This window comes from the organism of the source record quoted next, unplaced genomic scaffold (genome assembly GCF_019419815.1).
Source record: "Pyrus x bretschneideri cultivar Hongxiangsu unplaced genomic scaffold, Pyrus_bretschneideri_v1 Contig30, whole genome shotgun sequence".
Classification (NCBI taxonomy): Eukaryota; Viridiplantae; Streptophyta; class Magnoliopsida; order Rosales; family Rosaceae; genus Pyrus; species Pyrus x bretschneideri.
Window position 1 is genome coordinate 2,700,842 of NW_025999613.1, and position 72,089 is coordinate 2,772,930.

A 72,089-nucleotide genomic window follows, 5' to 3' on the forward strand; every position below is an offset into this window, starting at 1 on the left:
ATACCTAAAACAAGAAAACAGGAAAAACACACAGTGCCAGACTCTGACAGGCCCTCACACACAATAGTTTTCTGGAGTACGAACACACACGAAGGCGAAGAGAGACGCTGCAGAAGCCAAAATGCCAAAGGATTGAAGTTGCCCTTTTAGAGAATCTTCCAACCTTCAAGAAGTAGATTCAGCCAGTTTCAACATTCTTATTCCTCCCAGGCTGCCTTGTAAGCTGAAACCAAGGCTAATGAGAAAGTAACTAAAAACACACACTAGCTTGATAAGCTAACAGAAATTAACTAAAACAACCAACATCACCGTCCAATCCAACAAGCAGAATACGAACTGACCAAGCCACCCCCGCTGTGCCCTTCAGTTCAAGCATTTGGCGGCCATTCGTGGCGGGGGTGGCCGGGAATGAGATGATGGGTTGGAACTGCAGTGAATCGTACTAAAGAGGGTTTGATCAGAAATGTTAGATTGGTTGTTATATAGGACTTTTAGGTAGGTCATGAGGGCAATGAAAGGGAGTGATGACTTTTTAGTGCTAAAGGAAAAGTAGAAAAAAAGTGAGAAACGGAGATTCAGCATCTTCAAAAGGATATGCCATTGGCTCCACCTTTGCCTCCGCATCTGATATCCATGCATGACACCTTTTTCATTCTGGCTCTTTCATGTTTCCTTTTTGCAAAACACCTGTATATGCACACATTATAAAATTTCAATACGACAATCACCAAAATAAATAATTTCGTCAGGCCAAATAAAGTTTTTGTCGCACAAGGTTTGCCCCATAAACTTTGTCGAGCAATGTTCGTAGCTCAAAGCTCATTGCACGAAGTTTTTCTCAACAGATTTTCATTTTCGTTTGGCAAATTTTGTTTGCCCAATGCAATTACCGATGAAAATTTATGTCGAGCAAAGTGCACTGACGTAATTACCGACGAATATTGCCCGACAACAGACTGTTTAATTTTTTTTTTTTAGTTTATAGTAAATATATTTAATTTATATTGATTAGTTGTAATTATATTAATCTCAGAAGATATCACATTATGAAAAAAATATTTAATTATATTAAAACTGAAATGTTCGTACAATGATATTAAAACTAAAAATATTAAATTATTCTTGATGACGCATTGTCTCTAAGTTCATGTCGAACTGCTTCAGTCTAAAAGTCGTCCATCAAATGGATTATAAGCTTTGAAAATGGTCGCAGAACCAGTGCCAATGGTCTATCATTTCCACATGATCTAGGGTGGATGGAACAGAGCTCCATTGTGAGATGCAAAAGTCTCGTAGAATTGTGGATCTAGTGCATCCACTACTTGAAACGAAAAATCCATATCGGGTTATGTAGTTAGACATACCCAGCTCTTCCAAGTCAATCTCGAAATAGTCCTAAAATAGACAAAAAAACAAGTGTTAGTTTAAAAATACACTAATAATATTAAATCAAAAAAAAGCACACACACACACACTTACAGAGAGCACTACTATCATTGCCTCCTTCACTTCGGGGGCAAGCTTCTTCCATCTAGAGGCTTTCATATGGCAGTGCGGCTGATGGCTCTTATATCTGCACTCAACCGCATGTGGACTGGGACGTCCGCACGCATATGTCAATCGTCGTAAATGATCCTGTGGAAAATATGGAAGAGAATGCTTTTTCTCATTATATTTCTCTACAAGATTACAAGGATATATATACATGAAAAAAGGGAAGACTTATGTCCAATCATCCTAAATTAAGGGATACAAGTGTGTAGGTAGGACGGCTTATAGGACGGCTTATAGGACGGCTTATACTTCCAATACTCCCCCTCAAGCTGGATCAAGGAGGTTAATTGATCCAAGCTTGGAGAGTAGACTTTGAAACTGAGGAGAGGCAAGAGACTTCGTGAAAATATCAGCAAGTTGATCTTGGCTTCGAGTGAATGTGGTTTGAATTACCTTGGACTGGACTTGTTCCCGAACGTAGTGACAGTCAACTTCAATGTGTTTGGTGCGTTCATGGAACACCGGATTGGAGGCAATATGCATAGCTGCTTGATTGTCACAAAAAAAAAGACATAGGTGTGTTGATTGAGAACCCCAAGTCCGAGAGAAGGCCCTTGAGCCAAATGAGTTCACATGCAGTGGAAGCCATGGCTCTATACTCAGCTTCGGCACTTGAGCGAGCAATTACATTTTGTTTTTTGCTCTTCCATGTCACGAGGTTTCCTCCAACCAACGTGCAGTAGCCAGCAGTGGATTTTCTATCAATATCATTCCCTGCCCAGTCAGCATCGGTGTAGGCAATGATTTGAGTATGACCATTGTTTTTCATGACGATTCCCCAACCAATGGAGCCTTTGAGGTATCTGAGAATTCTTTTAACAACATTTAAATGAGCTTCAGTGGGTGCATGCATGAATTGGCTTACAAGACTGACGGCGTAAGTTATATCCGGTCTGGTGATGGTGAGATATATAAGCTTACCCATCAATCGTTGGTAGTAACTGATATCACTGAGAGGTTCTCCTGTCAAGTCCAACTTCAATTTGCTATCAAGAGGAGTACGAGTTGGTTTGCAATCCATCATCTTCACTTCTTGAAGTAAGTCAATCACATATTTCCTTTGACTCAAAAAAAGTCCCTTGGGGGAAGTGGCCAGTTCAATCCCAAGGAAGTATTTTAAAACTCCTAAGTCTTTAATGGCAAATTGTTGATGAAGAGAATGTTTAAGAGTGTGAATCTCATCAATGTTATCACCTGTGATGATGATATCATCAACATAGATTAGTACAACTAATTTGCCAACTGATCCTATTCGAACAAACAGGGAGGAATCAGCATGACTTCTCTTGAACCCAAAATTTTCAAGTACCGAGCTCAATTTGGCATACCAGGCACGAGGAGATTGTTTCAAGCCATAGATTGACTTATGAAGCTTGCAAGCCATACCTGAATTCTGTGCTTGTGGATGACCTGGGGGTAGTTGCATGTAGACTTCCTCTTCGAGGTCTCCATGTAAAAAAGCATTTTTTACATCCATTTGGTACAATGGCCATTCATGGTTCACTGCAACAGATAACAAAACCCTTATTGTGCTCATCTTAGCCACGGGAGCAAATGTCTCCTTATAGTCCACTCCAAAAGTTTGAGTAAAACCGCGAGCCACCAATCTTGCCTTGTGTCGTTCAATTGAGCCATCAGAATTAAACTTGATTTTATAGACCCACCGACTGCCTACCACCTTCTTGCCTTTGGGAAGTTGAACTACACTCCAGGTTTTATTTTCATTCAAGGCTTTGAGTTCTTCTTCCATGGCTAGCCTCCACACAACTTGACGATTGGCTTCTTGAAAGTTCCTTGGTTCACTTTCATAGGACAGTTTACTGACGAAGGCTGCATGAGAGTGAGAGACTTTGGAGTAATTTACAAACTTGTGAATAGGGTACCTTGCATGGTAAGTTTCATAGTCTTGCAACCTTGATGGTGGATGTCGATCTCGAGTCGGATTCCTGCGGGGTTGAGCTGGGATCACAATAGGTTCAGCTCCACTCTCTTGTATAGATGTTGTGTTATGGTCATGGGGGACTGCTTGTGCTTCTGAGGCTTCAGTGTCGTCTCCAATAAGCAGGTTGTCATTAAGGGTTGCGTGAGAGTCCCGGTTGTGAGGTAGTGAATGGACACAGTCACTTGGTTCGACTGGATTTGGCAATGGGAAGAGATCTAGGAAGTGCTCCCCCTGACGATTTTGATCTGATGATTTGTTGAAATATGGTTGGTTTTCATCAAACCGTACATCTCTTGAGACAAACATCTTCCTGGAGCACGGATTGTAGCATTTGTACCCTTTTTGGGTGGAGGAGTATCCCATGAAAACACACTTGACAGCTTTGGGATCAAGCTTGTCTCGGTGATGAGATTGAATATGAACATAACAGGTACATCCAAAGATTCTCAGATGGGAAAGATTAATTTTTTTGTTTTGCATAACCTCAGATGGTGATTTTGTATCCAGAACACGACTAGGCAGTCTGTTGATAAGGTAGGTGGCTGCAAGAACTCCTTGAGACCAAAACCTCTTAGGCACATTCGTTTGCAACATTAGCGCCCTGGTTTTTTCAAGTAGGTCCCTATTCTTCCTTTCGGCAATTCCATTTTGCTGAGGAGTACCTACACAACTTGTTTGATGTATAATTCCATGGGTGCTCAAATAGTTAGTCATATTTTTGGATGTATATTCAGTGCCATTATCAGACCTTAGTATGTTGATTTGGGACGAAAAATGGTTCATGACAAGATTATGAAAGTCCTTGAAAGCATCCATAACTTCACTTTTGAATTTTAGGAGGTACAACCAAGTGGCTCTTGAGAAATCATCAACAAAGATAACGTAGTACTTTTAACCATCAAAAGACTCTAGAGATGCAGGTCCCCAAACATCGGAGTGCACCATCTCAAAAAATTTGCTAGTCCTAGACATGGAAGAATTGAATGGAGTCTAGTAGATTTTGACAAATGACAAATTTCACATACAAGGGAGGATTTGCATAAACTAGGGAACAACGTAGACAACACAGATTCTGAGGGATGTGCTAGGCGTTGATGCCACAACCGATGTTCTAGGTTTGAGCTGACTTGGAACCCCTTTGGAACATTGAGGTCCTCTGAAAAATAGTACAGCCCATTTAGGTAGTGACCTTCACCAATCAGCTTCTTGGTGGCTAGATCCTGAAAAACAACATTATGGGGGGGAAAAAATTGCACGACAGTTTAAAGAGTTTGTAATCCTTCCTACGGACAATAATTGAAAAGGAAAAGATGGAACATATAACGCTGTGGACTCAACAGTTTCTGAGATCAGTTTAACTTTCCCTCTACCTAGAACTGGCACACCTCTACCATTTGCTACAGAAACTAGTGATGGTTTAGTGTAGCTTTCAAAATCGTATAGCTTTGAATATTGATTTGTCATGTGATCTATGGCACCTAAGTCTATAATCCAAAAATCATGAGAGTGACTAACATTTAGAGCAGTTGAAAGAGCACACATGATACCTGGAATGTCTCCTTGAGGTACATGACCAGATTCAGCTAAGAACCCTGCAAACTGTCCAAGAAGAGCAGTTTGACTTTCCCCAGTCGACGTTTCACCTGTGCTTCCTTTTCTGGTTTGAAGGTAGGTTGAGAACTCATTCAACAAGTCAGCCGGATTGGCTGTAAAGTTCATCGACCCACCGATGGATGTAGCAGCAGCAGCATGGTACTTGTTTGTATGTGGTCTAGCGTGTGAGCCCTTATGATCTCTTAAAGGCTTGTTCTCAAACCTTGGCTTCAACTCAGGGTGCAATATCCAGCATCGATCTATTAGATGTCCAACATTATTACAATGTAGACACTTCAGATCTGGCCTTTTTCCTTTGTATACTTTATCTCCAAATGACTTGTGATTTGTCACAAAAGCTCTAGCCTCAGACACACTAGGTTTTACATCAACATTCATGACTTTTCTGCGTACTTCTTCTCGCTGGATAGTAGTGCAAACACTTGCAAATGATGGAAGTTCGGGATTCATTAGAATATGGCTTCTAAGATCTTCATATTCAGAACCCAAACTTGCAAGCAAATGAAAGATTTTGTCTTCCTCGGACCTTTTTAACAGTACGGCAGCATCGATAGTGTGTGGTCGATACATATCTAGTTCGTTCCACATGTTTTTCATGCAACCGAGATGATGAACAAAGGATTTATCACCTTGTTGAAGACTTGCGAGATTCCTCTTAAGCTGGAACACTCGAGCAGCATTGTTTTGATTTCCATACATGTCCTTGACTGCCTTCCAAAGAGCACTAGAGGATTCTGAAAAACTAAAAATTTCAGACAGCTTAGGATTCATGGAGTTGAGGAGCCACGACATGACCAGCTGGTCTTTGCACAGCCATGCTTCATACTCCGGCGATGCGACGTCAGGTGCTTCAATACTTCCATTGACGAATCCAAGTTTGGATCTTCCTCCAAGGGCAAGAGATATTGATCTGGACCATGGAAGATAGTTAAACTCATTTAACAACACAGAACACAAACGTTGGTTTGGGTTGACTTCAGCTTCTGGAAAACTAGGGCGAGGAGCTGTGAAGCTTTCAGCTTCTGAGACAAAAAGATTATCTTCTGCCATTATCGAAATGAATGTGCAGAAAAAGAGAAGGGACAACAATGGAGTCAGGCCGGTTAAGGTTCCGGCTCTGATACCATGTGGAAAATATGGAAGAGAATGCTTTTTCTCATTATATTTCTCTACAAGATTACAAGGATATATATATATACATGAAAAAAGGGAAGACTTATGTCCAATCACCCTAAATTAAGGGATACAAGTGTGTAGGTAGGACGGCTTATAGGACGGCTATAGGACGGCTTATACTTCCAATAGATCCCTTATCTTGTAATGCGTTATGGTTGAAATGATGGCAACACCAGTGGAAAAAATTGCAAAAAAATTTAAAATTTCTAATATTTTAAAAAAGCTTCTTATTTCCTAAAAAGTTATAATATTTTCTAAACATTTATAATATTTGTAAAATTTCTAATAATTCCAAATTTCTATTATCCCCCCCTCCACCCAAAAAAAAAAAAAAAAACTTTCCCCACGCCCTTCCTCGTACAAAGTCACACATGTAAATCAAGAATTCACATCTGCAACTCATAAATATTTCACAAATTTATACATACAAATCAATGAATTTCGTAGTATAAAATTTGTAATATGAAAAAAAGAATTCGAAATAAGCAGGGGATATCATACCTTTGTGAGAGTGAAAAAGTGAGAGAGAAGGCGAGTGAGAGAGCTAATAGGGGGAAATAATTTGCAGAGAGAGAGCCTTGATGTAGCGCAAGGAAGAAGAAGGAGGCTCTCAGTTCGTCGGGCACGATCCAACTTTCGTCGGCCAAAAGTTTGAAAATATGCCACGTGTACCATTAAAGTTTGCCCGAAAAATTTGTTCATCGAACATTCAACAAAGGTTTCATAGAAATGTTATGGGGCGCAGTTAAATTTTTTGGCCAAAAAAATTGTGGGAAATTGCCTTGCTTGACGAATTTCACAGTATTTTGTTGGGTAAACTCTTAAAATTTTTTTTTTTATTTTGAAAAAATAATTGGGGGAAATTTGAATGTTTGCCCAACGTAATTTAGTATTGTTGCTTGACGAATACTAGATATGTTTATTTGACAAACTTCACTAAATTTGTCAGGCAAACACAAAAAATTCGATTTTTTTCAATTTTTTTATTTATTTTCAAACGGATACAAGTTCATCGAATTTGATGAGAACGTCAATTTAGGGTGTGGTTTAACCTTAATTACCATACGTCCTTGCAAAAAAATCACCAAATTCGAAGGTGATATAACCGTTAAATCATGATGATATGTTTTTAAGTGTTGAACTTTTTGTGTCGTTACCTAATCTTTGAAGGTTTGTTTTTGGTGATTTGAGGCGTATGTGATCTCATACTCTATTCAAGGAAGTTTGACCGTTGGATCGTTGAAATTAGTTTCATAGGTTACATATCCTGTCAAAACAATATATTCAACAAACACTTGGAGTTTATTCTATACTTCTATTAAGTAGAATGTAAGATTTTGTAGGTAACCACTATGTAACTATTTTAAATTGATGAACAGGTCTCTTCATTGTATTCTTTTGGGGTTGAGGAGTGTAGTTGTAAAAGATTATTAGTCGGAGCTAAAATAACCGTTAAATAATGATGATACATTTCCAACCATCTATGGATTTCTTCTCGTTACTAATCCCTGAAAATTTGTTTTTGGTGATTTTTGACATTTGCGATCTCTTACTATGTTCCACAAGTTTGACGATTGGATCATTGAAATTAGTTTTGCAAACTGTGAAAACCATCGAAGGAATTAAATATGCAAAAATGTCCTTCACCTTTGCCCAAGAAAATCATTCATTTTGCCCAACGAACTTTAAACCCTCAACCCTAATCCCTAAATCAAACCTTTGCCTGACGAAACTTGAGCAAAGTTAATTTTTTTTTGCCTGACGAAACCTTTCCATTGAGCAAAGTTATATTGCCCGACGAAATTTGACCCATTCATTCAGTCGAAGTCTTCATTTATTTTTTTTTTTAAATGAAAATTAAATTAATAGAATACTTGATGTGGTACTGATTGCATTGTGAACTGAAATTAAATTAATAGAATACAATATTCATTACAATGGATTGCACATAATATTACAACGGATTGTGCATAATATTACAACAGTGAATTTATAAATTGAATTCAATCACTGTTGGTATACTCTTCTAATGCACTATTGTCGTTTGAATCACTTTTAGTACTTGAGACATCTCTGCTATCAACAAGGACGACATTCGAAGCAATTGGTGGTAAGGGCTTAGGGTCAATACAATATATGTATCTATTTCAATTAGGGGTACACTTGATATTTGGCATGGTGGTTGTATGAGTTTGTTACTTCGTATTCCCAGAAGGTCTCGGGTGTTTTCGGATGAATCCTCCTGGTAAACATTTTGGTCATCGTCACAAGTCCCAAATATTTGTATAAATTGGACTACTTTCCACCCACACCACCCCCCCCCCCCGGCGCCCGCCTTTGGATCAAGGTCTCGGGTGTTTTCGGATGAATCCTCCTGGTAAACATTTTGGTCATCGTCACAAGTCCCAAATATTTGTATAAATTGGACTACTTTCCACCCACACCACCCCCCCCCCCCCCCGGCGCCCGCCTTTGGATCAAGGTCTCGGGTGTTTTCGGATGAATCCTCCTGGTAAACATTTTGGTCATCGTCACAAGTCCCAAATATTTGTATAAATTGGACTACTTTCCACCCACACCACCCCCCCCCCCCGGCGCCCGCCTTTGGATCATCAAGTTAGAATACTTGTTTTGCCGCATATAAACATTAAGTAGAATCAAACACTGTATTTGATGTGTGAATCCAAATGTAAAAATTAGGAGTCACGCAAGATGAGAAGCCTAGGAGGCGCGTGACTGATGGAAAAACAAAAATGGGAATCGGACACTATAACGTAGTGTCTGAATCCAAGTGTAAAAAACAGAACCAGGAAACAAACTCTGCATTGTAGTGTTTGAATCCAAATGTAAAAATCAAGAGCCACGCGAGGTGTGAAGCATAGGAAGCATGCAAATGATGGAAAAAATGAAATTGAGAAACAGACACTGCAACCAGCATCTAAACGAAATGTTAAAACAGACACTAACTTATTCCAAAATATAAAAATATAAGAGATGGGGTGTCAATTGAAGTGGGTGCCAACTCTAGTGGCAGATTTTGTAATTTTTGTTTATTTTAAATGTATTTAAGTATCATAATACATGATTGATTTATTTATATTTAACATAAACATTATTAATATTGTAACTTTTTATTGATTTTCTACACAATCACCCAAAAAAAAAAAAATCTATATCCACCACTTTGGTGATGTAATGCGTTTGTTTTAAATGTGTGAGGTTAGGTAGGCCTTTTTCTTGAACGTTGTTTGCTTTATATGGTGTAAGAATGTGAGTGAGATTTCATGCTCTCATAGTGACACCAGCAACCACCAAAAAAAAAAAAAAACAAAAAAATGTTAAAACGCTTTCAATCGCTTGCGTAATGCCTTGCGGAGGAAGCTTCCTTTTTCTTTTTGCTTTTCTTTTTTTCCTTTCCACAAAAAAAAAATAAAAAAAATTGTGCACTCGCTGTGTCCCTCCGCACCAATTAATCAAAGAAAAATTAAAATACATAAATAATTAGGAGTGTGTATAAGCAGAAAAAGAGTGTAGATATCATTTCTCTTTCTATAAGAAGTGAACTAGTGCCCAACTTGGTCCAAAAAAGAAAATCAGCGCTCAATTTTTTATTTTTTTTATTTGAGCAATATTCTAAATTGGAAGAATATTACCTAATGCCTAGCCATACTTTGCGGGACTGATTTTCCACTACAGTTTAATGGTATTCTTTTTCACTGGTAAGTGAGAGGTCTTAGGTTCGATTATTGTCAAAAACGAATTTGAACCATATTATTGTTAGTTCATTGTGAGGCTTAGCCCACTCCTCATCTTTTTAGTGTAGATAATATCATTTGTTCAAAAAAAAAAAAATGCAGTCAAATAATCTGGTATATAATACTATCAAGATGTTGATTACTACCTATCATATTATTTAAAATTTGTACTTCTAATTAACAATTTGTGAAACTTTCCACCTTTGGCTACGACGTATATTCTCCTCTACTCACTCACTTCACTTGCATATTCATGAAGAAGAAAAATTGTGATATACAGAGTTACGCGAAAAAGCTACCTGAGAGTGGAAGACTCAAGAAAACGGCATCAATGGAGTTGTCATAGTCATTCATCAAAACCACCTTTTGCCACCCTTGGCTACTTTGAGCTTCATGACAAGTTCTTCGCGCTGAGCTTCTACCTCCGCGTATCTCAGGCTCATGTGCAAGTAGCGCTCGCGAATGTCTTTCAGTTCCGTCTCTAGAGATGACCTTGAGCGTTCGTGTCTTTCTTCAGCTTTTGAATTTCGACGAGCATCTGCATGATTGTGTCGAGCCTCAGACAAGTACCTGCGGGGGTGATAGTATATATCTGTTAATTGACTTGTACATAATAGATTTACAGTAAGAAGACAAATGATACTTAATGTGTTTTGAAGGCCTAATGTGTTTCCTCTTACACTCACCTATCAAGTTGAACTTTGTAAGTGTTATTTGCTTCCAATGCCTTAACAAGTTCATCTTCAAGCAACTTAATCTTTAAACCAAGTTCTTCAACTTCATTTGGACTTTCATCATGAAATTCGACTCCGTTATCATCCTGTAATGGCAGAGAGTAAAAGGATGAAAACAAAGTAGACGATTTGCAAAGTTACATGAAACTACAAACATATATTCATATACACTCTGTTATCATGCGTATGTCTTGTTGTACTAAGACAACATAAAGAAAATGAGAACATATTTTGGCATTGCATGATCAGCTGTAGAAGCAAGATATAAAATGTCTAACCTCTCTTTGATGCTGGTTTCTATACGGATAATTCTGATCTGTTGCATTTCCTTGCACCTGACCATTCTTCGAAATTGGCTTCCTTCTAAAATCACGACAGTGAATGCTGTTCCTCACCATTTCATTCTGTTTAGAGAAAAATCAAAGAATGTCAGAAAGTAGTACCTTTACAGTCTTGACACCAACTGTTAATAAGCATACAACGAAAAAATGATACTTACTTTTGGGACCTTCATATCTTCACCAACAGGAATAACTCTGGTGCCGCCTTTTGATGAGCTGGAAATCGGACTGCTACAAGCCCTGTGTTTCTGTTTTTCTTCCTTTGTCACTTTCAATTCTTGTTCAAGGGCTTGAGACTTTCTTAGGAACTCACTTCTCTCGTCCTCAAGTAGCTGTATTTCCAGCTGATACTGCTCGTTGGCTCTCCTGATCTGGTTGAGCTCATTCTTCATCTCGGCATACTGTGCACACAAAGCCTTTTCTGCAGTTAGATCACCTTCCATCTGCAGAAATTTTTCCTCCAAGAGAACTTTATTACGTTGGCAATCCTCCAAGTCAAATAAGGCCTTCTCCAATGTTGAGATCTTCTCATGGAATGAACTCTTCTCTGCCTTCAGATCTTCACATTCCTCAGATATTGAATCCAATAACGCTTCCAATTTTTCTTTCTCGAACTTGGTTGCATCCAGCTCATTCTTGAAAGCCAAAACTTCCTCCTGACAACAAGTTAGTTTCTCAATTTGAACCTTCATATTGGTGGATTCTTCCACCACCTGTTGATGTTCATAATCAGAAACTGTAAGCTTTAGTTCAAGATCATTCACATTGGTCTTCAGTTTTGCTTCACTTGATTTGTAATTCTCCAACAACTTCAATAGCTTTTCATGGTCAGCTGTTGTTGACTCCTGATTTTGTTTATCGACAAGCTCAGCGAATAGGCCTTGTAACTTCGCTTCAGATTCTGTTCTCATAATATTCAATTCATCCTCCATCTGTATCGCTTTAGATTGAAACTCTTGGAGAGCAGATTGAAGCATTTCCTTCTCAGTTCGAAGTCTGGATGCTTCCTGGACAGCATCTGAAGCTAGTCCTTCTCTTTCTTCATGAGTAGCAGCAAATTGCTTGGTAAGTCGTTCTACCTCTTCCTGAAGGCTCTCAACTTCAATTGTCTTCTCCAAATACATCTTGTTGAACAAACTTTCTTCCAATGTAAGTTTCTCCTTATATTTCATGTTTTCATCAAGAAGTGCATCTAATTCTGAATTCAGGCTCTCCTCTTTTGAGGTGACATTTTCCAGCATTAAAGAAAGATCTTTTTCCAGCACTTCAACTCTTTTGGAGCAATTTGTAAAGCTCTCCTGCGATTGATTCAACTTTGCTTCCAAGAGGGAACAGAGCTGATGCAACTCCAGCTTTTCCTTCCTCAACTCGTCATTTGAATTCTGAATAGAATTGCACTCCTCAATGAGGTTCTCAGCAGTAGCTTGTAGCTTCAGGTTTGCCCTTTTCAGAAATTCACATTCTTCTCGAGCTTCTGACCACTGCCTCTCTAAGTCCTTTAATTTCTGTTTCAGTTCAACTTTATCAGATTCCATCTCAACGTTTAATCTACTAATCTCATCTTGGAGACTCAGAGAATAAGATTGGGAATTCTCTAATTCTAACTGATTGGCCTCTTTTTCATCTGTCAAGCATCTTTGTTGAGCTTCAAGTGCAGAAATACGTGCTGACAACTGTATGTTTTCTTGTTCAAGCTCTGATAGATGAAGGTCCAGTTCACATTTATCAGCTTCTAGCTCCGAAGATTTCCTTTCAAGTACCTTATGTGTGGAAACATGGGAATTCACACTTCTGCTAAGCACCATTAATTCATTCCGCAAATCATTCAAACACTTAGAGCTGATATCGCTTTCCCTCAATACAACTTCCATGTGTTCCTCTAGCTCTATTTTTTCCTTCTGGAGGTTGGAAACCTCAGCTTGTAATTCATTTTGGACCCCTCTTAGAAGACTGATTTCTTCTTCTTTGGTTAGCAAGTTCACCTCAAGCTTTTCTATCTTGAACGTCTTCTCTATCAATTCTTTACCCAGCTCATTTACTTTACTTTCTAGTTCCATTTTCAAGCTGTCAAGTACTTGAACTGAAGAATCATTATTATTTGTAATCTCCCCAAGCACTTTCTTGTTAAGCTTCTCCTCTGCATTCTGTAATTGGGGTTTATTTTCAGTCACTTTGGACTCAAAGCTGGTAAAAGAATCTACTAAAAGCTCACTGGCTGGAAGTTCAACAGGTGCGTATCCCCCTGACGATTTTTGTTTCACTGTCCTAAGCTTGAATAAGAGCTCTAAGTTTTCTTCCGTCAGCTCATTGCAATCTCTTTCTAGCTCGTTCACCTTTTCTTTCAAGTCCTCAATTTCACTGATCAGATCTGCTTCACTTCCACTCATGGTGATGGAATCCATTTCTGCAGAATGCCTTTCTTTGAGAGACTCGGACACCTTTGCTTTCAGTTTGACAATTTCTTGTTCCTTCAAAAGAAGTTTACTTTTGTATTCTGTCTCAATATCCAAAAGGGAGTGTTCGTTCAGACTCGATCCATTCTCTATCTCATGATTTTTCTCTTCCACGGTTTGTTCCACTTGTTGCACCACGACTTGCAACTTGTTCTCTGATTCCTGCAATTGTTGCAGCTGAAGCTTTAAATTTCTGTTTTCCTCTGTAGTTAAATTGATCAAGTTTTTCATATCACCAAATGTCGACTGTAGTTCTGAAAGATTCTCCAATTCCACTTTTTGTTTTTCAATTGTCTCTTCCAGCTCCTGGAGAACTGAAACCAGCTCAATATTTGATTCTTGACTTCTCTCCAACTGCAGGGACAAATTGGCTGCGGATTCTTTTTGAAAGTTCAGTTCATCTTGGAATGCCTTCTCAATCTCGGGTGTTCCTCCATCCTGAGAAGTTAAATCCTCACTGGCTGTTTGTTTTACCATTGCATTCTCAAGCAACAAATGCAAGTGTTCAACTTCTTTCTTCAAGCCATCGCGTTCTGCATATGCTGCTGAAAGCTCCACATTCATATTTGCCTGCTTTTTGGACTGATCAGAGAACTCTGCCCTCAGTATATCCAAATCAAGCATTAGCTTCCTGGCATTCCTCTCCCACATCTTAGCTTCCGCATGTAACTCTTCAATCGTAACTTCTGCCGCATCCAGAAGGTTTTTAGAAGAATCAGTGGTGCTTAAAGAAGATTCTGTAAAATCTTTCCGGGAATTCTGAGACTGAATTCTTGAACCATTAATCCTGGAATTGAATGATGAATGGTCTGACGGAGAACGAATATCAGCAGGAAAATTTCCATGAGATGTACTAATTAAGGAGGTGGTTGAATCTTGTCTTCCTATCTGGTGGTTGCCTTCAACACTAAGGTTGCTTCTCATGGACATATTATCCTTTCTTATGGAGCCCTCTGCCAAGTCATAGCTGCGATGTGAACCTGATGCAGAGAAACTACTATCCTACAAGAAGTGAGGAATGTTTATTAATTTCCATGGTAAGTATAGACCAGAGCCTGTTAATAAGCATTTTAATCCATCAGCTGGTTCTGCAGCACGCAAAACATAGAGCCTAATATGGTCTAGATATTGGTCACTTCAGTACTAAAAAACTGAATGAAATTTCTATGAAATTGTCATTAGCTAAATCGATGTGTCAAAAAACACAACACTCTTAAGTTTAAGATCATGCTCTGGATTGAATGAAGCAAACCCAATAAAGCCACCAAATGAAGCAGGTAATGCTGTATCGTAATAGCATTATGAAAAGACATGATCGATCAGTAAATGGGAAAGAAAAATTATTAGGGGAAAGCGTAAACATACTTGACTCCCAGACTCTCCGGGATTTGAGATCAAGCCAAAATCTTTTCTGGAGGAAGATCCAGCACTCCATACAACGGAGCTATTAAATCCATCTGACTTGCTGTCCGCATCATGACCATTTTCAGTTACTTCTTCTGAATGATAGCTCGTCTCTTTTGACTCTTCATCACTGAAAAAAGTGCAGAAAATCTTCACTATCAAGTATAAAACTAAATATCTAAAGATTAATGCAAGCAATTGCGTAATACTAACCTGAGCTTTTTTCTTGGTGTCAGGCAGTTAATTTTTACCTGCAAACAGGAAAGACAAGCAAACACTGCTGAAAAGGCAACTCCGAGGTGAATTTCTAGTGCAATGAGCGGGGAGAAAGAGACGTTGGAAAGAAAATAAGAACTCAAATGCATATATTCATGGAATCATGTTCTTATGTAAATAACTTCGATATGCACACGCATCCATCCTTCTAGATGTACAATAACAGGCCATCCAGCCAGTATCCTCCCTCATATTGCTAAATATGGTACAAAAGGAACTTTTCATACCAAACAATGAAAGTATCAAGCACACACATCCAGAAAAAGAGAAAAACAGACCATGTTTTAAGGCGGTAAGCATCACTTTTTATTTTTTTAAGATGCGAGTAAAACATATTCAAGTATTTTCAACATAAGTAGATGGCAGCGACTGCTACGATTTAAGCAAATTAGGCATACTAGGTACATTGGAAAAATAAGAAATGCATAGAAAAGGCACCTGTAAAATTGTTCCAAAACTGCACTTTTTCAATGGAAGAGAAACTGGAGCAGAAGAGGTTGAACTTATGTAATCTGACATATTGACTGAAACCTCTCCAAGGATGCCGGATCTTGCCGAACCCTAGGATTATAAAATCCATATAGAAATCAGACATAAACATTAGAAAAACAAAAACTCTTATTCTGGAAACGAGTCACTCCAAGTACATAAACCAGATTCCTTATCGAGTCACAGAAACTAAGAAAATTGTCAAAAATAACGGTACCATGGAAACGACAAGCTTGATGAAATAATCTTCCATCTCCTTCGAAGACTCGTCTTGGGAAATCCATATAGATTCACAAAGGGTCTCAGTCCACTGACAGTTTCCGTTGCGCACCACTGCTTTGCTTGATTTAACAATTGGTTTCCCAGTTTCTACAGACACAATTGATACAAACAGCTTGTCCCACCCTCTGGGAACCTGCAATCCCAAATATCATCAGCAAGCAAGCAAAAAAATTATATCTACTTGTTGATAGAAATACATCAACAACTCCATCTACTCAAAGAACAAACCCATTCAACACAACACAATGACATAATTCTAGATATCTGACGTGTTACGTTGTGCAAATTAGATAAAGATAAACACATGATTCCACCAGATCAATAGTCCTGATTCACAGTCTGGCAACATAATTATCCCGTAATTGCATAATATGGTGTCCATAATACAAATATAGAAATCGAACAAGATAATTTAATGTTAATCGAACGATTCAACAGTTGTGAAAGTTTGGTCTGATCATTTTGCACTTTCCAATTATAGAAGTTCACATAAATTTCCGTACATTCTTCATAAAGCTGTACAATTCAAACACACATGCTACATTTTACACTAAATTACCAATAAATTTAATCACGAAGCAATTAAATTAATACCTGGAGGGCCTTAAAGTGGGAGAACTTGAAATCCACCCTCTCCCCTGATTTAGCAGGCCTGTTCTTGTGTAGCCTGAACATTTCTCTCTCTCTCTCTCTCTCTAGATTCTCTCTCCCTCTCCTTCTTGTTGGTGTTGCTGATAACTAGTTGCTTTCTCTCTCTCTTAATCCATTTTCTCTCTCACAACCACCATTACCAGCTAGAGAGAGAAAGCAAAGAATGTCTGACTGATCACTTTCGCTGAAGCGAGGGAACCAAAGTAGAGAGAGAGAGAGAGAGAGAGAGAGAGAGAGAGAGAGAGAGAGAATGCGTTAGCTAGCTGGTCATTGTTGCGAAAGCAGCTATTTGTTCTCCTTGCAACTTTTTGGCGTTTCTTCCATTTCTTATGGAGAGAGAGAGAGTAGAATCGAATTTATGCGGCCTGCAACTGAGAATCCGGAAACAGTTTTCTCGCGTTAATTGCATCTCCTACTTCAGTACTGTACAGACACCCCCTCAGCCTCAAGTGTACGCGCTCAGTTCCTCTACTCGCGCTCTCTCCGCGACACGTGGGACATAGAGTCAGCGATTGTCAGGCATTCATTGGCTGGAGAAGAATCATACTTTCGTTTCTGCAACGGCAAATGGGAACAAAAGTACGAGTAATGGGGACTGAGAATTTCATATTTAATTTAAAGGAGGATTTAGAGCTTCCAAGCCTGACATGCTAGTAGAAAATTAAGATTTATAAAGTTGACAGTTTCTTATAGGAATACGTGATGTGTTAGTATTATTTTACGTATTATAATAAAAGCAAATGAAATAGTCAATGCGTCTCGTACTAAGAGTATATTAATAAATAATAATGAAAAAATTATTAAAACTTGAGTGAGATAGCTTGTTCCGTGACTGTATTTTGTGTAGACCAAAATATAACAGTAATAAGTGAGGGTTGTGGGACTGGGGAGGGGATGTGCTCTTTCCGGTGGGCCCGGTTATGTGAACAATGCGTTCACTTGTGTCTATGAGAGGACAAAACCTCAGCGATTAGTATTCGGAAATTTGCTCATGGGTGGGCCCATTTATGACCTTCTCCAAACCCGGGGTGGGAAAATAAATTTCAAAATTTGGGTCCATTTCTTCTACAAAGAGAGTATTTTGAGGAAGGGAAAAGCAATTCTTTTGGATTGGCATGGGTATTTGGGTATTTGGGTATTCACCTTAGCCGGATAGGATTTGGGGTGAAATGGGGCCCATCGCGGTAGCAAAACCATGTCAAATGGGTGACAACAGGGCCCGCGTGTCATTTTTACTGCGCAGGATTATCCAGTGCGGCGCAGTACATAATAAGACGGCAATGTGCGAATGATATTTCATGACCCTTCTTATTCTTCGACTGTCTCGTCTCTTCGATTATTTTTAGAATCCAACGGCTTAAATCTAATTAATTAATTAATTTTAACAGTAATAAAAAATAATTTAATAACTCAAATTCAATTGAATGGTCAAAATAACATTGTTAATTAATCCAAATCAGATTCAACACCAAAACTTTATAAATACATATCTATTTGTGTGTAGTTCCTTAAATATTCCTAACTTTTTTTTTTTTTTTGGGAATTTGAATGTTTTTTTTTACATTAAAACGTTCATAAAGAAAAAGATAGTTGTTACAATAACTAATTTCAAATTTATGGTTCTGCCTGAACCACCAACCTCACTCTTTTGAGAGGTTGGACATGAGTTCCATTGAAGCTATGGAGAGTGGTTTTACTCTTATTGATGTTGTCTAGGATTCCTATCCTTTTTGATTGCATCCTTAAAGAGGATGTTAACCCCATACCTGTTGTCCACTTATAGGAATTTTATGTCACATCCCGGTCCGGGGCGGACCACTTCTCGGGCCTGCTCCACCACCGTAGCACGATATTGTCCGCTTTGGGCTTACCATTCCCTCATGGTTTTGTTTTTGGGAACTCACGAGCAACTTCTCAGTGGATCACCCATCATGGGATTGCTCTAGCCCCCTTCTCGCTTAACTTTGGAGTTCCTACGGAACCCGAAGCCAGTGAACTCCCAAAAGGCCTCATGCTAGGTAGAGATAAGAATATACATTAAAAAGTTCGTAAAGAAAAAGATAGTTGTTACAATAACTAATTTCAAATTTATGGTTCTGCCTGAACCACCAACCTCACTCTTTTGAGAGGTTGGACATGAGTTCCATTGAAGCTATGGAGAGTGGTTTTACTCTTATTGATGTTGTCTAGGATTCCTATCCTTTTCAATTGCATCCTTAAAGAGGATGTTAACCCCATACCTGTTGTCCACTGATACGAATTTTACCACCTGCAAAAGTAGGGATAAAAACACTTAAAAATACTTGCAAGAGAACAAGGTAATTGTAGTATAAACAGCTCAAGCAAGGTCATTTTTCGCAGGGATTGAATGAATAATTTATGTAAATATCAAATCTTAATCAATTATTTGAAAACAAAGATTGGAAGAGGTTGATTTTGAATTTAAAAATAATAAAAACGAATTTAATTAAGAACAATTAAATAAATTGGCAAAGAAAAGAAAACAAAGGAAAATAGTTTTGAAAACCAAATTGTAAAAGCCTAGGGTTCCGCCGTCCCCTTAACAATCCTACGTAGTTCTTCTAATTCCTTCTGAATTTACACATGCATATTTTGAAGGTTAGGTTTTCCTAAAGTATGCCCTACCTGGAACCCCCAACATAGAACATATATCTAACATGCAACTTGTCCGTGGTATCGAGATCGAATTTGAACATGCAAGACTCATTAAGTTTTGTGAAAACCTTTTGAAAAACCATATAACTCCTAAGACGTGTCATCCATCCTAAGTAGTTACACATATTAACCACAAGAAGCCTTAATGAATTTTAGGGACAGCCCTCCACCAAAATTGCATCAAATTACTTTCTAAATATCCTAATCGTCGTGAATCACTAAAACAAATAGATAATTTAAAGCACAGTAATTAACAATCCAAAACTTGCATGCATAAATTCATAAGCAATTAAAAGGATACTACATATTCTTGCTAAGGCTCAAGGCATCACCCTAACAAACGAAACTAGTTACTAACAACTATAAAACAAAATATTATAAAAATAGAAAAATGATAGAAAACACCTTGATAATAAACTTGAATCGTCAAGGCTCTCTAAAGCCAAAGTATTGCGTTCTCCCCTAATGTTGCGTAGAGAACCCTAATGGCTAACAGGCCTTATTTATACTAATACAAAATAAAACCCTAAAAAGTCTTAGAGTAAAACTAAGAAATATAATTAAATAATAAAACAGAAAATAAAAGGTTTCCTATTTGAACTAGAATTCGGAGTTCTCAGAAAATCACACTTTTGACTGACCAAATCAACTTCGATTTGGTCCCAAAAGGTCTCTTTTGAAAGCTGAGGACGTCCTCTACAAATCCTAGGAAGGAATCTTCCTCAAAATACACCATCTTGACCTCCAAAATACCCAAAACGTCCAAAAAATGTCAATCCAGTAAAGCTGCGCTAGGCCTTAATTTCATCGCGATGGTCAAATGGCTTGGTAGAAAAATATGGAATTTTGATACAATCATCTTGAAAGACTTATGAACATCCTCCAATTGGAATCACTCCAAAATTCATCTGTTTGATCACTTTTTGCTCCAGAGGAAGTTGAATGTCCTACATTGAAAATACATAACAAAGTATCAAAATTCTACCAAAATAACTAATAAATTAATACTAAGATTAGGGTAAAATATATGATATAATATGGACTCATCAAAATACCCCCAAACTTAGCTTTTTGCTTGTCTTCAAGCAAAACAAAACTAAAAAACAAAGATAAAAACTAACAAACTAGAAGCTTAACTAGAACTCAACTAAGACAAAATTTTCATCTTCAAGTTGCAATCCATAGAAAACGTTAAAAATTAAAACATCTTTCCAAAAGTTCCAACAAATCCCACCACAGAGTCTAAGCCATTTAGAATCAATTAGAAAATAATTCATGAACTTCCTTTGGTGTAAAGTGAACCAATATGGCTAAGGAGACTCGACTAAAACCTCTACCTTTCGTCCTTCTTTATTTCACTCTTACTAACTTTAAAGATAGCTTTTTTTTTTTTTTTTTTCATTCTTCTTTTCGATTTTTCTCTTTTTTTTTTTTTTTTCAATAACAGTAGTGGTCGTGCAATGTTAGTTCACTTAAGCTTTCGATCCAACCCATGTAGCGAGCTTTAGGTCAATGACTCCCAAACCACAAAGGCTTTAGGGCACTAGATATAGAACACCCCTAAGGACTTATTAACTCGAGCTGAAAAGGCTACGAAACCAACTAACCACTCTGCCCCATGCCAAGACTCTACCGTTTGACGTGAAAATCACTGTTGATCAGGCAGGACTGCCCTGGTTACTAGGCAAAGCCTCAGGTGGAACAATTATTACTTTATTCATAACACATACTAAACTTTATTTAGAACAAAAATTAAAATAAAACTTAAGACTAAAAGTAAGTGTTTCAATCTCACTCCCTACAAACCATGTCGGTGTGATGTGCAAAATTTCAAAGTATAACTCATGAATTAGTGTCTAAGCAACAATAAATAGAAAAGACTCTATTATGGGATTAACTTTTACCATGTCCATATGTTCTAACTTTTAATATAAACTATGGATATTAACTTAAAAACGAAAATTTTAACATGACTCAAAAATAAAAATAAAAAAATTCTTATTTCCCACCCCCAAACTTAAATCACACATTGTCCTCAAGGTGTGAAAAATAGAGGAAAAATAAACTAAAGAATACATAAACTCTAACTTGACTAGAAAGAATACGACACAAATAAAGAAATAAAACTTTTTAGAAAATAAAATAAAACAAAACATAAAAGAAACAAAATACAAAATAAGAAACAAAACAAAAACTAAATAAATAAAGGGAATGGACACACCTGGGTTCGAAGACAGGACCTGATGTAGAGAGAATATGCGCTAGAAAAATAATGAAAAAGAAATGACCATCTCAGTGCTTTGGAGAGTCGAACCCGCAACCTGCCAGCTTGCTGGCATACACGGAACACGTAGGGACAACACTAATGAAGCCACACGATATAGAAACCCCATTTAAGCTTTTCAACATTCCATTGCTCATTTCCTCATTTTTCACACCTTGGCCGTTAAGCTCGTCTCCCCTCTTTTCTATAGCCTCAAGCCCAGAGCCATGAAAGCTCTCTTTCTCTCTCTTCCTCTCAAACCCTAACACAAAACCGTTGCTCTCTAGCCATTCCAAAATCTTCCAATGGTCCTAGATTTGTCAAACTCAAAAACAAATACCCAGTCGTGCCTCCATAGCTGGATTTCTGTCATTTATTCCCAAATCTCCATGTCTCTACAAATCGAAGCTCCAATCCGTCGAATCAAAGTCATAGTGCACAACAAGGTAAATACCTCCATTTTTCTTACGGATTTCATGACCAGAAGTTGCATGAACTCCATTCTGAACTTGATGCATGGGCCCATTGGTATGACGAAATTCTCTAATCTGATACTGTGTATTTTGTGCTTACAGGTTCAACCAAGAAGTGATGCAAAAGCCCAAAAATCCGTGCATAAGGTCAATCTACGTATTGGCTTGATGAATGTGCTCCCTATTGTGTTGCTTGGATCCCACCCCAAAACTTCAATGTAATTATATTTTGAATGAAGTGCGAGAAAGTGAAAGAGTGAAGGGGATCCATTAGCATAGAGGTCTTCTCAGCATCCCCACTGCGAGTATCCCTGTACCTCATCCGTGCTCCTTCTGTATCTTGTGCTTGCATTTGTGTTGAATTTGACTCCCATGAATATTCTTAATTTCTTATGAATGTGGTGATGAATTTTGTTGTGATGAATGGATGGTTGAATGCATACTGAGATGAATGGATCGAATGAGTTCCGAATACAGCCTGCAATCACAAATCAAAAACCTAATTAGATAAGTAAAGAAAAATAACAAGAATTAAATTTTTTTTTCAATTTTCTGATATTTATTTATTTTTTTGTAATTCTTGTAATTAAGAATAAAAACAGGAAAATAAAATAAATGAAATAAAAAGAAAAGAGTTAGAAAAATTGGGTTGCCTCCCAATTAGCGCTTTAGTTAGCGTCTATAACTAGACGTAGAGGAAAGAATTGAAGATCACGTCACTTGTTCCCTTAGAGTTAACCACTTCCTGATAGCATCATACAACAACAGTAGGTATGGAATGAGTTGTTGTTTATCAGTGGTTGAATTCTTCATAATTGACCTTCTATGTCAATGAATCTTTGTGATCAAATAAGGTTGTTTCCAATGAGGTTTATGTTTCCTTCGAGCTGCCTTGAACCTTGTATTTAACACTCACAACCTCTGCACTGGCAGAATTTCTCTACGAGGAATTTGGCTGTCACGGAATTGATCTTGATTTTCTTTAAATTTGATGAATTGTGATGTTTGCGTGTCCAATTCAACAACCCAAATTTTCTGATCAGTAGCCGGTTACTCCGAATCCAAAATGGTCATAGTAGTCAAAAGCTGATCATGTGATGTCTGATATACTGATTTTGAATGAACCGCTTCTAACATATCAATTCTTGTGCATTCGTGCAACCCTGTTGGGAAGGCTTCCGGTGGCACATAAACTTGGGGAGGAGAAGATTGTGCAGAAATTGTTTCACGATCAGCAGGTGGTGTTTCCTCCCTTGGGCATGACTGGCTGGTAGATTTCTCTTCCGTTTCTGCACCAATTTCTTCTTGATCATCATAGCGTTTCCCATAGTTTATTAATGGTTGAATCTGAAATTCTTGATTAGTTCTTTCAATATACAACTCAATTGATTCCAACAATTTAAAGAGTTTGTCTTCCACCGAAAGCTTTTGTGGCGCATTAAATTTCTCGAAATACTGCTCAAGATGTTTTTTCAAACTTGGAGTGTAGAACTCTGAATGGGGATTGTTCCAATGCCTTTTTGAGTTGGTTGTCATATCGATATGCTTCTGGACAAACTCATGAAAATACTCTCTCGGGACACTGCAAAATATCATGGGTCTTCAAATAGCAAAGAGCACAAAGTGTAGGGTTAAATCCATAGAAACCCCATTCTGCAAATGTGACCCATAAAGGCGGTCCTTCTGGTTGTATATTGAATCCAAGAAGAGGAACACAGTTCATTGTTGCACAAATTGTAACAAAAAATAAAAATAAATAAATAAATAAAAAATAAAATCAAGTAAATAAAAAGATATATACAAAAATAGTTAACTAAGAGTTGATAAACACAAATTATTTAAAACAATCCCCGGCAACGGCACCAATTTCTTGATATGTTAACTAAGAGTTGAATCTGAAATTCTTGATTAGTTCTTTCAATATACAACTCAATTGATTCCAACAATTTAAAGAGTTTGTCTTCCACCGAAAGCTTTTGTGGCGCATTAAATTTCTCGAAATACTGCTCAAGATGTTTTTTCAAACTTGGAGTGTAGAACTCTGAATGGGGATTGGCAACGGCACCAATTTCTTGATAGGATTTTTACCACCTGCGCAAAAGGGTTAAAAACACCTAAAATACTTGCAAGAGAAATAAGGTTATTGTAGTATAATTGGCTCAAGCAAGGTTGTTCTCCACAAGGATTAATTTAAAGAGATCAAAGCAAAAACAATTCTCAACTAATTAATTAAAACAAAGGTTTTCTTTTGAAGGAGGTGATTTAATGACCTAAACTAAGAAAAAAGAATTTAATTAAAAAGATTACTTAAAAACCACAACTTTAAAGAAAGATAAAGGAAACAATTTTTATAATTCAAAGTGAGAAAGTACTAAGGTTCTGCCGTCACCCTAACAATCCTATGTAGCTCTTCTAAATTACTTATGAACCATACATGTATATTTTGAAGGTTAGGTTTTCCTAGAGTATATCTTACTTGGAACCTCCAACATAGAACGTATATCTAACATACAACCCATCCGTGGTGTTCAGATCGAATGTGAACATGCAAGACTCATTAAGTTTTATGAAAACCTTAAAAACCATATAATCCTTAAAACCTGTCGTCCATCCTAAGAGGTTACACATATTAACCACAAGAAGCCTTATTCAATTTTAGGGACAACTCTCCGCCAAAATTGCATCAAATAACTTTTCTAAATATCCTAATGGTCGCGAATCACTAAGACAAATAGATAGTTTAAAGCACAGTGATTAACAATCCAAAACTTGCATGCATAAATTCATAAGCAAATTAAAAAGAGACTATATATTCTTGCTAAGGATCATGGTCTCACCCTAGCAAAAAGAATTAGTTACGCATATGCATACTAAAAATCATAGTCTTTATTGAAATAGAAAAAGAATGAGAACACCTTGTAGAATAAAATTTGAAAATCTCTGAACTTTGCCCAAAATCTTCTCTCCAAAAGTTGCATACGTTCTCTCCTCTCTAGAAACCCTAGGTCTGCCAAAAAGGCTTATTTATAGTACCCTCATTAAACCCTCCTAATAAAAAAATGGTCTTAGAGTAACACTAGGGAACTAAATAAATTAAAATAAAATAGGAAACATAATCCTAAATTGACTTGGTAAATTCGGCCAAAATCTTGCACAGCCACGTTTTGGACCCATATCAGCTCCAAAACCAGCCCAAAATAGCTGGATTTAAAGCTTTAACTATTCTGAACACTTCTCCAGAAGGCCACGAACCCATCTGAGGTCATCTTGGGCTCCAAAAACGCAGTTTAAGCCCAGAAACATCAATTTCCAGCATCGCGCACTGCTTCTTCATTTAATCTCCAGAAAATAACCGCTTGGTAGAAATTGTTAAGATTTTGAAACGAACAAGCTAAGGAACACACGAACGTCCTCCAATTTGAATCACTCCAAAATTCGTCCGTTTAGTCATGTTTTGCTCCAGAAGAAGTCTAATGTCCTATGTTAAAAATATAAAGTAAAGTATCAAAATTCTACCAAAATAATTACCAAATTATACTAAGAATAGAATGAATTTATAATATAATATTGACTCATCATCCACCAAGACACGACTGAACATTGCATTGGAGATCTGAACCTTGATGGCCGAGGCATCGTCGTGGGAGGAGTGAACATCTTCCAAATCCCTATCCTAGGCTTTTTACATGCTGCCTTTCTTTCGTTTCTTACCTAAGTATTCTTGGTCTACATAGATGCAGTTGACATTGAGCACTGGGCTTCCACTGAACCTTGACTTTTCAGAGGGTCTTTGAGTTTTCCTAGACTCGTGATGTTTTGGGAGTGGGGCGGCGGCGCTTAACTCATGAGTTCAGATCAGACGTTTCATCATGTGTTCTCAAAACTAGAGACAATGTCCTTTAAGTGCGTTCACCCACCTTTCGAGGTCGACAAGCTTTGTATGATCCTGAATTCGTGAAGCCTCTCAAAGTTTATTGGCAGAAGAATAGATGGGCTTCATTTCTAAAGCGTTAACTAGTCAATTATATTTTTTTTTGTCAAGCGATATATTTTGCTAGATTAGTCATCGATAGGATTTGAACACACGCCGTCATGCAATAACTCAACATCTTTCTACCACTGTAGTAAAGGACCACTTGCAACTAGTCAACTATATTGACTTACACCTAAATTCTAGGCCATAATAGGAAAGTTAATAGAATTATATAATATAACTTAATTAGCTTAATTCAAATAAAGCCTAATTACAGATACCATATAATTAAAGAAAAACTAATGAAAATGACTTGAAAACTTTGAGTTTTAATGATAAGAACAAAATAAAAGGTAAAGTGAATAGTACCAAGATTGACTTTTTAGTATAAAAATATGGTTTTTCGTTAAAGTAAACATTCCCGTGAGCTTTTTGTTAAAACTGCCTATAACTAAATGACAGTTCAGTCTTTACCACTTAAGAATGCATGAAAGTCTCGAAGTCTCACTTGCCGTCCTAAACTTGAGATAGTGACTTAGTTATCGTAGAACTACGATTACGAGGTGGGGTTTGATCTTTAGCAACTTGAGTAGAACCAATTCTAACATCTAAGACTCAACTTAGACAAAGGTTTAGGCTAGGAAAATGCCAATTACCATAGATATGTACTAACATTTCTTCAAAGCTTCTTCTCTTATGATCCCTAAGATTTAAAATGTTACTGGCTCTGCTACCTTGTAGTATGATTCAGGTTGACGATAATTCCAACTGACTACTCACCTCCCTACTTGATTCAGCCCGATATCAAAGCTGTCACTTTCTTTCAGTAGTGTCCTGCCTTAGATGATTTGAATTTTTGTTACTTTCTTCGTTTTTTTACATTTCAAGTGGATTTTATTTCCAATTCACTTAGTTATGTAGATTGGCTCATAGCCCACACATTTCTTTTCAAGAATTGTAGTTGTGTTGTCAATTATGAAGTGATTAAAACCCAAGGTCCATTTTTAGATAATTACTTATACATTCATTGTCACCTAGAGCCTCAAGGGCCAATGCCCATTTTTTGATATTAATTATCCACCCCAAATCCCAAACTCTAGATTTAAGCCCAATTTTGCTATCATGGTTCATCTCTCCAATTAGTTGGTTAGAGATACAGAGTGTTATAAAGTAATTTTTTATGATGACCAATGTGAGACAATGAGTTAGATTGTGATTTCTACTCCAAAACTCCAATGAAACACTGTCTGTTGGAGGCCCCCAACAGCGCCACGCCTATTTTCATACTTTCTTTCAAGCCTTTCCTTGACACTGAGACGGAAATAAACACTTTGGACAAATCACGTGTGGACATAATTCGAACTTTGATTTTTGTCACCAACATCTTTAGCTATTAGGTTTAATATTCACAACTATTAAATCACCTTGGACCTCAGCTATTCATTTGTTGTACTACTTAGTGCTACGTACACTAAGGAAAGATTGCTGATTTGAAAAAAAAAAAAATTCGGTGAAAGTTCGGATTGAATTGGTTTTACAAGTCCAAATCTTAATCAAAAGAAGCACAACAAAGTTGAATATAAGCCAAAAGAAACTTCACTTTTGGAACTCTAAGACGGTGTAGAAATAATCCATGTAGAATGGTCTGAAATGAGAGAAGCCAGCAGAGAGACCGAGCTGCCGGAGTTCATCAGTCCTATTCTTGCCCTTCGCCCTATAGATGGTCATCACGAATATGTCGTTTTCTAGGAGCGCACGGGTCCGATGACTTTCTCCGGCAACACCGGCTCACAAGCTATCAGCTTCCCTCCTACCGGAAGTGCTTTGTAACAGTTCTCCATTATCGGCTTGCATTCGTTATCCGTCCACGTTGATAAAACCCACTGCCAAGTTATAATATGTATTATGTTAATTAATCAAGGCAATCAATCATAATTAGTGCACATGTTTGAGCAAATTAGTACAGAAATTTGAGTGCCTGATCCGACATGCTAGCTAGGGTTACGGTGGAATGCTAGCTAGCTTTTTGGAATCAAGAGCTACTGAAGTGAAGGTAAGAAATTTTACTTTGGTTCCAACTTGTTAAGGATTTTCCACAAACCCACTAACATTTTTGCTTTTGAATTTTGGACCGTAAATAAACTTACAAAAAAGAAAAAAATATTAGTAGTGTACATTTGAGATTACTTTTATAAGAGCTGAAGGTGTTTTCTAAACTACAAGAACTTTCTTAATGCGTTTGATATTAAAATATAAAAGCATTTGTACATCGTTAAAGCCCTTCTAGGTTGTAAAAATACTGTAGAGAAATACTTACGAAGTGCTTCTTTACAAGTGATTCTCTATTAAACACTAGACAAATAAATTTCTACATCTTTACATTAAAAGCACTTCTAACATAAACACTTACGAAGATAATTTCTTCTTACGTAAAACAGTCTCATACAAGCCCGATTACTAGTTAAACGTACGACTAGCATGTAATCCTTCCGATCAAAAACTCTATTCCAAACACAGCAATATATAGTAGAGTCATCAATTCATCAAATAAGGGGTAGTATATATGCAACTGTTTTTTAATGAACCGAAGCCAAACAAATATCGGCTCCGTTTTAGAAATTTGTAACTCTAAGGGTGCGTTTGTTACATATAATTAATTTGGCTGGGACTAACATAAGAAATAAATGTACCTGGTCTGAACTATAAGTATTTAGAATATAGAGTATGAATAGACTCATTCATGCATCTAAATATAGTTAAATAAGTCACCACTCATAAAATTTAAGTCGAACAACGGCGTTTAGAGACATCAGGAATTAATTTAGAGTTGCTGAGCTTATTCTTCTTCTTGATCTCAGAAAAGAAATCAATATACAAATTTATCAAACTCTGACATGGCATTAGAGCCAGGTTACAATCATCTACATTGGCGTGAATCTGTTATTCTTGGTGGCTGGAGAACTCGAATCGATTCGATCTTCGTCGTACCAAATCTGGGTTTCTGAAAACTCTGGGTTATTCAATTACAATTCTAACATGGCTGAATTGAGTGATGCTGAGCTTCCAGCACAAGTTTTCAATGGAAAAAACTTGGGTTTCTAGCAAATCAAAATGAAAACTATATTCCCATCTCATGAGATCGTACGCATGGGATCCTTGTAGCAAATCAAAATATATATATATATATATATCATATTTTTTTTTGTCATAATCAACACAGCAGTTTGTACAGTTTGTCTTAATCATAAGCTATATGGTGTGGAGAATGTGTTTAGCTTTTATAGCCAACACACCAGTTGATACTTGTATAGCTTGTTGGTATGGTTTGTATGTATTGATCTGAAAAGTTTCACTGTTTTAGCAAGAATTTATATTTGCAATGCACACTATGTGTTTGTTGAAATGCCTTTGTGGAGGTTTTTGTAGACGTTGGTTCTTTTTTCATTTAGGTACCGTCAATTAGGTTCTATCCATTTGGTACGGTCATTTAGATACGTTCTGTAGTTTGGGTCCAATTGATTCGGTACGGTCAATTAGGTTGTGGATTCAATTACTTATGTTATGATGTTTAGGTCCGTTTGATTCGGTACGATCAATTTGGTCACACTTTCAATTAATTACACATATAGTGTAGGTCCAAACGATTCAGTATGAAAAAGTTGGTACCGTTTGTACTAATTATGATTGAATCCACCTGAGGACTTATTTAATCCATCTTGTTGTAATACCTGATGCATTTCAATCATTTTGTAAACCCTGAGGAGTTTCCATCTTATATGAATCCACAAGTTACAAGAATTATGGAACGGAAGAGGAGTGAATATTCATTCCCACAATACAGGTCTAACATGGGGACCTTGGCAGAAGCCTACCAAAATTTCAAAATCATATCAAACCTATCCACCTAGAACTACTTATGGAGAGGACACCATTTTGGGGCGTCAGGACATACAAAGAAGGCATTGAGACAGGTGATGCATGGAAGAACGACTACGATGTTATTGATATACTAGAGATATACAATAAGGATCTTAATTGCTTTGATATAGGCGGTAAGCGTTTGGCGATAAAAGCTGCAGATATTGCTACCATTTTTGGACTACCTGAAGGAGGCAATGATATCTAATTCCATTTCTCCTACAAACAAATAAAACATCAAAGAAAAGTGAGTACAATGAACTAAACATGTGCACCTAAGAAGGAGACAAAATGGTCAATACCTAAGGGCAAAACAGGAAAACTAAAAATATAATAAATTTGTACAAAAAAAATTAAACATGACATGGATTGTATAATTTGACGTGGGCACGAGTCAAATGATTATTTTTAATTTTTAATCTGCAGTATGGCATTATTGAAAAGTTGATCTTATTTAGGGACTAAAATGAAGTTTTCTAAAAAAGGGAAATTAGACTCTACAACACCGTATCTGTACGTTTTTACATCTATCTCATTTTTACAGAATCCCAGGAGCAAAAGTGAGTGCCCGTCTTGTTGAGATTTGTAATTAGGAAAGAATAATGATGAGGAGATATATTTTCGTACCATATAAAAATTATGAAACTCGATTTGGTGCCCGGTAGTGTCATCTATTTACTTCTTTGAAGTGCGACAATCACACTAAAAAACTCTATAAACATCCCTACTTTGTTCCGGTAAAATACTTGTACAGACTGTTGACACTTCCAAGGGACACTGGGATTATCCCACCGCTTACATGCATTGTTTAATTAACTGAATGCTAAGAGGCGGACGAAGACGAGGATGATGCAGCGAATGCAGATTTTGCCTGTCGTTGGCTTAATTTCATGTACAAACCCTGCAACAAAGAAGCAAACTGTTAGGAGACCATTTGCGCTTTCATAACTAAATTTCTTATCCAGATTTGGATGTGTAATAAACTTCTTGCATGTGAGTTGGAAAACATTACATTTGTGGTGTGAATTGTTGCTCCGGTTGTCATGCTAATTTTCTGATCCGGAACCAGCTCAAAGTTCAGGTTCTGAATAAAGATTGTGAGAGCAACAGTCGCTTCCAGCAGAGCAAATTGATCACCAACACACTTCCGTGGCCCTCCGCTGAATGGAATGAACCTACAGTAGATAATTCTGTTTAACCACAATTTCATGCCAAATGGGCTATGTAAATGCAAAGAATGAAGCCATTCGAGCTCTAGGTCGAATGTTTGTAAGCATGTGTTTCTCGAAAAGAATGCTATCGATGAGAAGTCCAGAGATTATTTAGGCACTGCAACATCCCGAAAGGGCATAAATTATAAGTACCTGAAATCTGTGTTTGTTTCATTAGGTACGGAGCCTTCAAGATCAAATCTTTCAGGTACAAACTCTTCTGCTCTCTCCCACACCTTGTAAAACCATGGGAAAAATACACACCAAATACGTTTTTAATTTCTAAAATACAATGTGAAATTCGAAAAATACAAGAAAGTTTGTTCAAAACTTAACATAAGATGGTACCTTTGAAGAACGATGGATATTGTATACTGATATCATAATATCTTGACCAGCATTGACTTTGTAATTTCCCGGGAGCACGTCAGCTACTTGAGCTCTTCTTATCAAAACCTAAATAAATTAGAACAATGAAACCACCAAGAACAAACATGAGTTGATACAAACTTGGACAATTGACTGTTTTTTCAAATTTTCCTAATTGTATTACAGTTAACATAAACAAGAGAACTTAACATACAGGAGGATGTGGGAAGAGACGCAATGATTCCATTATGCAGCGTGTCAAGTACTTAAGGTTCTTTATGTCATCATAGGATGGACGCTGTCCTCGTAAAACTTTATCAACTTCTTCTTGTGCTTTCACCAAGGTGTGGGGATTCTACAATAATGAAAATAATCAAATACATGAAAAACAAAATGAGTACACTCGTACCTCAGCAACCTATTGGAATGAGAGAAACACAGAAGGAATGATACCTTACTTAGAAGATATAGCGTCCAAGTCAACACTGAACCAGTTGTCTCATGTCCAGCAACCAACATAGACAAAAGATCATCCCGCAATTGCTCACTTGATACCTGAAAAGTATTGCATCCTCAGTCCTCAATCTTCACTTTTACAACTAAACAGTATAGCGACCGGAGTCTTTACTTTACAACTAACATTAATGATTGAACAAGATTTGGATTACTCTTGGGCTCATTAACTCAGTCTTAATAATTCTTCAAAAAATGAATAACGAGAAACATCTGGAGTCTTTCTCGTACAAACATTTACATACTTATAAAGTCCATCTCAAATCAAGCATATCAGTAAAAGAAAAATGAGACGAGAATTTTCCACATACGCATATGCAGATAATACGCTATCATTTATCATAACACTGTTATTACGTATGATCAATAATGCTCTTTTGGAAAAAAATAAATAGTGTTCCCTTTTTCAACATTAAGTTTGATTCCGTCAATGTAGTGTAAATGCCTATCCAAAATGGACCTTTCAAACTGTCGATGCTAACAAGATAAGAGAACAGTTATTATTGAATGCTAGTATATGCCAACCTCTTCTCTACTTGCAAGCAAAAAGCGAAGGATGCTTGGATCAGTGTCATTTATATATTCTTCCTCATCAATTCTTTCGCCCTCAGCTTCCACAATTTCTTTGCACTTAGCAATAAGTTCTTCAACAGAACTCCTGATCACTTGAACTGCTTTTTCAGCTTTTATTTGTCTTGGGATTATCTTCCGCAAAACATCAACCTACAACAACCAAATAAAAGAAATCAGTAACTGTGATCACATTCCAAATTGAAAGGAAAAAATACAGCAGCATAAGATTAGCAAACTTGAGAGAGAGCTTGCCTTCCAATATGGTAATATATCAGTAGAGCGAAGCTCAGCCTCTTTCAATGCAGTGTAAACAGACTCAATAACCGGGCTATAAGCATTTAGTGAATCGAAATTGTAGTTGAACAAAGACAGGCCTATAACATCAAGAGTTAACTGAGAAAATCTGTCCTCCATGTTTACAGCAGTTCCATTAAGTGCATCACGTTGTAGCTTCTCCACTAATCTCTCAGCACATTTGCAAAATACTCGATCTACTATCACGGACAAGTATTTCTTATGAAGAGATGGCACCACAGCCCTGCGCCTCGCCTACTATGAATAAGACATTCACTCCAAATGAGATGGGATAAAAGAAAAACCTGCTGAACTATATATCTGGTTTCATATTTCCATGAAACATGCAAGAAGCATTACTAAGATCACAATTCAAATTTCCATGTAGCTCAACAAAACAAGTTGAGCAAGGCAAACACCCGAATGAAATGCAAAATTCGGTTTGATCAAGAAAATCAGAGCTCACTAGACTCATTCTGCTCTTCTTTATCAACATATCCATTACTAAGAAATCACCACCTATATTGAATTATAACTAAGAACAACACAAAGCATATACACAGCCCTACCCATATCAGAGCAAACTATACCATGTCAAGACTTCATATTTCAGAGAGACAGATTAGCGGCTCACTACTAATCACAGATATTGTCACCAACTTGCATCTTACCACCTACTAGCACAATAAACGTGGAGTTCTGTTACAAAAGGCCTCGGTGCAATTAGGAGTAACACGATTCATTATATAGTATATTTTATTTTGTCAATTTTCCGACATGGGATTCTTACATTCCTCAACAAACCCACGTCTGTAATTAAGCAATTTTCCAAGTTTTTTTTTCTTCCGAAACGGGGAACTGAATAGCATTACCGTCCAAAGCGGGCCTTCAGCGATTGCAAAACCAGAGCCGAACAAAAACTCAGAGACTTCAGCAACAAGTCCCTTCGCGTACTTCCCGTAATTCCTAAGCACGTGCTTAGCAATGGCAGGGTCACTGACCACAAGGAAATTTCTCGGCCCGGCGGCGAGCCGGTAAATCGGACCATACTCGTTCATCCATTTGAACAGCGGCAGAAACAGAGCGCCACCCAGAAGCTCCGACACGTCCTCGAGCTGAGCGCTGGCGATGGGGATGCCGGAGTCGTCGTTTTTGGAAATGGTGAGGGAGCGAGTGAGCGAAGTGAGCCAATTTGGGCTGACCCATGAGCTGGGTTTGGAGTTTGTGGTGGTGGGTTCCTTGTTGTCAATGGAGGCTCTGAGGGAGGAGATGGAGTGGAATGGGGCGGCGCGTTTGGGAGGAGGGATTGGGTGGAGAGAGAAGGAGGAGAATGATGAGAGAGAGTGAGCCATGGATAGCTGCTGTGAATGGAGAGAGTCTGTTCGACCCTACAAAACCAAACTCACTCAGTGTAGGCTTTGTAGCAGCCAACGATATCTCCAACTCAGCCTCAACTGCTTGTGCTAGTCTCGGTAGGAAGAAAGGAAAATCTTTGGCTCGAACCGGTTCGGCATTCTTTTCTTTCTTCCTAGTTACAAGCGAAAGTTCCTAAATTTGACTTTCGTAAATAATGAGATCGATATCAACAATAATGACTACTTCATTGTGTCATTTAACTCACTCACAATTAATCCTAATTTTTTGAAAAATAAAATGGGGATCCTTAAAGGACGATCCAAACAATCTATTTTTCAAGTTGCACCTCATAGATCATCTTTACAAATATTACTCAAATTGAAAATATTTGAGGCATCTAATTGAGTTCAAAGAAATTGACGAACATTTATTCTATAAGAAATAATGAAATTTCATTGTGATAATTAAATAGAAACATGGTTTTGAATTGAATTGAATTTTTGTAAGGATGATCTATAAATCGAGACTTACAAAATAGACGATTCAAATATTTGAAGTTCAATGTAGAGTGAGCCTCACAACTAATCCCTATTTTTTTTAACTTCAACGATCTAAACCGTTTGTTCTATAAGGCCTTCAAGTTGCACCTCGTAGACCATCCTTATAAAATATTAGTTAAATCGAAAATATTTAAGGCATTTAATTAAGTTCAAAGAAATTGACGAATACTTTGTTCCTAAGAAAACATTGAAATTTTCTCTTCATAATTAAATAGGCAAATGGTTTCAGATTAAATTGAATTTTTGCAAGAATGATCTATGAATTGAGACTTACAAAATAAGTGGTTCAGATAATTGAAATTTGATGTGAAGTAGGTCTCATAACTAATCTCCAATTTTTCAATAAAGTGAGGAACCTCTTTCATCAAAGTGCAAATATATTTTTATATTTAGAAAAAAAAATCCCAACAAAGATCATCAGAAAGAAGAAAGCTTAATGGTTACTTCAAACAAACACAAGTATTATAATAAAGGGCAATTAGCAAGAATGGTAACTACTGAAATTTAATTAAATGATCATTTTTTAACACCGACAACATATTGATTGTATATCAACGACAAGACAATGAAATAAAGAAATGTCGACACCTAATTGTTTCTGCAACTAAATATCAAAAAGTGATCACTTGTGCTAATTATCCTATATTTTCTAGATTTGTCGTTTTAAATGTTAACAAAATGATAATTTATCATTGGTTACATCAAGATCTAGCTGAATATAATCGGAAATCCACCCTATATTACAAACTAAGAATTAGAAAAACATCGCGTACTTTATCCAAAACGGGTAAGTGAACAAAGTTAAGGTTTCACCATTTAACTAATTAGTAATATAGGGAGTATTACTATTACTTATAAGTACATGCAAAGTCTCTTCTTTCCCGGATGTGTGATTCATACTCTCAACACACCCGTCACATGTGATGAATTTTTTAGTCCTAGTATGTAAACACAAAAAATTGGGTGATGTGGAACACATGTGACCGTTGGGCTCACACATGGGGTAGCTTACTCTGACCTGCCTTATTAAAACCTGGAAAATCATAGTCCCACAAAACCCATATTCGATTCTTGCTAAAACTCTCACCCACTCCGCGTAATGTTACAATAACTAATTATAAGACATTTTCGTAGAGAAAAACAAGATCTAGTGATGAAAGGAGGGTTTCTGTTAGGATATGAAGGTAAAAGAGTCCCACATCAATGAAAGGAGAAACCTTGAAAGGGGTTATAAGAGGTTGAGCTACTCTCCATATTACTAATTAGTTTTAAGGTGGAACCTCAACTTTCTTTAGTGTTGGAACAAAAATTCCACACCACCATGGATCGTAGAGAAACCAAGAATAACCACCTACAAACAAGAGCAAACAATCGTGATTAACCTAATGTACCAATGTGGCACTGACTAAAGGGTCTATGATGGTTAAGTTAGTTTAAAATATTAGAACTCAAGCAAATGACAGAAGACCAAAGCATGCGCTATGAAAGTGTTATCATAGATGAATCCTAGATGAGTGTATTATACTAGTCGAGAAAGTGTCCTTTTAAGATGTAAGATACATATTAAACCACTGAATCCTAAAGGATATCTAACATAAGATATGGCTTCCTTTTTAGATTGTTTTTACTTGCAGCGTACGCTAATTCCTAGATTGTAGAAATCTCCAAAAATATAAGAAACTAATAAGATCCCCAATCAAACAAGGTTTCTGAGCCTTGTGGAACAACCATGGTCGATCTCAGCAAGGTCTCTGTTGAGTGTGTAAAGTTATATTTATATGCCTTCTTTTACTTAGGTTTTTGACTTAAAATCTCTGTGCATCACAAGGTATTTTGTTGTTTGTATTGTATTTCAGGATGAAAGTAAGGGCTTAAAGAAATTATCTTATTTTGAATATTGTAACAAGTTGCCCAAGATCCTCTAGAAAAGGCCCTTATAGAACAACCAACTTGCAAGCTTTGCCCCGAATTGCTTCAAACGAATTAGAAAATGGGCCATACATGGTTGGAAAGCCCTGGAAGTCTTATTTCTGATGGTCTTTACAACTTGTGATTTTGATGTTTCGACAAGAAGTTATAATAGAATAAAGAGGAGCTGTTCAATTACAAATTCTAATAACAGCTAGTTTTCAATTACTCTAATACTAAAAGCTAGTTGTTATGAGTTATAAATGAGAGTCAATTCAAGAATGTAAATGTGTTAGATGTTAGATAAGTCCTAAACCTTTTAATAGGAGACAAATACACTACATGAGAAAAAAAGAGGAGAAGTTGGAGAGAGAGTAGGAGTCTTCGGCCTTGAGTAGTTTCTAGGTTCTAGCTTTCATGACTTTTTATGTATTTTGTTTTTATGGATACTTAGGGCTGCTTTGAAGCCCTAGACATGATTGAATTAATGTTGTGATGAAGTTTTAGTTTATCGATTTCATTTGCAAGCTAGAATCAGTTTTCTGTTTCAATCATTTCAAGCACATATTTTCAAGCTTAGCTCCCTTGTTTATGTTTGCTTTCTGTTGAGAATGATAAGGATGACTGCCATATCTTCTTTCATTCATTAGCAACATGTGGTTAGGTTCAGAACTAATCATGTAAATTGATTCCATGAAGTTCTAGGATAAATGCCATGTTCTAGGGTTCATGTGATGTTCATAATCCTCTTCGTTCTTAATGAGTTTCTAGGTGCTAAATCTGAGTATATGCCATGCTAAATCTGAGTATATGCCATGCTAGGTTGCACCTACGAATATAAGTTTTATGTATATGCCATGCATCTAACATGCAAAGTAAGAGAGGATTCATACAATCTACTTATATGCCATGCTAGATATGTAAACATCTTAGCTGTGCATTTGAAAGGGATAAGTTAAAAGATCATATCACTGATTTTGGAATGTTTAGGGGAAGGCCCTTGTTCATTTGAAGTCAAATTTATGTCCTAAAAACGTTTCTAACCTATTCCATGTCTTAGGTTTGTTTTTAGATAGTTCTAATTTTTCCCTTTTCTTTCTGTTTTTATTTCTTTTCCAAAATTTCTCAAACCCCCCATTTTAAGTCATAGGAGTCTTTAAATAATGCTAATTTGTAAGAGTCAAATCAAATGTTTTACTAAGTTATTTCTTAGTCCCTGTGGTTTGACACCCTTACTTGTGCCGCTGTACTATCCTTATATTTGCACTCGAAAAGAACTTGAACAGCCTGAGGGCCTTGCTTGCCATTCCAATGCCCATCATTGCTGTTTAGTCAGCTAAGTTTGGTTTAGAGGTGTTGAGTCTGTGTCTAGACTTCAAAGACACTTGTATTTTGATCCGCCATACTCCAACCTAGTTAAATTTAAGGTCCCACAAATGCCCCTAAATAAGCTTTGAAAAGGGCACCCAATTGAGGATGAATATTTACTCAATGGCCATGCTAGAGTAGATCGAAATAGCTTGCCGTTCAGAATTCATGTAACACGTGTCAATTTAATTCCGTTACCAATGCAAGGTAGTGAAGACATTTTGGATTTGAATATGTGACCGTTGAATAGGGTGTCATTAAGACAAGGTTGATGATGGGTCGTCACTTTGCACGTGCACGAAGCTCGAGAGGCTACATTTTGTGTTTTTTTATAAGATCTAATCGTCAGATTCATGAATCTAGAGTCAAGTCATTCTAGATTCAACAGTCGTGTGATTAAAAAAGAACTCTATAAATATCCTATTCTTCCTCCTTATTTTCTTTATGTCTTCGTCACTGAGATCGTACCGATTGGACTTGCCTTTACCTTTCTTATTAGCAGGTTCTTCCTTCTTAACCCTATCCTTCACGTACTTCTTGTGTTTAGGCAAGAAATCTCACTGGGAGGGGTCCCTAGCTCGAGCACATAGCTCCCTAAGGAGTTGGCACTTTGGTTGGTTATCGGGCTCTTGCTTGTTGAGATGCTACAAGAAGAAGGCAAAGTTAGTTTTGAAAGGTGCCTTTGTGGGGTCTTAGGTGTAGGCCTTGAGGCCCACAATCAAAACTAACTAAGTGCTTAGACGTGCTACTGCCATCTCAGTATGGTAAATGTAAAACAAGTGTATTTAAGCCGATTACTTGCACCCCAAGTTATTTTGACGTCTTGTTATCAAAGGATTGCCGTAGATGGGTTAAGTGTACATTAAGTTCTTTTCTATGCCTTGAGAACAAAGACTTTTAGTTGGTTATTTTGTATGCTTAAAGGGTGGAGGTCCAGATCTAATCAAGTCATCAGTTTAATTCACATTTAGTCTTCTTTGGTTCATCAAAAGACTGGAAATAACTTGAATATATATTGGGGAATACATCATAACACCAGATCTATTAACTTAATGACAAAACAAAGAGAGTTGGGCAAGATTTCATCTTGTCGGGCAAGGTTTAAATGTCTTGCGGTCTCTTCTCTTTGTAGTTACAGGGGGTTGACTACTAAAGCAGGATGAGTGGTGAACAAGTTTACACAAGAAAATCGATACTACAACATTTAGGAGAGGTAGCAAAGCTTTTACAGTAGACAAAATATGTCTTTTTAAGGGGATTTTAAGGCTAAAAGGGTACATAATTTGGACAAAGCACATCTTTCTGCGTATTTGCTTGACTGAGAGACAAGTTGTATGTTTGTTTGTTTGATTGGTTGAGTGTCCTTTTCTTTGGAGCCTCTTCCTCATTTTATAGACGAATTATCCCAACTGCTATTTCTGCTCTTGCCCGAAAGCAACTGAAGGGTAGTGAGTTATCAACATTTTACATGTTCTACCATTCAGAAAGTGCTTTTGGCCTAATAGTAGGTGGATTTCCATCGATTGTCACTTCTCTTGTAAGCACCTAACCTTTACATTAAATGGGAAGCCATCATATTGTCTCGAGATGGGTATCTGGGCTTGACTCTGGGCCTCGGGTAAAATCTTCTTTATTGAGCTCTTTTGGGCTTTCTTCCCTTGAAGTCCAAAGTTAGATATTAACCTAAACACCTACCATATCCTTGGTCTATTAGGTCTTCAATGTGCTCTCGAAGCATACGATTATTCTTCGTAGTATGCCTAGTGCTCTGGTGGATAGAACAATACTCATTAGATCGTTTCCTGGCTAGGTGATTCGGAAGAGGCTTTGGCCTTTTAGGATAAGGCTTATCTTTGGCATTGAAGGATATTGTTGATTAAAGTGTTCAGAGCAATGAATATCTTTGGCTTGTAAAAAGTTGACTTGTCCTTACTTCCCCTTTTATTTTTTTGCTCGGACTTCTTACCGTGGTCTGAATCAGAATTCTTCTTTCGAGCTTTATTCTTCTAGCTTATGATGTCATCTGCAATCTCAAAGTACTATGCCAGAGTGGCATAGTCATATTTCCTCTTGTTCAGCTTTTGGGATGAGTGTGAGCGGTTATAATGGCCTTACTTGAAAGCAATCATATCAAGTTTATGTTAGCCTTATAAGTTATACAATTAAAACACAAACGAAGGAGTGACTCACTTGATTCCAACGGCGGCTATGGAAGTTGAACACAAAAGTAGCATAGCACGGCAACACCAAGATCTTCTATAAACTCCTAACTGAATACAACTACTCTATGGGAAACATTATGTTGTGTGTTCTAGGGCTTATATGGACCGGTGTTTTTTTATATATAGGCTAAAAGCTAGGGTTTCCATCCATAAAGGAAACCTAAACTTTACTTTCTTAGCCTCCAAGTCAAGTATCATAATCATATTCAATTAAGGATTCCATCAATCCTATTTCCAATATAAGACACCTTATATAGGATTGATATCTTTAAGAGATCAAATCACAATCAACATTATTCTCCAATATTACATTCCTATTACATGTAGTAGACCACTTAATGGTTGATTTATATTGGATAAATCCAACATTCTCCCACTTGGTCTACAAAATGTAATATTCATGTTTATACTTGAGATTGGAGACTAATGTCACTTTAGTGGCCATGTAACGGTGATTACATCTCGTCCTTAATGCAGCTTCTGTCAAATGCATTTCTTAACATGGAACTAACAAGGTTGTAGGATTGATACAACTCAGAACCTTCATAATCACACATGCTAAGATCCTCATTCACATGAAACACAAATTATGATCAAGAGATGAAACTTTAAATAAACTTTAAGTTAACCAAAATGTCTTACTTTATATCATCTTAGGTCCACCTTATTGTAACACACAAGTTACACTTTTACGCTTCTTCGAAGCCTTAAATTTGCCAATGCAGATATCCTTCATCTAATGAAACCACCATAACTTGCAGGTGTGAATACATCTCCAAAACAATCATGCATCAGTTTCATTAGACCAATAACAATACAAACAATGTTTATAGCCAAAATACCAAATAGGCACATGTCCAAGTAAAATATCCCAAAAATTTCATAAAACAAATTAATTCAACACTTGTGAGCAAGATGAATTAATATGTTTTTTGACATTGATCTATGCACCATACAAGTTACTTTCATAATGATTTCCAACACCTACGGGCAAGATGGAATTCCTCACAATTGAGGCAGTGTACAAATCATGCCATGCCATTTAGCATGCAATTTGATAACAACTTGATATCTGATATATATTTCATCAGATAATTGACTAGCACACGAAAAATGTGACTTAATGAATCCAACTGGAGATTAAATTGAATACATGGATTCTATACATACCTTATAGGACATCTGCAAATGTAAGGCATTACTAACACAAAACTCACACTCCCACTGATCTGCAACATCATTACTTAATTTGCAAATCAATACTTAAATCATATTTTTGAAAATATGCCTTTGGGAATAGCCTTACTTGGTCAATGAATGCATATTGCCTCAATGAAAGGTACAACTAAGCATGAAAGCATTCACCGCTATTACACAAAACTCAAAGTCCACATTCATGCTAAGTCCTTATGAGCCCCAAAACAAATGATCAACCGAGAAATCCAAATGATTGCAAGTAACAGAAAAATGTACGCATATACCAAGTATCCATTCGTGCAACTTAAACATATTATGGATATTCGAGTAACCAAAATTCATGGAAGATAGAATAATGCTTTAATAGATGCATGCAAGTCCGCTTAATGCTCAAAATTTTAGAACAACTCCCACTAAGTTTTCAGAGTTCATGCTTGCAAATAAGTTAATGAGCTTGAAGCCTAATTTTTGTTCACTAATTCTCCCACTTGGGCAAACACTCGTTAATATATTCTTTCAAAGATGTGCCGAAAGAAAATTGCTTTGTATTTTAAACATAATAAATAGACAACACAACCAACATAAAGTTGTCAAATAGAATTTCAGCAATGATTTACACTTACTTTAGAATTTATCATAATTAAATTACAAGCTTGATTGCTACCAAATTTATATTGATCAAAATAGACATACTAATCTTCATAAAACAAAAAATATGGAGCTGTTTTGGATCAAAATAGTAGTCTAAAGTGACATCTCAAAAAGACCAACACAATCTGCCAGTAAAACTGTCCACGAGCATGGGTTACTAGTAAATTCACCACAATTAAAATACACCGCAAAAAATTAAGAAAATTTGCAGGCACATATTAGACATCTATTTGTTGAACATATCCAAAATTCAGGTCATTTGGTGACCATTAGACGTGTCATTCACCCGATTTAAATCAAGACATGCAATCTGCCAGAAACAATTATATGCATCTATCATGAATTTATGCATCCATAACAAATTCAATTTCATATTATTTCAATTTCGATGTCCAAAGAAACTCTAGTAGTCAAATTTCATCCTCTAAACCGACACCATAGTTCAAATTGAAAAGATTTACAAGCTAAGACTTAAACAATGCGTACCTTAGCAATCCTTGATTAACTTTCATGGGTCCAATACTTTGCATCAACAAGTCTCATGAAGAGACACAAAATACGTCATGCAACGGATTTCCATGCCTTAAAACCATAACCTATTATGGGGCTCATGGTGGAAATATTTGTAATTGATGGCATGGAATTTTATCCCCAATAAAGTAGTTTCTAGTACTAGATTTTATGCCACAAAAGTACCTTCATGAAAAACAAGATGAAGATTTTCACAACTTTTGTGAAATAAAACCTATACTATGCCATCTTAATTAAACAAAAAGAAGTAATTCACACTTGTAGGCAAGAAGATTATCCCTTTTATTCTAATTAAAATACAAAGTTGACCGAAGTAACTCTGATTCGAGCGTCGAGTCTTGCCAACAAAAGGCACTAATTCTTTCATGACTCCCTTCGACATTAAATTAATCTCAAGAAACCTAACAACATACTTGAAAGAGATTAATCACATATAGAAAATTTTTTATTCCACCACAAGAACGTCAATACTTATCACTATGGAGTAAATTACTTAAATTAGAAATACTTTTTGTAATGTGAGAGGACAATACATTCCTTTATTTTAAAAGCTAAATCACTCAAATGTTTTTTTAAGTCAAATGAGTTCCCTTCCTTTTATATGTTTCTTTCCGTAGCACAAGACTCCTAAAACATTAGCATCAAAATCGTGCATTAGCCTTGTAAATACCAAATTAATAAAGAACAACCAAAATTCTTTTCTTCCAAAAGAAACATCTCTAATACATGCCATACATTAGCCTTGAATAATTTCTTTTCTTCTCCCCTTATGGCACAAAAACAATTGACTGATCAAAGCATTGTTTAGAATTCCTTAGGCATAGGAAAAACTAACAAATCATATACAAGTTTGGAAAGTCATGCTTATCAATTAAGTCACATCCTCTGAATAAAATACATACCTGATGCCTTCATATGTTCACCACCTTTTATTAAACATATGTATAATCACATGATTAACCAAAAAACTATAATTCACCACATTCCAAGCTCACATCAATATTTAAAATTGCATTATCTCATACATGCTTGAACCAAAATAGCCATACCAGTAACACTATACACGCCATTTGCTTAACAAATGTTGCCAAAATATGTATGACTTACTTTCATGTATAAGAAATACATTAAATTCACTGACAAGCATGTATAAAGATGATCTACGAATAACTTAACATATGCATCCCTGAAACACAACTTTAATATATGTTATCATAATCATATATATAGGCACAATCTATATACGAACAATAGTATTGAGACAATTTAAAAGTGAACCAATTTCGTCTCCTGCATTTAGAAAGATGTCAAGCAGCATTCGAATTCTCATGCCCATCTCTTAATTGTAATAATTAGGTAATTGGAGTTGAACTTTATTCAATTTACCATTCAAACGCGAAGCCATGGGCGACATAAATGCTCTTGCACTAGTGTCGGAATAGCCAACAAAACAGTCTCAAACGAGTATGATAATCTATGCATATATCAATGTTTCTCGGTATGCCTTCTTTATGCATACAATTTGGATACTGGTGTTATGATAAAATTTACGCATGCAATGCAAGCTCTACATGCATAATTGGCTTTTGAAAATTACATGTACTTGCTTAGATCATCAATCAATGGTTCTTGAATCCAACACAACCATTATTGTATATAACTAAACATGAAGGCCAAAAGAAAATATCATACAGGGATCTCATATGCCGATGGCTTGCTCAACGGAGGTATCTCAAGAAATTCTCCAATGCAAGGTTAGAACAAATGTAAATGCGTACACATGCTTATAAAAACTTGAGATGACAAATGTATATAACCTATACTTCTGCCGGGATCTGTCGCGTGAACTTGTGACCATAGGCATTGACCCATATTGAGCTGGTGTCGCTGTCCACCTTGGACGCACCTAACATAGAAGTTCTATCACTTGGTAATATAATAGAGCCCGCCTTGAAGCCCTTGAGAGATGAGGCGGTAGGCCGCACCCGCTGGCTGAGTAAAAAGGAACCCCAACCTCTATGGCTTCAACTTATATATCAGCAGTAATAGTACATGGTCAACCAAACATTAGCATTAAAATTGAAATAAAAACTCTGAAATATTCCATGGTTTTCAGTCGTTGTTAATTCAATAAACTGACTAATCAAACTTTCTTAGTCATTCCTTTGTCAGAACTACTGGCGGTAATCTATTTTGACTAATCAAATTGGCTTTTATTGATCAAGCAAGCACATGTAAATAAAACCTGCATAACCAGTGGCTCGACCAAAACTTATAATATGCAAAACTAAAGGCCTGCAAAAAAATGCCATCAACCTAATCATAGATTATATGTAATTATAATAGGTACAATCTGGAAAACTGTTGGAATTCGAAGCAACCATCACCATTATTTAAATTTTATATTTCAATCCATGTTTGGATCCCACTGCAAAATATTTACATATTAGCACGATATACATATATATATGCTTCTCCAAATTTTAATATGATTATACGATTGAAACACGGTTTATAGCTATTTCTGATAAAATTTTCCAGATTCGTGCCATAAGATTAATTAATAAGAAATAATCTTGATACCATGAACAACACAATCGTAAGCCCTGTCGGCCTTTGCCCTTTAACCAACCTCCTTCTGATTTTTAATATTTAACAAACACTTGAATTTAGGATCAAAAGGAAACTGATCATAGAATATGTCTGAACATATCATATTAGTACGCCAAGGATATGGAATCACACTGAATTTAAGACCAAAATTCAGTTTATGTCTAGGATGCATGGACACGGACACGGAAACGGCGATACGTGATAGGAGCATATTCATGCGACTTAATTAGCTTGTTCTCGTGCATTTATGTTGTGTTAACTTATCTATTTCAGTGTTTAAGGCCACTTTTGTGTATTTTCAGATTATAAGGCCAAAGTGTGCAAGAAGATGCAAATTGGAGTCTTTTGGAGCGAAAGAGGAATGAATGAGTTGAAGACTTGAAGAAACGACGAATTCCTACGCCAACGATGAATTCTTACCAAAACGAAGAATCCTACTCAAACAAGGCTTCCTATTTTAGGAAAGTTGACCCTAAGTTTCCCGTTTTGGTAACCTTTCCTAATCTTAAACGTCCGCATTTTCTAGCCACTTTGATGTCCTTGTAGGCGCTTTAGGACACAAAACGAAGGCCCTAGGGCCCTTAACACCCAATGCCGTGGGCTTTAGCCCAAGTCCTTTCCCTTGCCGTGCAAGGGGGGCATTTTAGGCCCAAATCCATGCATTAAACCCTAAACCCTAATCACCCTAATTACCTTGCAGCCATCCCTTTTATTTTCTGATTTTATTTCCTAGTTCTAGAAGCTTTTAACTTAATTTTAATTAACCAACATAAATTAGGTTTTATTTTCTGAAACCCTACATATTTTATAACCCTAGCCGCACCTCTCACCCTAATTCATTCATACACCATAATCAGCCACCATTCTCTCCTATTACTCCCCAAAAACCGTGCATACACATTCAGCCACCATAAACTTAAAATCCCATAAAACAGCCGCAAGACCCCCATTCATTGAATATAATTCCCAAGCCGTGCATTCCATAAACATGCATCCTAATTCTCATTAATCCTACCATTCCATTTCAGCCGTGGCCCCCCCCCCCCCCATTTATCAAAAACCCTAATAAACCATATAAAAATTCCCACCTTTGCCGTGCATTTGATCACCCAAAAAACATCCAGCCGCATATCCCATTCATTCCATATTTTTTAATTCAGCCATTCTCACACATATTCATTGATTCTAAGCCGTCACCCCCTCTCCCATTCTACACTTCACCCTAACACAAACCAGCCACCATACTTCCATTCTCTAAAACAGCCGCAGCAACCTGCACCCATTTTTCTTCTCTGCCGCCAATCACCATCCATTCCAGCATCACCATCCATTCCAGCATCACCTTCTCAGCCGCACTTTGTTCTCCCTGCCACTCCCCAAGCCGTCACACACATCCACCCTATTTTTCCCTTAACAGCCGCCATTTTTCCTCCCAAAACAGTGCAGCCACCATTCCACACCTTCCTACACCATCTCTGCCGCAGCAAGGAGAAGAGGAAAGATTAGCTTCGACGCGCACCAATTCACGTGGATTCGTTGGGCGTTCTAGGTGTAATCAATCCTTTGTGCTTTATGTTAAATTCATTTGTAATTCTCTTTTTGTGGACATGAGAGGCTAAATCCCCCTAGTTAGCTAGGGGGTGATTCGAAACCATGTTTATGCTTGCAATATGAATTGATTACTTTTGGTTGGAATTTCATAAGTTGTGGATTCAATTCGTTCATCTATTTGATTGATAACTTATTTGTGTATGTTGATTGAGAGTGCACGCTTAGTTTTCATGCATGAATATTATGCTAGATTATGAGGGAGTTTCACCTAATAGTTACAATCTTATAATCGCAAGTAGTGAAGGTCGCTTGAAAACGATCGCGTTGAATGAATTCTTAGCATAAGTTTCATGCAATTCATAGTAACAAATGCTTCGTCAATGCTTATGTTTTTCATAGAACTTAATGATTCTTGCTTGTATCTCTATTATGCAATTCATGTAGGGAACTTGTAGGGAATGTTTTGGGTTGTCGTATGCAATCATCCAACTTAATAACTTGTGGAAAAACTGAGGATTAATTAGTGCAATTCACGGTTAATTTGGAGTGTTGAGTTTCATAATTTATCGAAAGACCAACTGAAAATCAAAGTGTATGCAAGTGTAACATGTGTGGAGAAGAACCTTCTAGCTAGCATTCATTCCATATTTCATCACATTCATATTTAAATTCTGCCTTTAAATTACAATTTGTGCATTTAATTTATTTTCGTCAAAACCTCAATCCCCCTTTACCTTAGTGTCTAATTTAGTTAGAAAGTGTCTTAATTTGTGTTTATAAGTATTTTGTATTCTTTGAGTCTTTTGGTTTGTTTTAGTGTTTTATTGTTTAGTTTTGCATTCTTTGAGTCTAGTTTAGTGTTTTTAACGTTTGTTTTACGTTTTTGAGTCAGTGTCCAAGTGATTTAGTAATCCCTCCTAATCCCCGGTCTAGAACGATCCCTACTTGCATCTTTACTACAATTGTCACAAGAGGGTTTTAATTTGTGTGCTTACTTAGTTAGCATCAAATTTTTGGCGCCATTGCCGGGGATTAGCAACTTTGCTAATCCCTTGGTTCTTTTCTTTTTGGTTTAGTTGTTTTCGTTTTAGTTTCTAACTTAGTGTTGTTTTCTTTGTTTGTTGTTACTTTTGATATTTGATTTAGTTCTCTTTCTTTGATGTTAGGTACTAGAGAAGTAAGAAATGGATTTTGCTAGCATTCAAGCTCAATTGGCAAATCTTACTTCTCAATTGTCGCCGTATGCCGAAGGGACCACAATGCAGAGTGTCCCTACATTTGGTGCTTCATATAGGCAAGGATTTCAAGCCAATCAATGTCCACAAAGAGATTGGAGGGATCATTCAAACTCTATGTGGTGGGAAGCTCAACAAGTTCAACGTGAAGCATATTGGCAGCCATATGAGGAGTTCTATTCAAGACCTATGCAGCCACCACAACTTGATATGCAATATGTTCAATTAAATTCAAGTTCGTCAATAGATTATAATCAAATTCTTAATGAATTAAATTCTTTGGTGCAGGGGTCACAAAATCAAGCCAAGGAGGCTCAACAAGAAGCATATTGGCAACCATATGAGGAGTTCTATACAACACCTATGCAGCCACCACAACCTCCCCCACAACAATTCCAATCAAGTTCAAGTATGTCCATGGATAATGATAAAAATTTTCAATTACTAACTTTTTTGACGCAGGACGAACAAAATCAAGACAAGAAGTTGGGTAAATTGGAGGAGCAAATTGGGCAGATTATGGAGTTCATGAAACAAATTCAAGAGGAAAGTGAACTCTCCAACTCAACTATTGAAAACTCGAAGGAAGATTTTGAAATCCATAATGCTATCACTTTGGGAAGTGCTATGGAGGTTGGAGCTGACCTAAAAATGTCCAAACATAGCCTAGAAGTGGATGAGGAGCTGCTAATTAAGGAGGAGGAAGAAGACATGCACACGGCAAGGGTAGAACAACCCTTGCCGCAGTCCCCTAAGCCCTCTAAACCACCCACCACAAGTAAGGACGTCCCAATTCCATGTTGTTCTGATGTTATTCCACCCAATGTCCCTTTTCCTAGCAGGTTTTTGATTCCCAACCAAGAAGAGAGTAAAAAGGACATCGTGGAAGCCTTCCCAAAGGTGCAAAATGCTATTCCAATTCTTGGTGCAACACAGCAAGTTTTAGATGGTGTTGAATTCTTCAAAGGACTTTGTACACCAAGAAGAAAGATTCAAGAGAAGGTAGTGGCTGGAGAAGATGTAGAAAGCATCAAAGAGGACATAGTTGAAACCACAAAACCCAAAGAAGTTGAATTTGATGACATTGGACAAGTCATAACCATCACATGCAATCTGGCCAAGTCCAATATCCCTGAAACTTTCAAAGGAGTGGTGTTTGTCATTGAGTTCTTGTCGAACAAAACAAGTAAGTCATCTTTTCCAAATTCCATTACATTTTATACTAACTGGCTGATTTTGATGAATCAGGCACCTACACTAGAATTCAAACCAATGCCGGTTCACTTCAAGTATCACCTTCCATTCAAGGATCAATTCCATGCTATGGGACCTAGGGAAGTTTGAATGGAGGTTTCGTCCGGCTGGAAGACGGTAAAGCAAGCGCTTCGTGGGAGGCAACCCATGCAATCAACAAAGGAAGAACTTGGGAATCGCTCCACACTCAGATTTGCGTCCCTAAACCCTTTCCTTTGTTGCTTACTTTATGTTATGTGTATTGTGTTTTTAATTGTGTCTAAAACATTGAGGACAATGTTTAGTTTAAGTGTGGGGGGTAACATTATGTTTTGAGATATTTGTGCATGAAATTCGTAGGGTATTACCATCTCACATGTCTAAACTTGTTCTTTGCTGTTTTTAAGTGTTTTTAAGCTATTTTAGAGTGTGTTGATTTAAAAATCCGAAAATACCATAAAAATTTGAAAAATTGTTTTGAAAAACCCAAAAAGAGTTGTTTTTGTATGTTTGTTTGTGTCGTAGGTCACCTTCCAACACAATGATGAGGATTTGGTTTTTAATTGCATGATGGTTAAAGAAAGTTACAAACATGGATGGACGTTTGATATACTCTTGGTTTATGCTTGTTTGTAGTTATAGTTTACGAATTCACATGTAATCACAAATGATAAAAAATTAGTTTTTGTAACATGCTTGAAGGAAGGAACTTAAACAAACGCTACATCCCTGTGAGACTTGAGCCTAAACGTTATTTGGAGAGTTATAATCTTTGCATCATTGTTTTCTAAGTCGTTGCATGATCTCATTATTCTTTGCTTGGTTACTACTTAGAAGGCGTTTCATCACTTAGTTCCAAATGCTAGAACTCATGCCCATTTCATTCAAAGCATGTCATTGATTTGCATAACACGTATTCAAGATGAAGTTGTGTAGTGAACACCATAGCCAAATTGCCATATTTCCCTTTTCATTTGTTTTGTAGGATTTAACCCCGTTGAGCCTTGTGTAGCCTATGTTTTTTTTTGTTAACTCACATTATCCTCACCTAGCCTAGATTAGGACCATCCTTACCCTTGTTCTTGAAGCATAGTAAGCATGAATGAATTCCCTTTGATTAATGTGTTGCAGGAAATAAGTGTGGGGGAATGATTATTGATGTGAGTTTATGTGCCATAGGCATGGCTAGAAAAAAAAAAAGAAAAAAAAAAAAAAAAAAAAAAGAGAAAAGAAAAAAAAAAATTGATGAAAGAAAAAAATTGAAAAGTATTGGTTGTTGAAGTAAGGGCCCAAAACAATGAATTAGGCCCTAAGAGTTGTTTGAGTTTCCCCTATTTGTCTAAAAGTTGATTTTTGCATTCTAAGGGAATTCTAGGTCTTAATTTCATTACTTTACTTATTATTGCTTAAAGAACGTTTGTTTATCCTCACCTTCCCTTGTTAGCCAAAACCCCAAGCCCCGTTACAACCCTTGACTTCTATCTTGAGTGTTGTGCATTTCAATTGTGGAGTTTGAATTTGGTATGAGCATATGGTGTCACTGGTTCTCGCATCTAAGTAGTAGCATTCCATTCATGAGATCATATCCAAACACGTTTAATTACTCTAGAAATTGTTTTCTTTGTTATAACATATGTGAGTACTAGTCTTTCATGTTACATCAATCTGCTCACATATAACTAGTGTAGGGTGTGTAGTCAGAAAATCTGAGTGAAAATTGAATGCATAACTAATGAGGAATTGAGGGAATTCTCTAAGGCATGTTACTACATTCCAAATATGTTTTAATTGATTAAATGCGAACTAGTGAATGGTGACTATGATTAAGTATGTGCTTAAGGGGAAGTAAGACTAAAAGTTATGTGCGTAATGATTTTTGACATGTCAAGTTTCATTGGAAATCCCTGAGGCAAACGTTGGAAGATTTAGGTTATGTTTTGTTTGTTTTGTTTCGTATTGTTTACTTTAGTTGTTTTGTTTTGCTCGAGGACTAGCAAAAGTTAAGTGTGGGGGAATTTGATAGGAGCATATTCATGCGACTTAATTAGCTTGTTCTCGTGCATTTATGTTGTGTTTACTTATCTATTTCAGTGTTTAAGGCCACTTTTGTGTATTTTCAGATTATAAGGCCAAAGTGTGCAAGAAGATGCAAATTGGAGTCTTTTGGAGCGAAAGAGGAATGAATGAGTTGAAGACTTGAAGAAACGACGAATTCCTACGCCAACGATGAATTCTTACCAAAACGAAGAATCCTACTCAAATAAGGCTTCCTATTTTAGGAAAGTTGACCCTAAGTTTCCCGTTTTGGTAACCTTTCCTAATCTTAAACGTCCGCATTTTCTAGCCACTTTGATGTCCTTGTAGGCGCTTTAGGACACAAAACGAAGGCCCTAGGGCCCTTAACACCCAATGCCGTGGGCTTTAGCCCAAGTCCTTTCCCTTGCCGTGCAAGGGGGGGCATTTTAGGCCCAAATCCATGCATTAAACCCTAAACCCTAATCACCCTAATTACCTTGCAGCCATCCCTTTTATTTTCTGATTTTATTTCCTAGTTCTAGAAGCTTTTAACTTAATTTTAATTAACCAACATAAATTAGGTTTTATTTTCTGAAACCCTACATATTTTATAACCCTAGCCGCACCTCTCACCCTAATTCATTCATACACCATAATCAGCCACCATTCTCTCCTATTACTCCCCAAAAACCGTGCATACACATTCAGCCACCATAAACTTAAAATCCCATAAAACAGCCGCAAGACCCCCATTCATTGAATATAATTCCCAAGCCGTGCATTCCATAAACATGCATCCTAATTCTCATTAATCCCACCATTCCATTTCAGCCGTGGCCCCCCCCCCCCCCCCATTTATCAAAAACCCTAATAAACCATATAAAAATTCCCACCTTTGCCGTGCATTTGATCACCCAAAAAACATCCAGCCGCATATCCCATTCATTCCATATTTTTTAATTCAGCCATTCTCACACATATTCATTGATTCTAAGCCGTCACCCCCCCTCTCCCATTCTACACTTGACCCTAACACAAACCAGCCACCATACTTCCATTCTCTAAAACAGCCGCAGCAACCTGCACCCATTTTTCTTCTCTGCCGCCAATCACCATCCATTCCAGCATCACCATCCATTCCAGCATCACCTTCTCAGCCGCACTTTGTTCTCCCTGCCACTCCCCAAGCCGTCACACACATCCACCCTATTTTTCCCTTAACAGCCGCCATTTTTCCTCCCAAAACAGTGCAGCCACCATTCCACACCTTCCTACACCATCTCTGCCGCAGCAAGGAGAAGAGGAAAGATTAGCTTCGACGCGCACCAATTCACGTGGATTCGTTGGGCGTTCTAGGTGTAATCAATCCTTTGTGCTTTATGTTAAATTCATTTGTAATTCTCTTTTTGTGGACATGAGAGGCTAAATCCCCCTAGTTAGCTAGGGGGTGATTCGAAACCATGTTTATGCTTGCAATATGAATTGATTACTTTTGGTTGGAATTTCATAAGTTGTGGATTCAATTCGTTCATCTATTTGATTGATAACTTATTTGTGTATGTTGATTGAGAGTGCACGCTTAGTTTTCATGCATGAATATTATGCTAGATTATGAGGGAGTTTCACCTAATAGTTACAATCTTATAATCGCAAGTAGTGAAGGTCGCTTGAAAACGATCGCGTTGAATGAATTCTTAGCATAAGTTTCATGCAATTCATAGTAACAAATGCTTCGTCAATGCTTATGTTTTTCATAGAACTTAATGATTCTTGCTTGTATCTCTATTATGCAATTCATGTAGGGAACTTGTAGGGAATGTTTTGGGTTGTCGTATGCAATCATCCAACTTAATAACTTGTGGAAAAACTGAGGATTAATTAGTGCAATTCACGGTTAATTTGGAGTGTTGAGTTTCATAATTTATCGAAAGACCAACTGAAAATCAAAGTGTATGCAAGTGTAACATGTGTGGAGAAGAACCTTCTAGCTAGCATTCATTCCATATTTCATCACATTCATATTTAAATTCTGCCTTTAAATTACAATTTGTGCATTTAATTTATTTTCGTCAAAACCTCAATCCCCCTTTACCTTAGTGTCTAATTTAGTTAGAAAGTGTCTTAATTTGTGTTTATAAGTATTTTGTATTCTTTGAGTCTTTTGGTTTGTTTTAGTGTTTTATTGTTTAGTTTTGCATTCTTTGAGTCTAGTTTAGTGTTTTTAACGTTTGTTTTACGTTTTTGAGTCAGTGTCCAAGTGATTTAGTAATCCCTCCCAATCCCCGGTCTAGAACGATCCCTACTTGCATCTTTACTACAATTGTCACAAGAGGGTTTTAATTTGTGTGCTTACTTAGTTAGCATCAATATGACACGATACGACACGGGGACATGTCAAATTTCTAAAAATGAAGACACGATACGTCAAGGATACGGCAATTAAAAATATATATAAATAAATAAATATATCTAAAATATTATAAAATAAACATTCAAATTTATTACTCAAGTTTAAATTTATTTCAATAAACTCCTAACAGTTAGAAAGATAGTCCATCCAACAAGCAATTAGTCTTCAAACTTGAAAAATTAAAATGAAAATCCAAACGAAAATTAAAAAAAGCAAAGTCTCATTCAACTTCCACATTCATGATGTCTCCTCCAGTAACTAAAGTAGTCTCCAATGACGGTTCATCAAGTGAAAGGTTAGCTATTTCAAGCATCCCGACACTTTCTTCACCCAAGTTTTCAAAGCCATCTCCTCCAACATCCCACAATTGGGTAATACCTTCCTTGTAGGTTGAGCTATTCCTTGATAAAAGACGAAGATTATTATGCACAAATACCAAATCCTCAGCTCTTTGTGGTGTAATCTTGTTCCTTCTTAAAGAATGAATAAAACTATAAGTGCTCCAATTTCTTTCACAACAAGAGGAGGAACAAGGTTGTCCAAGTAGCTTCAACGCTATGGATTGGAGACTAGGTGTAGAAGCTCCATGGACAATCCACCACATCACTGGTTCCAAATGAAATCTATCATTCATAGAATCAATAGCTCCAAAGTCATTCAAGCACATAGAGAAAGAGGCATACTCCACATTGATATTTCTTCTAATTTCCTCATTGGAAAAGTATCTCTCAAAGCACTTTTTCCTTTCAATTGTAAGTTCACCATCTCGGTGTGGAGCAAGACGACTAGGGTCTTCTTGGAGCCATTCTGAACTATAATACCTAAAATAAAAGAAATAACAGTTTAAAAATGTACTCATAAAGCTAAAAATTAATCTAGAAGAATTTATAAGTAAGTTAGCAAAATCATTACCTCGGATTTAATGAATGTGCCAAACAATGAAGTGGTGTGCTACTTTTAATCCATCGCTCCAATAAAATGCGATACACCGCATCAAAAAAGCTGCTTTTTTCATGTAATGCCTTGCGCTCATTCCTGTATATAGCAGCTTTCACCTTTTCAATCATAGCATCCCACCACTCATACACCAAGTGAAGACAATGTTTATCTGTGTCAGCCATTCTAATAACCTCATATATTGGAGCTGTAAAGAAAAGAATATAATCAATCTTCTCCCAAAAATCCTCATCCAATATCTTTTGCTTCACCATCATTGCTTTAACCAAATCATCTTCTTTGTACAAAGCCCAATTCAGGCTAATCACCATTTGTTGTAAACATTCCTTTATTTCCTTCAATCTTCTAAGCATCACAAGTGTGGAAGCAAATCTGAAAAATTTAAAAATTAGGACAACTTATAATTAAATAAGGAAAAAAAAAAGTGGAGAAAACAAACCTTGTTTCGGCAATGGAAAGTAACTTTAGTTTGCAATGTTCATTAAACATGGACAATCTCATGCTATGGTTCATAATAAAATTTTTTATGGACCAAGCATCACTAGCAATAGTTGAAATTCAATTGCAGTCATCATAGGAAACTTCTGTTTGTTTCGGAGTACATATACTCTTCAAAGCAAGATTAAGAGTGTGAACAACACAGGGTGTCCAAAAAATATGGGGATAGTGGGCCTCAATAAGTAACCCAGCAGCTTTACAAATAGGGGCATTATCAGTGATCACTTGAACAACATTTTCATGACCAATTTCTTTAATAGCTTCTGTAAGAAAGTTGGCAATACAATGCTTGTCTTTGTATTCACCTTCACAATTAATTGCTCTCAAGAACATTGGCCCACTTTCACAAGCTGCCATAATATTAATAAGTGGTCTCCTTTGAGCATCTGTCCACCCATCACTGCAAACACTTACACCTTTAGTGCTCCATGTGCGCTTGATTGGTTGGAGGCACCGCTCAATGTGACTCTTCTCTTGTTGCAGAAGAGTAGTTCTCAGTGCATTGTAACCTCGTGGAACATACCCTGGAAGTGTAGAAGCACGAACATATGAGTTCCGATAGTGCGGATTTCTTGCAAGGTTAAATGATAAGCCACCTGTATAAAACATCCTTGCAACTTCGGCATCACATTGATCTCGAGCCTCCTTGTTAAAAGCTTTACTGAGAGGCCCACTTGTTCCCTTTCTCTTCTTTGGATCAAGATTTGCTTCAGGTAGATCATAACAGAATGAACCAGTATTGGGCAACGAAACATGTTTTGGAGCAGAACTCTTCAACTTGTATTCACACTCTTGAACTAACTTATTCATTTCCGCAAGAGTTTCATCAGTAACCTTGTTGCAAGGCGCGATCCCATTTCCAGACATTTTTAACAAATGAAACTTGACCCTAGAGTAGGATCCTTTATAAGTTTTTTGACAATAATTGCACTCAAATTTAGTATTTCCTCATCCTCTATTTCCCACTTTTTCGAGCTTTTTGACATACTTCCACAGCGGAGCATTATAATTTTCAACAATCTCATCCAGATTAGCATTATCATTCACATGATTATCAGGGTGATTCATTTTCCTAAATTAACAAACATATAAACAATAAAAGTCAATTCATCGTACAATTGTATAGACAAAGACTAATACATGAAAAATTTATATTAACTTAAGAAATAAAAAATGCATCATGAAAGCATATACATAAAATATTATAATCTAAATATCTAGAACACTGTATTCCCAATTTACATAACAGATTAAGCTAAATATCATGAAAGTACAATAATATCTAGAACAATGTATTATAATCTAAATATCATGAAAAGCTATTCCAATAGAAAACTGTTGGCGTAAGGCTGGAATCCAATAATAATATTATATACAAAAAGCAAAAGGCCCTTTTCCAATCAACACTCATTGAATCAGTCAAAGGCTCAAAGCAAAAGCCTTTTAGCTTCGAAATTAAAAACAGTCCTTTCAGCTGCTTTTGCTTCGAAATTAAAAACAGGAAAGCAAGCTTTCCTTTCAGCTGCTTTTGCTTCGAAATTAAAAACAATTTCAGCTGCTTTTGCTTCGAAATTAAAAACAATTAAAAACAGGAAAGCAAGCTTTCTTTTCAGCTGCTTTTGCTTCGAAATTAAAAATAGGAAAGCAAGCTTTCCTTTCACCTTCAAAAGCCTTTTAGCTTCGAAATTAAAAACAGGAAAGCAAGCTTTCCTTTCACCTTCAAAAGCCTTTTAGCTTCGAAATTAAAAACAGGAAAACAAGCTTTCCTTTCAGCTGCAGAGATGGGTTCTGCTTCTGGGAATCAGATTGAGCTTCAAAATTAACATAGTGAAAACGAAGTCGAAAGCTCTTACCAACAGTTGCAGACGGAGACTACGGAGACGACGAAGCAGTTGGACGGAGACGACGGAGCAGTTGCAGACGACAAGTCTGATTTTTGAATTATGAGGTTTGAGTGAAGAAAAATAGGTAAATCATTATTTTATACCCAAAATCGTTTTGGTTTTAGCCAAACAATCGTTTCAGTTTAGCTAATTGGAATCAATCACGATTCTGTGCGGATTTCTTGATTTATTTTTTATTTTTTTTCTTCTGATTATCCTCTGATTTAGTTGAAAACGTATCCGAAAAGTGTGATACGCGTATCTCGACAGTATGATACGCGTATCTCATCAATAAACAACGTATCCATTCATTCCGATACGTATCGGGCTCGTATCCACACGTATCCTATGTGTATCCGTATCCCTGCGTGTCAGATACGGGATACGATGGCTGTGACCCGTGTCCATGCATCTTAGGTTTATGTATTTTGTAAAACGACTTATGTATCGTTGAACTTAATAGGTTCTAATTATATAACCAGAGGCTTTGATATCTTGTTAGCCTTATAAGGTTATACAATTAAAACACAAATGAATGATTGACTGACCTAATTCCAACGGCGGCCATGGAAGTTGAACACAAAAGTAGCAGCGCATAGCAACACCAAGATCTTCTATAAACTCCTAGCCGAATACAACTACTCTATGGGAAGCATTATGTTGTGTGTTCTAGGGCTTATATGCACCAGTGTTTTTATATATAGGCTAAAAGCTAGGGTTTTCATCCCAAAAGGAAACCTCAACTCTACTTTCTTAGCCTCCAAGTCAAGTATCATAATCATATTCAATTGAGGATTCCATCAATCCTATTGCCAATATAAGACACCTTATATAGGATTGATATCTTTAAGAGATCAAATCACAATCAATATTATTCTCCAATATTACATTCCTATTACATGTAGTAGACCACTTAAAGGTTGATTGATATTGGATAAATCCAACCGTTTATCGTCTGACCTTTTCACCTAAACCAATTTCGATCAGAAAAAATTAAGATAATTTATGATACTTTCGTGTTTAGAATGAGTCTCCATGCTAAAACAACTTCATGGCATTTTTTTTGACGTCGTGGTACACAGAGAAGTTGGCTATGAAGATCTTAGCAAGTGCATCAAAACTACAAATCGAGCAAGAAGGCAACTCTGAATACCATCTCATAGCGTTTCGATAAAAAGCTCAAATCCATCACATGCGTATGACTGAAGATTCAATTTTCAAGTTGTTTTGTACGTAAGTTCAGATTAAGAGTTTTCGTAGTATCCAGAAGGAAAGTTTTCACTGACTGGCCGTTCAGGGTTGAAGTACTCAGAAGTCCAAATCCAGAGACCGAAATTTGAGTTTGCAGAGAGAATCTGCGAGCGTTCTCCAGGGCCTTCATCTGCTTCTCAAAATCAATAAAGTTTGAACGGTTCTCCTCATGAGAAGCCTTTGAAGTCTCTTAGATATCATCAATAGTCGTGCTGATATTCCTCACACTACTACGAAACCATTTATTAGTGTCGCTATGATAACTGATAAGAAACGTATATTACTGTCGGATTTTAAGCAAATCCGACAGAAAATAGATGCAGTGGCGGATATAATAAGCGACAGAATTGCCAGTGTCAGGACATGAATTTTCAGACAGAAAACACTCTAAAACCAACAGAACTTGTGTCAGATATAACCGACAAAAAATAATTAATAATGAATAAATAAAAGCATTCTCTGTCGGTTCAAACTGACAAAACTTGTGTCGGATATAACCGACAGAAAATATATTAATAATGAATAAATAAAAGAATTTTTGCCAGCTAAAACCGACATAAAATATATTAATAAAAAAAAAAGATACGACCCATTGCAAATAGAACATTGCCACTGTTCTTATTGATGAAAGACAAAAATCATCCAAAAAGCACAAATTGAATATCCATTGCTCCGTCAAACGAAAATTCCAATCAAGTTCATATCATAAAACGTAGTTCAAATTCTGCAACAAATTTGGGAAAAGAAAGAACGACAATCCGGGAAGTTTAAATCTAATTCCTTTCAACAAGTAACAACTTCCTTAAATGCCTAAGATTGTTGCCTAATTGAGAACTTTCTTGGTCTCTCTCAGAATCCTTTCTCTAGCTTAATAGAAAAAGTAAAAAGATATCAGCCCTTAATCTTCTGCGAGCAAACATAGCCTAGCAAAATTTTCTGATAATCAAACTCCAAAAAACAGAGCAAGCGTCCAGATTGTAGTATAGCTTCCTAATCTATTTCAATTGCAAGAAAAGTTTGGAATTGTGACAAAATTGGCCACGAAACCAAAATTAAAACCCTCAAAATCCAATAATTTTACATAAATTTTACACAATTGAGAGAAGAAAAGCAAAAAGCCCTAAAATTAGAATCAACAGATCTGAGAAAAACCGTAACAAAGAAGTCGCAATAAACACACAGGTATAAAGCTATAAAGCATAATTGGAATAGAAGAAAAGTAAGATAGAAAGAAGCATTAGGGAAGCAGACGTACGTGAAGGAGCATAAGCGAGGGCTCAACCTTGCGCCTGTCGTCTTCGCTCTCGTCTTTTAAGAAGTCAAAGAATCGCGGAGCCAAGAACTCGTACGTATCGTTGACGATCATCCCCGTTGCTGTCGAAGCCGATGCATTGGGTTATTGGTCGATCATTTCCTTGTTTTTGAAAACTTGTTTGGGGTTGGGGATTTCAGAGGAGGAATTGGAAAGATCTGGAAGATTAATGAAGAAATGAATAGAGAATAATGAATAAATGAAAGAGAAAGAGGGAAAGAGAGTGTCTGAGTGGGTGCGAGCCAGGGGGATTAGAGTATAAAACCGACAGAAATATTTTTTTTTAAATAAAATCCTATAGAAAATTTTCATTACTGTTGGTTATAACTAACAAAAAAAAAAAAATAGCGGCAAAAATCCCCCCAAAATTTTAAATTCCCTCTCCCAAAATTTTAAATCCCTCCCCCCCCCCCAAAAAAATTTTGTTACGATTTTAAAAAATAAAATAATAATTGTTTGGTTTAATAAATAAATAAATAATATGTATTTAAATAGGATACGTTTTTAAAAATTAAATAAATAATTGTTTGGTTTAATAGATAATAACCCATGTAAAATATGCGATAAGGAAACAAAAAGATAATTGTACAATGAAAATACCATCACACAAACTAAATATTGTCTAATCAATACTTGAAAAACATAAATAAAAATTTAACACAAATTACTTTTCCCACTTCTAAATTTAGGCAAATTTAACGGGGATATGCATTTTACAAAACTAGGTTCCATGATCTAACCGTCAAACTTGTTTGTAGATACTATAAGATCGCATACGTAAAAAATCGTGAAAAAAAAAAACATTCAGAGATTAGGTAATGGAACAAAAGTTTTCGACGGTTATAAACGAAAAATTACAATTTAACGGTTATTTTAGCTCTGGTTTTGATGATTTTTTTACAATTACACTCCTCGACCCTATAAGAATGCAATGAACAAATTTGATCTTCAATTTAAAATATTTACATTAGTGGATACCACAAAATCTCATTTTATACTTAATGGAAGTATAATATTAACTCAAGTATTTGTTTAATCTACTGTTTTGACAAGACATGCATTCTTCAAAACTTTTTTCAACGATCCGACCATCAAACTTATTTGTACACACTTCAAGATTGCATTCGTAAAAAATCGTGCAAAAAAAACATTAAGAGATTATGTAACAGAACAAAAGTTTTCGACAATTATAAACGAAAAATCACAATTTAACGGTTATTTTAACTCCGATTTTAATGATTTTTTACAGCTACACTCCTCGACCCTATAAGAATGCAATGAATAAATTTGATCTTCAATTTAAAATATTTACACTTGTGGATGCCACAAAATCTTATTTTATACTTAATGGAAGTATAACATTAACTCTTTAAGTGTTTATTTAATCTACCGTTTTGATGTAATACACAATAGAGGTGCCAGAAATTTTTTTTGGGTGGGCTAGCTAAAATTATTATCATGTAATCATATCATATTTTTTTTCTCCTACATAAAATTATATAATAATCTACATAAAAGTAAGAACATGAAGTACTAATCCGAACCAGTTTATTAATTACTTTCCAACTAATTTTACACAAATAAAACATGCATACAAAAAGGCAATAGAAAGAGAACAAATATTATCACTTTTGTTGATAACAAGTACCCATAAAAATAAAAAAAATAAAAAAAAATAAAAAAAAAAAAGGTTAGGGGATGCCAATTCAAGTTGTGTCATAGGTATCTGTAATGAAATTGAAATCTTTTGTTATTATCAGAATCGATATTGTCGTCGAGTCCTTTTTATTAGTTACAAATGCAAGAACCATGAAACATGGACTATTCTCAAAATATTTAACCCTAATAGGCAAATTCAAGGACTTAAAAAAAAATTAACCTAACAATTGAATCAAGAAATAAGTTAAATGGAGATATGAAGAACATACCTAGTGTTGAATTTCATTAGAAAATAATTTGATGGTGATTCATAGTTTTTCTTTTCTTGGGAAAGCAACGCAACTTTGTGGAATATGGTAGAGGGTTTTTGTTTCGTTTTGAATGAATAGGGTAAAAAGCATGGGGAGTAGGAAAAACCTAATTATGTATTAATTTATCATTTTTACTTTTAGCCTAAAATAATAAAATAATATATAAGATAATGAAAATATTATTTATTAATTAAGAAACACATTAACTAATAGTTTTGGTAGAATTTGGGTGGGCTATTATAACTACAATGGGCATTAACAAGCTTATATATAAACTATTATAGCTGCAGTTTGTTAAAATCTTCCCTAGGCTACAGTCCACTATAGCCATGGGTGTAGCTCCACCAGTGGCGATACACAATCTACGAAACTTTTTTCAATAATCTAACTGTCAAACTTGTTTGTACACACTCTAAGATCACATATGTAAAAAATCACAAAAAACAAACATTCAGAGACTAGGTAACAAAACAAAAGTTTTCAACGGTTATAAACGAAACATCACAATTTAACGGTTATTTTAGCTCCGATTTTGATGATTTTTTACAGCTACACTCCTCGACCTTATAAGAATGCATTGAATGAATTCAATCTTCAATTTAAAATATTTACACTAGTGGATGCCACAAAATCTTATTGTATACTTGATGGGGAAGTATAACATTAACTCTTAAGTGTTGGTTTAATCTACCGTTTTGATGCGATAAGCATGCTACGAAACGTTTTTCAATGATCCAACTGTTAAACTTATTTGTACACAATCCAAGATCACATACTTAAAAAATTACAAAAAAACAAGCATTCAGAGATTAGGTAACGAAAGAAAAATTTTCAAAGGTTATAAATGAAAAATCACAATTTAACGTCTATTTTAGCTCCGATTTTGATGATTTTTTGCAGCTACACTCCTCGATCTTATAAGAATGCAATGAATGAATTCGATCTTCAATTTAAAATATTTACACTAGTGGATAAATCTTATTTTATACTTAAAGGAAGTATAACATTAACTCTTAAGTGTTTATTAAATCTATCAATTTGATAGGATATGCATTCTACAAAACTAGTTTCAATGATCCAACCGTCAAATATGTTTGTATATACTCCGAGATAGCATGTGTAAAAAATCACAAAAAAAAAAAAAAAACATTCAAAGATTATTTTGGCAGCCGTCCAAAATTTTGCTTTGTTCGTGTCTGTTGGAAGTATGCCCACAAAGCCACTCATTTGATGTAATAGCTTTTTGGAATACTTATTGTGTTAAACTTTTATATGTTTAATAGAGGGCAAAGCTTATTGTTAATCACTATTTATAGTATCTTGTGTTTAAGCAATAAGGGAATCCAAGGAATGTATTTGATCTAAGAGACAAGTGATTTAAGTTAGTTAAATTAACGAGACCTTTCTCTTATGTTCATTCCTAAAACGTTCCTAGCCATAGGATTGCCAATTGGGCATTGACAATCCGCTAAGGTTAGTATGTGTTATGTCGACTCAAGAGTGAGTATGAACTAGTCTCAAGTCATTTGGTGTTGGACACTAAGGCAAACACATAGGTGCTCGAAAGTGTAATCGAGTACACTGAACAATGATCAAACAAGAGTTCGAACATACATGTCATGTGAGAACTCAATAGTTGCAATATGCAAAGTAGTCCTTTGACCTGAGGCATCATTGATGTCTAATGGTTATGTCCTTGATCTTTGATTATGTCAACGGCATTCCATTGGAGTGTCCACGGCATTGTTGGGGTCAAGCTATCTAGTCATGTAGGCATATGAATGCACAACAAGGGATCTCTAACCTTCCATGATGGAAGGAGAATACTCTAAGATATGATTCGAGAGTCTTTGGCCAAAGCATATGAATATGACTAAGGAAGATGTTCCAAATCTTATTCAATTGAATCATATAGAGAAGTATCACATTGGATAGTAGACATGAAACAAACTATCACTTAAACAATGTGATTAAGAGTATTGTATTAGAGAAGGACCGTATTGCATTGTAGTTGTAACTGGATAGGTTCTCCAACCACTTCTACTTAGCTTGGGTAACCATGACATGCTGCTAGGCGTCACCCATGGTTTGTGGAAGCCCTAAAGATTAGCAAACACTAATTTTAAGGGAGAATTGAAATGTGGTTTCAATTCACAATCGATCGTTAAGAGTAACATCACCCACTACCTTGCTAATTGGAACCTAATGGATCGTACACCAAGTAAAGATATAAGTGAAGAAATTATATGAAATGGATAAGCAATTAAATGGTTTAATTGAAGAATGGTCAAGATTAATTAAATAGTTAATTAATTATACGAAACGTTCGTATTGGGCGTTTAAGTTAGTTTTGGGCTTCGGAGCACAAAAACGTTTTGGTCCACAAGGCCCATTATGTTTAAGTTGTATGACAACTAAAACAAAATGGGCAATTAAGCCCAATAACAACTAATGGCCGGCCATAAGCTTCAAGGGTAGTGAACTTGGCTTAATTGCAAGTTTGCCACTCCATTGTGAGGTGGTATAAAGACATCTTTATAGCCATTTCATCCTTAGGGTTTCTAATTGAATTTGGGTGAAACCTATTCTCTCATTTTCTACATAGAGGCCGGCCACCTTAGGTGAGGAACATCTAGCAATCTTTCTTCCCTAAGTCATCCATTTCATCTTCACACAACATCTTTGGTGTGGAGACTTAGAGACACCAAACTTTTGGTGTTTTGGAGAACAAATCCTCAAATCCTCAAAGAAGAAAAGGAGCACTAAAAGGGAGAAAATCACAAGGAAGATCCAAGGAGCAAGGAGGTGACTTGAAGGCCCTCCACTTGGGTGAATCCCTTGTGCAATCAAGGATGAGCTTCAAGGGTAAAGAATCTCTAAATTCTTATTCTCTTTAATTTTGTTAAAAAGTCTTATGGTTCACCATATACTAGGCTTTGAAAGTCATGGGTTTTATGAATTGTTTTTGAATGCATGCCTACTTTAAAGTGTTATTAGTTTGCATATGTATTCAAATGTTCTTACATGTTCTTAGCCAGGACAAAATTTTTCCTTCAATGTCGGTTATATCCGACAGGGCCATGAGTGAAAAAAGAAAAATTTAAAATATGTGTTTATTTATTTATTTTTAATCAATATAACATTTTAAAATAATAAAATCAGACATGATAGTGTACATCAGATGTTCATGTGTGTTTATGTGCTAGACAATGTGCTTTGTGACACATTGAAAAAAATTGTTTGAATTTCTTTGTATCTTGTTGCTTGCCTGTGAGGGAGCATAATTCTTATTACAAAATTGATAGAGCTTCAGATTGTAGTATGTTGTTATTATTCTCTCAGAAAATTTATGGCTTGTGGGAATTGGGTTCATTAGACTTTAGGGTTATGAGTGAAAAAAAAAATATTTAAAATATGTGTTTATTTATTTTTAAATCAATGTAACATTTTAAAATAATAAAATTTTCATTTATGTCGGTTATAACCATCAGAATACTAAAATAATAACCGCCAGATAGTAAAATAATAAAATAGTCAATTTCTGTCAGTTATAACCGCCACCATTAACTTAAAAACCGTTAGAATCTGTCAAAAATATTTATAAAAAAAAGGATTAAAAAAATACTGTCGGTTATAACCGACAGGATTTGGATTTTTTTTATTTTCGTCACTAAATATTCGCCAGGACTTTATGTCAAATATAACCAACATGGTTTTTCTATACTAATTAAATGATGTGTCAGATATAATTTATCGGATAGGATTTTTCTAATATCCGCCACCATCATCCGCCACCTAAAGCTAATATTGTAGTAGTGTCAGTGTCTCCCAAATCTGGTCCATGGTATGAATCGTGTTTCTAGCTAGAGCTGGGTTGTTTCTTGGTGTGACGAAGGTATCTGGAAGCTGATTCTTTTTGCCTTGGGTATTGGTGTTGGCAAAGTTGTCATTGGTGGACTTGGTGAGCACTCGATTACGGTGAACACATGAATTTGAATCTCAATGAAAATACTTATTGTTGGAACCAAAATTCTGCACCACCTAGGATGGCAGAGCAAGCGAGAACAACCACCTACAAATAGAAGCAAGCAACCGTGATACATTAGGTAATGGTGTGGTACCGGCCAATGGGTCTTTGATGGTCAAGTTAGTATAAAATCTTAGACTCAAGCAATGGGCAAGAGAGCGATGTATGCATTATGAAAATTTTACCATAGATTGGCCCTAGATGAGTATATTAATACTAGTCGGGAGAGAGTCATTTTATGATATAGGATCTGTATTAAGCCGGGAAAATCTTAAAGAATATCTAGCATAAGATATTGCTTCATTTTAGGATTGTGACCACGGCGGTATACCCCAATCCTAGATTGTTGAGATCTCCAACATAAGAAACTGATTGGAGCTTTTGAGTCACTGATCGAACTTTTGAGATATACGTATTTTAATCCATCTTACCCTGTCCCTAGAATATCATGGTCCCACACCATCCATACGCTAATAGTATGATTAAGAGTATTGAGAAGGATCGAATTGCATTGCAATTGCAACCAAATAGGTTTTCTAAAGTATTCTATATTGGCTTGGGTAGTCATGACTAGATGTTACTCATGACTTGTGGGCCCTCTCGATGACTAACCATATAGTCATTGATGATTGGGAGAATTAAAAGTGCTTTAATTTGCTAAGTGATTGTAGTAATACTAATCACCTCACTACCTCATTGATTGGAACCTAGAGGATTGTAAATTGATATGCTTGTGGATTGAGATAAGTACATAATGATGGAAAGAATTAATTTGATTAATTAAATAAAGGCATTATTAATTAGAGAGTCTTAATTAATCATTTTAGTGATCAGCGATAATTTTGGGCTTTGAAATAGTTTCGGGTTTTTCGAGCCCAGTGAGCGTAAACCCATTAGGCTTCATTTAGGACATAAAATGATTGAAGTGTCAAAAGACAAAATTATTTATTAGAGCATTGGTTGTACCCTTCTTCACTTAGATAGTGATACGAATGTGAGTTCCTTTATCGCCTAGTTAGTGAGAATAATGGCGAGTTACCGAAAGAAAGTTGTTTATTGGAGTACTGGTTGTAATGATACGAAAGTGAGTACCTTCATCACCTAGTTCGTGAGAATACTGGCAAGTTGTCGAGGCGTATTGTTGCACATGCTAGAGGGCAATAATATATGTTTATATCCTTTTATGGCTCAATGAGCTTATGTATGAATGTGTTGAAGGTATAATGTTTATGTTGAATGATATGATTGATGCTTATGATATGAGTGATGCTGATGATATGTGTATAACTTATGTATGTGTTGTTCATGAATGTTTTGCTATGTATGAAGAAAACCATTGTTTGGATACATGATCCATGGTTTGGGCTTAATGGAATATATGAATATGCATCATAATGTTGCTATTGCTATCTTGTCCATCCATGTTGGTTGCACACATAGTTTTATTTACTTTGTGTTAAAGTATGTATGCTGAAGATCTGACTTAGACTATAGAGTTAGGTCAAAGTTAGATAAAGTGTTTTATCGTTTGGAAATTAAAAGACTTAGATAAAGTTGTCTGAATTTCTTCTTCATCAAGTATTTGCCTAATGTCCTGTGTTACACAGATCCCGAATGGCTAAAGGTTAGAGATTTTGTAATGTGTACATTTACTTGTAATAGCATTTTCTTTAGTATCTAGTCACCCACTTTGAAAGAGCTAGGCTTGGCCCTAGATTAATAGTAATTGAAGATAAGTTTACCCTTGGTTATCTCGATACAAGTTTTGTCCCTCTTGTTGTAATGAGGTTTTGAGGGTAAAAATTCTTCCTCTTGCCATAAGATGAATAAGCTTGGTGACTTAGTAGGTTGGTAGGTGAGGAATGAGGGGATGCAATGGTTGTTTGAAAGGTTGAAGCTTTCTTTTTTGCTAGAACTTGAGTATCCGTTCCCTCCTCGTTGAATGGGGAGAGTCATAGAGAGGCTCTCTTCGTTCCTCATGTTAGAAAGGGATGCCTAATTGAAGGAGAGTCTATGAAAGATGGAAATCAGCTTGATGAAGTTGGTAAAAGTATGAATCAGTGTTGTTCCCACAGGTGGTGCTAAATATTGATGTACAAAATTGGGTTGGCTTTGGAACAACGTAAAGTGTTAAGGTGGGACCTTCACAAGGTTGCTTTGGTCACCAAGTGTAGGTAATAAGTAAAGAGATAGAGTTAAGGAATCTAACACAAGATGTACGTGGTTCACCTAAGGTGGGCTACGTCCACGAGGGGTAGTGTTCCCATTAATGACGTATAGTTTACATGATACAAAGGGTTAAGCATAATCATCATTAGTGAGTTCTAATAATGGATTAAGCAAAATAATAGTTAGGATTAATTGTGGGACAATGATATCCTTTTATAGTTGAGGAGAGTCCCTAGTTTTCATCCACGATCGATGTAGGACTTTATGAGCTTTGTTGGTGTTGCCATGTGACATGTTGTGACTAGTCTCTTGATTAGAAAGGAACTCATGTTCATCGACAGGGATGTCTCAGCATGAACCCTTTGGTAGGTCTTTGAAAGTATAAAGCTGACATGTGCCCAATAATTTTGTGGTTGATGAAATATGGAACCTAAAAACATGGGTCCAAGCCATCTATGCTAAAATTCAACAACAAAATTTGACCCAGGCTGCTTGAAAATGTTGTTGAGATTTTGTCTTGTTCAAAGTAATTCATTTCAACAAAGAGTAAAATAAACCCCCACTATTAGGAAAAACCATTTGCGTGACATATTTTTGGACAACAAAGAACAATTCGTGGTGCATGTGGTGTTTATGCAACGAAGTCATACATTCGTCGCGCAAGAGCATTGTTGATTTGTGCGACGGACATCTGTATCGTGCAAGAACGTTTGCATTATGAAATTAATATCCTCGTCGCGCAAAGTGATTCAGAAAACTGGGAGTAATGTTTTTTTGGTGCGAAACAAGTGCACGATGAAATGCTTCCCACGAAATCCTTGTGCAACAAAGGCTTTGTCACGCAAGGTCTGTAACCAAAAAATCAATTTTTTGTGCCAGAGGATTGACTGCATGTGAATCAGACGAATCAATACCATATTTAGTATAGGTGTATGCACGACAAAGGCTCCGTTGCGCAAGGTTCCCAAGCTTCTTATAAATTTGCGGTTCTACTCTCCTTATTCTTCAAAATTCATTTCGGAAACACTTTACTATTTTCCAAATTATAATCCAGTTGTAATTTGAATCTTGGTATAATGGCCGACTGTGGTGCTCGTTCGTCAAAGACAATCAATGGCGAAGGTTCCGAAAAAGGTATGAGTTGTAAATTTTGCATTTTGTATAACGTATATATTTAGCTTGAGTATTATATATATATATTTATTTATTTTGTTGGTACACAAGAAGAAAAGAGCTGCCCCACGGGTCTGTCACACTTATGGTGGGAGCTGCTACTGAATCACTTTTGTCAAATTAGTAGGGGATGTGAAGTTGGATATGCACATCAGGTTTTTGTCAAACATTGGAGTATTGGTGTGGATGCAAATTCCGCCTTTTCCTTCTTGGACAAAATTGCACCTACAAAACAAATCACACCTTTGGTCAAGGCCAAAAAGCCTCACACGCCTATGATGAATTGGGGGGGAGGGTGCTTTAGCCGAAGAACCTCTGATGCCAAAGTTAGAATTTTGAGGGAAGAGTGTTTGGAGAATTTTGTAGAGTTTTGCAAGAGACTTGGAAGTTGTTTTTTGAGAAAATGGAGAGCTATTTATAGGGATATGGTCGGCCCTATTAGGAGACTAGGGACCTGCCGTTTGTGGTATTTTTTTGGTGTAATTTGTAGTTAAAATTAGCCATTAATAGATTAATTAGGTAATAAATCCATTAATTGACTAATTAACATAATTAACATAATTTAAAAGAAATGTTTTGGGGGTTATAGAATAATTACCTTGTGGAGAATATAGGATGAGGGTGGATGAAATAGTTTTGAATTTGTTACCTATTTTGGGCACTTTTGACTTGGTTGAGGGATGATTGCCCACTGCTCGCGCATAGGAATCCTGGTATGCCTCAAGGGTATTTTTGTCCTCTTCTATCCAAAAATCCACGTGTCGCCTTGTGATTATTTTTGGCTCCACAAATGCTCCAACACCTGTTGGGTTGCTCGCAGAAAAGGGTAACAGGTGTAAAGATGTTCTTGCTTTAGGAAACTTTGGACTACTTCTTATTTTGATGTAGATTCCCTGTTTAATAGAAATTAGATCCTTCTAGGAAAGGGAAATAAATTTCTCTCAAAGCCTATTTAAGTCCACCTTAAGTGGGTTATTATATCAACCTTAAAGAGCGATTTATTCTACCCTACAAGAGAGAGAGAGAGCTTAGAGGATATTTGTTCCCCCTCCTCTAGCAATCTTCTACATCTTGCCCGTGCAAATGACCATTTTTCGTTGCTTTCTTTGTTTTCTCCGTGCCGCACTAATGTAAGAAAAATTTCATTTTTCTTGTCTTCTTCATGGATAGTGCTATCGCAGGGCAGTCGTTAGGGTGGTGCGACACGTCAGCTGGCAAAGGCCATGAGTCAGTTTGGCATAGGCCAAAGAGGTGGTTTGGCAAGGGCCATTACTTGTGCTACTCGAGTTGATTGAAGCCAATGATTAGCTCGACATGGGTCAAGGAAGTGGCGTGGCATGGGCAACAGTTTAGGCTGCCACGTCTGAGCTGCTTGCCAAAAATGAGGAAACTGCTTGAGTTTGATTTCTCAGCTGCCGTAGATGGAGCAATCAAGGAAGGAGCTGCCAAGATCGGAGTTACTGAAGATGAAATGTTGGATGAGTAAACTGTTAAGTGTAAAAGTGGCTGCTATCCCCTAACCATTTGTTGCCTTGTTAATCTTCAAGCATTCGATCTTTTGAGCTATGTGGCCTTCTCGCACTGGAAAGCTTACCCAGATAGGTACTGGGGATTTAGTTTACCCTCTCGCACTTGAGAGCAATTAGTTTATCCTTTTGCACTAAAGAACAAACCTATATGGGTGTTGGGGAATTGGTTTACCCTTTTGCATTGGAGAGCAATTAGTTTATCCTTTTGCGCTGGAGAGCATACCCATATGGGTGTCGGGGAATTGGTTTACCCTCTTGCATTAGAGAGCAATTAGTTTATCCTCTTGAACTGGAATGTAGACCCTTTTGGGTGTAGGGTAATTGGTTTACCCTCTTGCGCTAGAGAGCAAACCCATGTGGGTATCGAGGAATTAGTTTACCCTCTCGCACTGGAGAGCAATTAGTTTATCCTCTCGCACTGGAGAGTAGACCCATATGGGTGTCGGGGAATTGTTTTACCCTCTCGTACTGGAGATCAATTAGTTTATCCTCTCGCGCTGGAGAGCAAACCCATATGGGTGTTGGGGAATTAGTTTACCCTCTCGCACTAGAGAGCATGGAAATCATTGTCGTAAGTGCAGTTGAGGAAAGCTAGACTGCTGGGATAACCGAAATAATCCTTAGCCTACCCACGATTCTTGGTAGTTGGGCTGGTGTGTCCTTTTGGTACTCGTCTGCCCCCGGCGTGCCATTAGGCTGAGCTGCTACATTTGTCGAAACAGAAGTAGTCTTGATATCCAGCAATCAATAGCTTCATTGCGTGGGAAATTGCGCAATTGCTCAGTCAGGAGCCTTTCTACTTCTTCCTGAATTTGCCTTTGTTAGGGGTGACAAAGCTCTCGGCTGCCCTCGGTCGTGACCTGTTTGTCTAAATGGTAGACATAGTCTTGGGCCGATTTGGGCTGCGTAGAATACCATGGGAGCAAGCTGGGCCAAGGGAGTGGGCTAGGCCATGAAAGCAGGGTGGGCCATGGGAGTGGGCTAAGCCACGAGAGCAAGCTGGGCCACGAGAGTGGGTTGCTTGGCGGGAGCAAGCTAGGCCACGAGAATGGGCTTCTCGGCATGTGATGCATGCCGGTGCAAGGCTCAACCTCAGCTTGGCAATGCGTTGGGCGTAGAATGACATGGCTTGGGCTGTGGCCTTAGTGCCGTGAGCCGCATTGGATGGCACGACTTGGGTCGTGGTGGTGACACTATGGACCTCGATGAGGGTACCTACCATGGTAGCCACCGCAGTGGTTCCCGTGGTGGAAACTCATGGTGGTGGTGCCGCTCCACCTATTATCACATTTAGCCTCGTAGATTGCTATGGTCCCATCTCTTGAATGTTGAAATTTTCATTTATTGAATTTTCTAAATTTCTAGCCATTGTACTACTCTTTTACGTTTTATCAAAGACTTTTTGCAAATAAAAAATTCTAATAATAAGAACATATGAAAAATCTACAAATGGACAAGAAAATAGAAAACCTTGGATGCGAGAGTCTTCTATGAGTGTGGGACTCAACTCTCAATGAATGCCCTAATTTGTGGAT

General features: G+C 36.7%; 3 protein-coding genes and 1 long non-coding RNA gene across 6 annotated transcripts; 1 reads left to right on the plus strand and 3 right to left on the minus strand.

Moving 5' to 3' along the window:
- Window positions 1-10,138: 10,138 nt before the first annotated feature.
- Window positions 10,139-17,026, minus strand: LOC103964561 (intracellular protein transport protein USO1). The gene is made up of 9 exons (XM_009377508.3): window positions 16,615-17,026; window positions 15,956-16,153; window positions 15,688-15,810; window positions 15,187-15,224; window positions 14,935-15,103; window positions 11,275-14,571; window positions 11,054-11,179; window positions 10,728-10,861; window positions 10,139-10,611 (listed from the first exon to the last, which is right to left on the minus strand). Exons 1-9 carry the CDS (start codon window positions 16,693-16,695, stop codon window positions 10,395-10,397), a joined length of 4,383 nt encoding a protein of 1,460 aa, XP_009375783.2. The 5' UTR covers window positions 16,696-17,026; the 3' UTR covers window positions 10,139-10,394.
- A 4,754-nt stretch (window positions 17,027-21,780) lies between these two features.
- Window positions 21,781-23,596, plus strand: LOC125479960. The gene is made up of 2 exons (XR_007260385.1): window positions 21,781-22,056; window positions 22,186-23,596. It is a non-coding gene; the product is annotated as an uncharacterized LOC125479960 (long non-coding RNA).
- Window positions 23,597-29,772: 6,176 nt separating this feature from the next.
- LOC103964559 (carotene epsilon-monooxygenase, chloroplastic) lies at window positions 29,773-34,426 on the minus strand. 3 transcript variants are annotated; one of them, XR_007260401.1, is made up of 10 exons: window positions 33,807-34,425; window positions 32,893-33,189; window positions 32,593-32,790; window positions 32,008-32,109; window positions 31,769-31,909; window positions 31,534-31,641; window positions 31,339-31,421; window positions 30,987-31,149; window positions 30,703-30,875; window positions 29,773-30,193 (listed from the first exon to the last, which is right to left on the minus strand). XR_007260401.1 is itself a non-coding variant. In XM_009377507.3 (10 exons), the coding sequence occupies exons 1-9, from the start codon at window positions 34,284-34,286 to the stop codon at window positions 30,798-30,800; spliced, it is 1,650 nt and encodes a 549-aa protein (XP_009375782.2). In that variant the 5' UTR covers window positions 34,287-34,426; the 3' UTR covers window positions 29,773-30,193; window positions 30,774-30,797. The 3 variants fall into 3 exon arrangements, 2 of the variants coding, with proteins under 2 accessions (XP_009375782.2, XP_048446119.1); XM_009377507.3 differs by having other exon boundaries at window positions 30,774-30,875; window positions 33,807-34,426; XM_048590162.1 differs by lacking the exon at window positions 29,773-30,193 and having other exon boundaries at window positions 30,625-30,875.
- A 19,579-nt stretch (window positions 34,427-54,005) lies between these two features.
- LOC103964573 lies at window positions 54,006-56,107 on the minus strand. Its single transcript, XM_048590104.1, has 3 exons — window positions 55,428-56,107; window positions 54,698-55,114; window positions 54,006-54,606 (listed from the first exon to the last, which is right to left on the minus strand). Exons 1-3 carry the CDS (start codon window positions 56,105-56,107, stop codon window positions 54,006-54,008), a joined length of 1,698 nt encoding a protein of 565 aa, XP_048446061.1.
- Between the last annotated feature and the right edge of the window lie 15,982 nt (window positions 56,108-72,089).

What these genes read in the sequence shown, in the direction of transcription:
- LOC103964561 (XM_009377508.3), bottom strand. Translation starts at nt 16,695, where the DNA reads ATGTTCAGGCTACACAAGAACAGGCCTGCTAAATCAGGGGAGAGGGTG. An exon ending in TCAAGCTTGTCGTTTCCATG is followed by an intron (nt 15,811 to 15,955) that starts GTACCGTTATTT and finishes TTATAATCCTAG; the next exon opens with GGTTCGGCAAGATCCGGCAT. An exon ending in ACACCAAGAAAAAAGCTCAG is followed by an intron (nt 15,104 to 15,186) that starts GTTAGTATTACG and finishes CACTTTTTTCAG; the next exon opens with TGATGAAGAGTCAAAAGAGA.
- LOC103964559 (XM_009377507.3), bottom strand. Translation starts at nt 34,286, where the DNA reads ATGGCTCACTCTCTCTCATCATTCTCCTCCTTCTCTCTCCACCCAATC. An exon ending in GTCTCTTCCCACATCCTCCT is followed by an intron (nt 31,642 to 31,768) that starts GTATGTTAAGTT and finishes TAATTTATTTAG; the next exon opens with GTTTTGATAAGAAGAGCTCA. An exon ending in ATATCCATCGTTCTTCAAAG is followed by an intron (nt 31,422 to 31,533) that starts GTACCATCTTAT and finishes TGGTTTTACAAG; the next exon opens with GTGTGGGAGAGAGCAGAAGA.
- LOC103964573 (XM_048590104.1), bottom strand. Translation starts at nt 56,107, where the DNA reads ATGTCTGGAAATGGGATCGCGCCTTGCAACAAGGTTACTGATGAAACT. An exon ending in CCTATTTGTAAAGCTGCTGG is followed by an intron (nt 55,115 to 55,427) that starts GTTACTTATTGA and finishes TAAATTTTTCAG; the next exon opens with ATTTGCTTCCACACTTGTGA. An exon ending in GCACATTCATTAAATCCGAG is followed by an intron (nt 54,607 to 54,697) that starts GTAATGATTTTG and finishes CTTTTATTTTAG; the next exon opens with GTATTATAGTTCAGAATGGC.